The sequence below is a fragment of the Adiantum capillus-veneris genome, chromosome 1 (assembly GCF_014529385.1).
Source record: "Adiantum capillus-veneris isolate H3 chromosome 1, ASM1452938v2, whole genome shotgun sequence".
Taxonomy (NCBI): Eukaryota; Viridiplantae; Streptophyta; class Polypodiopsida; order Polypodiales; family Pteridaceae; genus Adiantum; species Adiantum capillus-veneris.
The window spans coordinates 43,720,547-43,781,494 of NC_140931.1; the positions used below are offsets into that span (position 1 = coordinate 43,720,547).

Genomic DNA, 60,948 nt, shown 5'->3' on the forward strand with positions numbered 1-60,948 from the left:
TTGAGATAAAGCCTGAGAAGCCAACAAGGGCATAACTGGTATGTATACTCAAGAAAGCTTTGTATGGAGTAAAGCGAGGATCAAGGTAGTGGTACATCAAGTTTGATAAGTACATCCATTCCCAGGTTATGTATAGAGCCAAGAGGATCACAGCTTCTTGTACTTTAGGAGGTTAAATGATGGTTCCCTCATCATTCTCATCTTGTATGTGGATGATATTCTTATCGCCGAGAAGTCCAAAGATGAGATTGCACCTCTCAAGGATGCCTTAAAAAGCATTTTTCCATGAAGTATTTGGGGAATGCACATTACTTTCTTGGTATGCATATCAAGAGAGATCGTAAGCGTGGATACTTGAACTGTCATAGGAAGAGTATATTCACAAGGTCTTGCAATGTTTTAACATGCAAGGATGTTTCAACTCCTTGGATTTGCGACGTTTTGCTATCTTTTTTGTTATCAGAAGGTGATAATTTGGGTGTCATTCCTTGATTAGTAGTGCTAAGAGTTGGTTTTTGTGTCATGATACTCTTGGTTCCCCAATCAATATTACATTTAATTGCAAACATCCACTTGTGCCCTAGGTCTATGTTACCCTCCATAGTGCCAACATGCATGACCAAAAAGCTTTGAGCCACGATCCTATTGTCATAAAGGATAGGAGTGCCTAGGATTCCAAAAATAGTGGTCTTCTTCTTATTGAAAGCCTTGACTTGAATGTACTCACGGATAAGGGTGGTTTTCCTACCTAACACCACACTCCATAGGATAGCAAATCAGGTTGATCTCCCATGTCCAACTTATGCATCATATAGTACTTTTACATAGGACCTATTAAATTCAATTGGGTACCGTAGAGGCGGTTTAGAGTCTACAGAATTGTCATCTAGTTCAACTTGGAATGAATGTGTAACTCCAAGCTTAGGTTCTCGTTGGCGTCTAATAGGATGTTGTCGCTCTCAAGCTTCAATCATGGCTTGTATCTATTTTAACTCATTTTGTTCTTTTTGAGCTTTCTTTTGATGGATGGCACATAATTCCTCTTGGCTTACGGGATCATAGTATCTTTTGAATTTACTCCCATTGAGGAATCCAATGGTTTCATCTCTGTCTAGAGTCTCCACATGAAGGGTACCTTGTGGGGTAATTTCACATACTCAATATGGCCCTTTACCGGCTTCTTTTAACTTTTTCTTTTCATTACACACTCCATACATAAGAACTTTATCACCAACTTTGATGTCCTTGTTCTTTAAATGGTGATCAAACCACTTCTTTCTCCTATAATTCTCCACAAGGACATTCCAATTGCCTCTCTTCCTCTAGCCTTTCAAGGATATATAAATGCTCGGCTAATGAGTTACCATCCCAACCTTCTTGAGAAGATACTCAAGGAATGGTGAATGCCCATGGCATTAATTCTTCTTAATCATACACCATTTTAAACGCTATACAATCAATAGCCACTTTATAAGCAGTATGATAATCCCATAGATCCGATGTAGGCTTCAAGTCCTAGTCTATACTATTAACCTCTATCATCTTAGTCAAGATAAAAATTTAAGTCTTGTTGGTACTCTCAGCTTGGCCATTCACTTGTGGATAATAAGGTGTATACTTATGGTAGGATATCATGAAATTTGATGTCAGTTCTTTTATCACTTCATTTATAAAATGGATACCATTGTCACTCACAATTTCAAAGGGATGTATGAATCATGTAATAATGTTTTCAAAGAGAAACTTAGCTGTTGTCTTTACGTCGGCCTTGCGTGTAGCTTTAGCTTAGCCCATTTTGTCACATAGTCAGTGGCAACGATGATATACCAAGATTGAGTATTATGGGCTACAAAGTCTAAGCCCCACTTTTCAAATGGTTGGGTCACCTTAATAGGATGTAGAGGCATCTTATCTTCTCTTTATGGTTTTGCATAACGTTGTCATTTATCACATCCTTTTGTAAAGAGTGATGCATCCTTAAATAAAATGACCACCAATAGCCTAATTTTAATACCTTTCTAGCAGTCAATTTTTCTAAAAAGTTACCATTAGTTACGCCCATGTGTGCTTCTTGCAAAATATACAAATACTCATCCTCACGGGCACAATGCCTAAGAATTTTATATTTTACTCGCTTAAAGAGAGTTTTGGCAATCAAGCAATAAGGTTTTTATTCCTTGATTAATATTTGAGCTAAATCCTTTCGAAGCTCTTTGAGGAAAAAACCATTAACTAAAAATTTGACAATCTTTTCACCACAATCATGCATTCTCTCGACTATGAATAGGGAAGTGTCAAGCAATTCATCGTCAACTCCAGTAGGGGCTTCACCATTGGGTATGTGAGACAAATGATCTTCCATAACAAACCTTTTTCCAGCTTTTACAACAACAGTGAAATAAAACTTGAAAAGAATTAACAACCATCATGTAATTATTCCTGTGAAATATGGTTTGTTTACTAGATACAACAATGCTTGACGATCAAATTAAAACACAAACTTTGTAGCAAGAAGGTGATATCAAGATTTCTTTACATCATAAATAATAGCTAAACAGTCTTGCTTCGTAGTGGTGTAGTTTGTATTGGCATCTATTAATTTGTGACTTGCAAAGCTAATAGGGTAGTTCAATTTATGTTCTCGGGTTGAGTTAGAACACACCCAATAGCAAAGTTTGATACGTCAATATGCACATGGGAAATTATGTTCCAATCGGGCACTCGTAGGGTTGGGACACTTTTCAAGGCCTTTTTTAATAACTCATAAGCATAGTCACACTCCTTGTTCTAGTGAAACTCAATAAGAAGCTTGTACAATGGACAAGCTATCTCGGTGAAGTTTTTCAATCTCTTCTTGAGCAATCTTTGCATACTTAGGATTCATTGGGTAGGTTCATTGTTGGATTGATTTAGCAATGCTAATCATGGAAATTGTATGTTGCACCATAGAAGGTGGAATGCCTTTCATATCATGATATATCCAAGAAAATACATCCTTGAATTCTTTGAAAATCTCTTTAAGTACCGCCTCTTCAGTCTCAGTAAGGTCTGAGCAATAAAAATTGGTTTAGATTCTTCATGCATTTCTGCTAATTATATTTCCTTAACTACCGTCAGACCATCATAGACTCCACTACTTCCATCAGTAGGCATTCGTTGGTCTTTGGCATACACAACTTTTCGCTCCCTTGTGGTATAAGATTTAAAATGTTTCGACACTAGATGTAATTTTACGGTCTCTTCTTGTGCTAAGGTCTTTGCTTTAATCTCTGCTTTGTTTTGTTATTGATAGTAACTCTTGGGTTTGATGTCTTCTTACAGTACAACTCATTTTTGGCTTCTCTGTGATCTCTAATTGTGCAAGGTCAAGGGGTCGCGGATTGCACCACATGACACTCTAGAGATATTCACCCTGATTGTCTACCAACTTTTGATGAGCATCACATGCCCCCACATAATTGAGCCATTTTGCGGTGTATCTCTTTTCTTTTATCCTAGAATGTACATTTTCTTGATATTGTTGCCTCTTATATCTTTTAGTCCTCTTGTCTAGTTTTTTTATTTTGGGGTTGCTTCAGACGTAAAATCATTGGATTTGTCCTCATTTGTGGTAGTCTTTTTCACTCCAGGATACATCATTATAGGATGTGGTACTTGGCTTTGAGGGTTTTGTTTCCCAACTTGAACTCAGAATCAATTTCTATCAGTAATTTAGTCTTTGCGTCACATTTATCACAATCTTTCGAGGCACTAGTAACTTGAATTTCATTCAGGTCTTCACTCTTTGCATCCTGAGAAGGTATATGCATTGTACTTAACATATTCATTGGTGCAACTTGAAATTTTCTTTCCCCATCAGATGTTACCCAAAATGTTCCTCTATTACCCCAAGTGTCTATGGTTGTTGCGAGGTGTACCCAATCAATATTGTCTTGACTCAGCCATTCCAGGTATGACATCCATATAAGGAGAGTCTTCCCGAATATCCGTGCCCTTTTAACATGTGTAACAATAATTGAATGGAGCTGAGTGAATTGTGGTGTTTGATCGATTGCCAACTATAAACTTGTTTCCTAAAGGATGCGCTCAATTGCTTACAAGATCAACTTGAATGACGGAGTCTTGGAATTGTAAGTTGACATGGTATCTGGACCAGTCATGCACCATTTTTGCTTCCCTCAAGAAAGGAAGCCTAGATCATCTCAAATGACATAAGATGCTTGGAGAAATCTATAAAAATTTGAAGATATGATTTACCTTGTGTCCAAGTACCTTGATCTTGAGATCTTTCAGCATTCCAATCGTTGTAACAATAGATCCATTGTCCATTTTTATCACTACGTTTGTGACTTCAAGATGAGGCCTTCCCATAGATTCCCAACAGCTTTTTGTTACAATGCTCACTCCCACACCACCATCAAGGATTCACTTTAGATTTAAACATTTAGTAGTGATTGATAGGGTTGCATTAGATTCATCACAACTTCAAAGTATTGCCCCAACTTTCTAACAGGTATTTCAACAATTGAGATTTCATCTGGTTTGGGTTGTGGTTCCAAGCGTTCCTCCTCAATCGGGATTTTGTTGGGCCTATTCATTTGTGAAAATTGTGGTAGACTGACTTTTAATTCTCCATTGAAATGCTCAAAGAGCTAGAAAAAGCTTTGGATCCCCATACAATTTAGACATGATAGTGGTTTTAACTTTAGAAGCCATGAAATTTGTTAATTTGGCAATATTCAAGTGCACTTTTTGAGATTCTAGTCCATGACCTAAGGCTGGTGAAGATGGGATCTTCATTTCTTTGATGGGGTCAGGTATTCCCTCACTAGATATTCTTATAATTAAGAAAGCAGTATGCCCACTTTCTAGTGTTTTGATCTCACTTTCTTCCTAGATGATACTAGGTATGGCCAGTGGGTTGGGATCTCCTTGAGGTTTCGATTGTGTGGGGAACACTGTATCTGTAATTCTAATCCTCCTAGGTTCTGCTGGCTCAAGCCCTCTTTGGGTCTCCTCTACCAAATTCCTTAAATGCTTGACTCGCTCAATCTTCTCTATAGGGTTTGGGTAAGTCCCAATTTTCCTCATGGTTTCCTTGGGTTTTGGTCCTTGTGGCTTCTTTTGGAGGTTCTTGCATGATTTGATTAGCATTGAAGATACTCATTGCATCAATGGTATGGGAGTGGTTTCCTTATGTCCTCTTCTAATCGTGTCTTTGCTTGATTTTCTCTCGAGGTGGTCCTCATTGGTTTTCTCCCTTATGGTGTCAATTTTAATCTCCATAGTTTCTATTGAATCAGAATCATCTTCAAGATCGTTCATATACACGGGGCCATCACCGGTCCCTATGTTGGTCTTTGAACTAGGGTTTGAATTCATAGATTTTAGTGATCTCTTCCTTTGGTGTTTTCTTCTTCCTCGCTTTGCCAATTGATGAAGCATCTCTCTCTTCAAGGATGTAATTTTGGTTTTGGAACATCAACCATGCGAGTTCATTCACTAAATACTATAGGTGTAGTTTGTGGTGTCCCATTGGTAATCTCAATCAAGCTAAATGGTGTAATCTTTGGTGCATTTGGATTATTAGAACATTGGGCAATCAAATGAACTATGATACAACAATTACAAGTGAGTATTGGCATTGCCAATGTGCTCCCTTGACTTGTTTTCATTGGTGCAACATTCCTTTGCATTCTTATAGGATGGTTACTCCATAGGTAGGGCAAGTATTAAAGTCGGAATACTAGGAGAGTCTGTCTAGGCTAAGGGCGGTGTATTTTCCATTATGCATTTAAGCACTAGGAAATCCTTAGCTTGATGATGGACATACCTACCACGCATTGCAAGTCCCATTAAACTTCACTCTAAAGGTAGGGCATTCGCTGGTGCTATGTGGTCCCAAGTAAACAGAGCACCATTGTTGCTCCCTTCTTGGATACATTTGATTGTTTTGTGGAGTATGATTACCCCTAAGGCTTTCTTGGATAGCCTTGGTGAGATCATCCAAAGTCATCTCAAATATCTTTGGCTCTTTCACGATTGGCTTTATTTTCATCGGCTCATGCTCAAACACTTGTGAGCTAGTAGACTTGGATTGAGAAGATACTCTGGCTCTTACGATCATTAAATTGTCTTCTAGTTGGATTGCATTGGTAGTGACTGCCTCCCAAGTTAGTGATACCTCTTATGACTAGTCCGTTGTAGATATCCTCATGTTGCAATCCTCTAATGAATCTCTCGAGTAGTTGATTATCGTTGAAACTCTCATTTGGGATACAACAAGAATGCAAATGCTTCAAACGACTAATTAAATCTCTCACCAACTCCCCTTCCTCCTTTTTAGCTTTTTGGAGTTGAGATGTTACGTCCCAAATTACACCCTCTCGTATGAAGTCTTTCAAGAACAATATCCTAAGAGTAGGGTAATGCGTACGCTCTTAAACCCCTAAGGTTCTATACCGATCTCCAGCCTCCCTATTCTCATGGTCAAGTTCAAGGCCTTACACTTATGTAGTTCATTGTGCTCTTCCAAGGAATTTCACATGTGTTCAAATACCTCAATATGCTTTCTAACATCTCCGTCACTGTTGAGTTTCTATGTGAGCTTGGCCACTTGTATCGCTTTACTTCTAGGCTCTCTCTCAGGTATGCTATGCATATTATCTACAACCGATAGTTTGAGCAAATGCTGCCAAATCTCCTAAATGAGCAAGTATAGCCGGTGTAGGTGCTCCTAGAGCTGCATGTAGAATGGGGGTTGGCCTTGGTCTTGGCATACGAGCAATCCTTGGGTCCCATGCCTCATACGGTGTTGTATTATGTGGTGGTCCAAAGTTCACAGGTATAGCCATGTGCATAACATGTGCAGGATCTGACATGCTATTGCTAACGGGAATGCCCCCACTTGAATAAGAGCCTGGATAATTCCATTGTTGAGTATAAGCCCTTGGAATAATTGGGGGTGTAGGAGCTACATGAGCATGAGGGACAACAGGTACATATGCTTGATATACACTTGTATGTATTGTTGTAGGTACTGTGCTACTAGGTAGCGGTGCTTTACTAATAACGAATGAGGTCCATGGTGTCCTTTTTGCCATGCTCATTACTAAGATAGTCATGGTAGCCATAGTGTCTTCGAGAGAAAGATGAACTAAATTTGGAAAGGTAAAACTATTGCTTATGGGCTCAGACTATACTGAGACTTCAGGTGAAACAACGTATAAAGGATCCATGGGACTTACTGAGGGAGTCTCCATTTGTGATAGGGTTGGTTGTTTGGCATTTCCCGTATCTAAGAATCTCATAAGAACGGTCGAAGGAATGTTAATCCCCTTGTTTTGCCTCTCCAATTGGACAACCCTATGGATGACATCACAGACCATCCGTTGCCGCTCTTCTAGACTTGTGGTACCCATTAGGAAAACTATAAGGTCTTTTTATGGGCCTTTTAAGGGTGCCACATCATCAAAGCTACACAAAGGAGAGCAACCTGATACATCCCTCTAAATATTCCTCAGAACCCCATGATATGGTCTATCATTGGAAAGATCTTGAAAAATGGATTCTAAAGAGCTAAGGTCCAAAAATTTTGGATGAGTTCTATGAAAGTTATGCCTTTTTTTTCAATCAACCAATTTTTTTTACCGTTACGATAATCTAAAATCACCTTCGTCTATATCTATATGAAGGCAATGTCTGATACATGCATGTTGTATATCAATAGATAGCATTATTCCTAGTGAGATGTGATTGTACAACATCTAACCAACCCCACATGGTCGGCCCGTGTACACATCAGCCAAAGTCTCGGTTTGTAGTTCATACTCCCAATTTTCATTGAGAAATACCCCCTCTAAGCTTGGCATGCTAGAGTTTTCCCTTGAATTGGAGGCATTGTGGCTCCTTATGTTGGAATTAGGGTTGCAAAGAAACACACACAGCTTGGAGAAGACGAAGGAAGCTCAAGGCACACAATAGAGAGTATGTTACTTAGTGTGCAATGGAAAGATAGATAGCCCTAGAGTGATGGGCGTATATACAATGCACGGGGGAAAAAACCTCCTAAAGAGGGAAAAAATGCCCCGGCGGTCCTAGTGTGTTCACACACATCACTACCACATGTATATGGTAACAAATCCCCCCTGGAGTGATGCGGTGAACGAGAGCTGGCACATGAGTAAAGGGAAGTGCCATGCCCTGAGGACAGGATCAGTCCACAAAGGGGAGTAAGCCCAAAGCTTTGCGGAAAGCTTCAAGCTTCTCACGAGACAATGCCTTTGTGAAAAGATTTGCAAGGTTTTCCTGTGTTGGCACATAAGCCAAGCTGATCTCTCCTGCTGAGAGCCTCTCCTTGACATAGTGGTAATGCACCTCAATGTGGTTTGTGCGAGCATGAAAAACTGGGTTCCTCGCAACTGCCAATGCGCTCTGACTGTCAGTGTAGATAGTGTTGGCAGTGTCCTGTCCAACACCCAAATCAGCCATAAGGCGTCTGAGCCATACACACTCAACCGTAGCTGTGAAGATTGCCCTGTACTCAGCCTCACAACTCGAAGTGGCCACAGTAGGTTGCTTCTTGCTCAACCATGATATACATGAACTGCCAAGCATGAAACAAAAACCACTTGTGGACACTCGCGTGTCAAAACAACCAGCCCAATCTGAGTCCGAAAAAGCATGTAAGTCTGGCGGCAATGATCCCCCCTTGGGATAAAACAAGCCAAGATGTAAAGTGCCACTAAGGTAGCGGAAAATCCTCTTGACAGCCTGCCAATGCTTAGACCCTAGGCTATGCATAAATTTGCTGACCTGTGAGACTGCAAACTGAATATCCGGTCTCGTGTTGCATACATAAATGAGGCAGCCAACAGCAGTTTGGTAAAGAGTGACATCAGCAGGATCACCAGCATCATGTAGACTCAACTTCAAACCTATTTCCATGGGAGTGGCAATAGGTTTGCAATCCTCAAGTCCAAACTTACATAGCAATGTCTCTATGTAACTTTTCTGACACAAGGCAATATCACCATCACACTGCTTAAACTGTATACCCAAATAATGATGCAACAGCCCCAAATCTTTCATCTTGAAAGTAGCATTCAAATCAGCCTTAAATTCAGCAATATGTCTCTCATTTGGTCCAGTGATCAGCAAATCATCAACATAAAGAACCACAATGAGAAGTACATCACCCTCACGCTTTACATACAATGCGCTTTCTGTTGGACTATTACGAAAGCCTTGTTTGACCAAATGAGTTTCATCTTTCTCATACCAAGCACGAGGAGATTGCTTCAACCCATACAAAGCCTTGTTACATTTGCACACTTTGTCCTCTTGTCCTTTTATGACAAAACCGCGAGGCTACGTTACATAAACTTCCTCAAATATGTCACCATTCAAGAAAGCAGTAACAATGTCTAATTGATGTACATCCCAACCAAAATGAGCTGCCAATGCACATAGAAAATGCACAGTAGTCATACGACAAGTGGGAGAAAAAGTCTCTTCATAATCTATGCCTTTTTGTTGTGCATAACCCTTTGCAACAAGTCGAGCCATATGGCGATCGATCTCACCATCCTGCTTGCGTTTCAACTTGTAAACCCACTTCGTACCAATGGCCTTTTTGCCAGGAGGCAAATCACATAAAGTCCATGTGTCATTTTCTATAAGTGCATCATATTCTGATTGCATGACAGTCATCCAATTTTCTGAATTTTGTGCTTCATCAAAAGTCAGAGGCTCCTCAACATCATGTAAGCTAGACGCAGCCAAAGCATAACAATCTGATGCATAAGATGCATGGCGAGAGCTTGAACGAGTACAACTAGACAAAGGTGCATCCAATTTACTGTCACGCAAAGTGTGCACCAGCCATTTTGTCATACCTCTAGCCTGCTCATTTTCAGCCCTTTCCTCATCAAGTACATCATGTACATCTACATCAGTAATAGGCTGATCTAGAACATTTTCAGAAACCCCCATAGGCTATACATTTGCCTCATTGGAACTTACATTCGTATTTCCACCACTGAAAAGAGGCAACAAAGTGTCATAAATGTCTTGTGAGCTTACATTACTGTCTCTAGTACATGACAGCAAGGGCTGAACAAAATCTTCCACAAACACTACATCCCGAGAAACCAGAATACGTTTTGTTTGCGGATGATACAACCTGTAACCTTTGCTTTCAGCACTATAACCAACAAAAATACATTTGACAGCCTTATCATCCAATTTTCTGCGTTGCACTTGTGGCACCAAAGCATATGCCAAACAGCCAAAAACACGCATGTGCTCAATAGAAGGTTTTCTATCATGCCATGCTTCATATGGAGTAATAGACTGCAAAGCTTTCGTAGGACACCTGTTAAGTACATATGTGGCACACATAATGGCCTCAAGCCAAAAAGAATGCGGCAAAGCTTGACTTTTGACCATACATCGTGCCATTTCCGTCAGTGACCTATTTTTCCTCTCAGCAACACCATTTTGCTTAGGTGTATAAGGCACTGTACATTGGTGTTTTATCCCACGACTAGCCAGAAATGCATTAAATTCATGAGACATATACTCCCCCCCTCGATCGGAACGGAGGGTGCCCATAGTACATTTCGAGACATTTTTCAACCATAGCCAGAAATTGTTTGAAGCACATAAAAACTTCGGACTTCGCTTTAAGTGGAAATACCCATGCATGCCTGGAGTAATCATTAATGAAAGTCACGAAGTACAGGTAATTGCCCAAGGACGGAGTTTGCATGGGCCCACAAACATCACTATGCACAAGCTGCAACCTGCATGTGGCCCGAACTGAACTATCCTTTGCAGCCTGCATGTGGCCCGAACTGAACTATCCTTTGGAAATTTAGAACGCTGCATCTTACCCAAAATACAGCCTTCACAAACATGTTTGACAGGTCCTTCAAGAGGCAGCAAAGAAGCAACCATATCAGATTTCTACAAACGCAGCAAACTGGCAAAATTCAGATGACCAAAACGTGCATGCCAAAGTTTTGCATCTGAAATAGCCCTTGAATCTGCAACAGCATTTGCAAAATTTTGTCCACACTTGTCATACAAAGTGAGCTTATACAGCCCACGGCACAAAAGCCCGGATGCAACAATTTCATCACCAAAACTGAGATCATGAACTGCACATCTGTCATCCACAAATTTGACTACAAGTCCAAGTCTAGCAAGTGCGGATACAGACAAGAGATTCTTCTTGATCCCAGGTACATAAAGTGCATCAACAAGTGTGAAGGAACTGCCATTAGCAGCAGTGAGAACAATCTTTCCAACTCCTTGAACTGGATAAGAGGCGTTGTTGGCACAAGTGACTGAATTCCCATGAGGGACAGACTCGAGAGAGGTAAACAATTCATGATGTGAAGTAATGTGCTTTGTAGCACCACTCTCGAAATACCACACATGTGAATCTGCAGCAACTGACAAGCATGCATCATGGACAACAGGATTGTAAGTGCACTTTGCGCTAAAAGCCCATTCTGCATCAACATCAGCAACACAATCTCCTTTCACAGAAGACTCAACAATGGCTGCATTTGTAGTGGAACCAGCATTTGCAGTGGAACCACCCTCTTTCTTCTTAGCCTCTTTGGCCTTCAACTTAGGACACGACTTGATCAAGTGATCATTGGCTTTACAATAATGGTAACGCATCTTCTTTTTGCCCTTATCACCAGAATTGCCAGACAAAGTACTGCCAGCAGAAGCATTAGGAACAGAATTTTTGCCACTCGCAGCAGAACCATAAGAAGTGGCTGCATTACTGTTACCACCCTTTCTTTGAGAATCAATAAAAGCCTGTTCAACTGCACGCTGCCTAGTCCTGTTTTTTCTGGAAAGTGACTCTTGCAACAGCAATGTGCATAATGCATCAAACTTGACAACTTCAGGATTTCCTTGGGTCATAAGTCTCCAAGTACTAGCAAAAGTCTGGTAAGAATCTGGTAAGGCATCAAGAACAGTCTGCACAAGGGAACTGTCTAAAATGACTTCACCTGCAGAAATAAGTTGCTCATTGATATCGTTGACACTAGCAAGGAAAGTGTCCATGTCATCTTCCTCATGCATAATCTTCGACTCCAGCTCTTTACGCAGCAAAGCAATTTTAGCCTCATTGCAGCTTGCATAAAGACCTGCTAAAATATCCTAAGCCTGTTTTGTTGATTTTGCTGAACGGATGTGAGGAACAATGGTGCGCTTCACAGACAACGCAATCAATGCATGAGCCTGCACATCCTTAACATCCCAACGAGCTTGTTCTGCCGTAGGCAAAACAACTCTTACAGCTGCAATCCTTGCAGCAAGACCTGCAACATCCTCAACATCGCCTACATCCTCAGAACCAGGACGTACATCAATGCCCTGCACAATGTTCCAGACACCCTTTGACACAAGAACATGTTGCATCATATAAGCCCACATAGGGTAGTTATCCCCATCCAACCTGTCCTCAGCAGCAAACATCTTGAACACATCTGTGTTGTTGTTGTCAGCCATGGTAAATGTTGCACCTGATGTGAAAACTGCCCGAAATAGGAGAACGCTCGCCAAATCTCACTGAAATCGGAGAAAGTGAGTAGGCGTGTGCTGGAGCAGCTGGCGACTAAGCCCGAGAGGACGTGACCTTCTCTGATACCAATTGTTGGAATTAGGGTTGCAGAGAAACATACACAGCTTGGAGAAGACGAAGGAAGCTCAAGGCACACAATAGAGAGTGTGTTACTTAGTGTGCAATGGAAAGATAGATAGCCCTAGAGTGATGGGTGTATATACAATGCACAGGGGAAAAAACCTCCTAAAGAGGGAAAAAATGCCCCGGCGGTCCTAGTGTGTTCACACACATCACTACCACATGTATATGGTAACACCTTATGGTCTGAGCCTCAGTGACTACTAATTCGAGAGCACTCAATTGCTCAATTGGCATGATTGTGGTCATAGGGGCCCCTTTTCCTTCATGGCTCGCCATTGTTCTATAACATGTAAGCTCTCAATTCCCTTTTCCCTAGCTGCTTGCATATATCGTTCATTTTCGTGTACTTCCACAAGACTCCTACCATTGGATAATAGAACTTTAGAGGGTGATTGTTGTGTAGAGTCTTTAGTGAATGCAAGGGATAGGATATTGACATAGACACTCTTGGGGAGTATACGTTCTACATGAGATGTGAAAGGCGAATCTACCACCCTGTCGCCTTTGTTTACTTGACTAGTTGTAGGCTCCAAACGAGTGGCTCGACTAATGGTTTCCATTACACACCAGCACTTGGTTGGGGGTCGAGATATTTTTCTTTTTTTGTATTTTTAGGATATGGGGTAGGGTGTCCATCCATCGTGTTGAAATCAGAGGAAGAGTCACTAGCCCCCACAATGTGTGGGTCTTGGATTGCACTACATTGGGTCCGAGGCAAAGGCCCAGATCTTAACGTGGGTGGATAATGGGTATCTGCGTAATTTGAGGCACTCTCTAATTTCTAAGACTCTCGCACTCGTTCAAAGCGTAAATACATGTGACGCGGGTACCCTAAAAGCATTGACAAGTACCCTAAGAGGCCTCCACACTAGCTATTTTGGTCGTTTTCACTATGCTTTTCTTTCTTTTTCTTGTTGTTTGATGTGTGTGATGTGGAATAGGTCTTATGATAGCTCAAAACAAGTGTATCATTTGGAGAAACATGGCATGCTTTAAAACACACAATTAGGCTATCCGGAGCTCTCTTAACCCTTAAAATAGTCGATTTCTACTTGTGCGTGTAGACAAAAGGGAAAGGTCAAAAAGAGTCTTGTGGAGGGAAAGGTGAAACCTAAATTCCACATGCTTTCTTTTTCCCTTGAGAAGTGGGGTATATATTCCTTCACTTGAAAGATAACTATAGAGGATCCTACTTCCTATATATATTAGTCAACATCAAGACAAGGTCGGGGCCAATGGGGCTATTTCTTTTTCTCGCCCACACGGGAACTAGTTGAAGTTTTTACATTTTTTGTAAATTGTTATTTGTTTTTTTATAACTAATTAGTTTTCAAAGAAAATAGTTCACTAATTCACTTCAAACAACCCCAACATTAACAAGAAAAAACAAAAATTAACAGAGCCTAAATCAACAAAAAATAGAAATTAGTAGAGTCTAGATTAACAAAAAAACAAAAATTAGCAGAGCCTACACTAACAAGAACACACATACGCACACACAGACAACACAAACATACTTCCCAACCTTTCAAACTTGCACACAGACAACATACACACAGTTCCCGACCTTTCAAACATGCAAAAAGTAACCTCAACACACAGAATGCCGGCTATAGTTGGAACTTGGCACAGAGCGGTTCCACGAAAACGGCGCCAAAAATTTCAACAACAAGGAACATGCTCAAAGGTGTGTGCAAGCCACAGAGGCAGCAAGCACACTACCTATGCACACAGACAAGCTCTACGACTACAGACGACATGTCACTCACCTCATGAGTTGTTGTCGCATGAGGGAATCATGCACGCGCCGAGAGGAAGAAGCTGCTACATGGCCATTTCTGGATTGTCTACGTCCTCTCTCTCTCTCTCTCTCTCTCTCTCTCTCTCTCTCTCTCTCTCTCTCTCTCTCTCTCTCTCTCTCTCGGACAGACAGACCAAGAGGATAAGGCAAGATCAAATCTTAGTACCTATAGAATGAGAAAATACTAGGTTTACCATCCTTATCTATGGGTTCGTCCCTTTCACATATGGGCACCCACATATAGTCAGTTAGCACTAAATAAGTCCAGTGCACTTCTCATCGGCGATCATCAACCCTTGACCATAAATCTACAGGATCAACAAGCCCAGCCATAAGTAAAAATATGGAAAAAATGGCATCATGGGTTAACACCCTCTAATGCTTTGATGACTCTTTCAACTCATATTTTAGCTTTAAGGTCCATGCAAAATATATGTACAAATGAACCACCTTTTCAATTATTTTGTAGAGTGCATAAAGTGTACAAACTCGAAATCTATTCAGAGGCATATCAAGCACTAGGCTAAAAAGATTTATCTTGAAGATGTCTATTGGGAGCTCTAGTCCATTGCACACTCTCAAAAGATTGGGCATCAACCATACAATATAAGCATGGATTTGCCACAACTGCACTCTGTGTTATGTTATACATGCACTTAAGAGTATTTAAGTCACCTTCCATGTGCCATTCGATTGTATAGTCACCAAAACCTTCCACCTAAATCACACCTCCATTTCTTTGTTCATTGATGATAGAAGGAATTTGGGTTTGACCAAAAATCCAATGGAGGACTTTAAAATCTTCCTTATCAACCTGCAATTAAAAATGGGAACATAAAATCAAGAACCATACAGACAATATTTTTGTTATTATAGATTGAACTATATATATCTCAAATGATCCTAGTGTCAAATATTGTTTTCAAACTGCATGTTGAAGTATCATGGGTCCTCTTTGGTTCTTGAAAATTTTAAAGCTCTGTTCATGAGGGTAATGGTGACTTTCTCCAGCTTCCTGTTCTTTATGACCTTGCACTTGTCGAGTTTCAAAGCAAACTTGAGAACCCCATTGTGCACTCCTCTTGACTCGTATCAAAGAAGTGAATTGCATACCTTTGCAATGTTGCAAGATCAACAAAGAGATTATTGTGCTTGTTATATTGTACCTCTCTACCACCCTTGCCCAAGAATGTTGCTTCAATATGGAATGGTGAACCAAGTTTCTCAAACACCTCATTGTTTGTGTGTCAATGTGTAGCCTTTACATATGATGGATTTGGTAATAATGAGTTTCTCTATAACTTATTTTGAGACTTTTTCGCTAATGCTTTGAAGAGTGCCATGTAGCTGATGACTGTGAGATGCCGCTCTCATCAAGTATTTCTTGCACTTCCATTGGTTCTAGTTGGTTTTCCTTCATATATAGGATACAAAAGCAGAAACAAACTTTGAGTTACCTTAAAGATCGTATTCATTTTTTCAGTCCGCCACTACCAGTCTTCATACTCTCTATGTTGCATAGATAACGTTTTCTTTTTTGACGCCCAAGCATGGTGTCTTTCTCAAGAAAACTTGTGATTTTCTTCTCAAGGTTTTGGATTGTCTCTCTATTTGATAAAACCTTCTGAGCGCATGCCTCATTCAATTTCTTCAACTGTATGTTCTCCATCGCTAGAAAGTCTCTTTGCTTTTCTACATTCAATCCTCGCATTTTCAAATGTTGAGTGTAGCCCAACAGTCCATTCTTGCTATCGCCTGTGAAATGTAAAAGGTTAGTAATATTAGCAAAGGGAGGTGGCACATTTGTTGTTGGATCCTTTGGGTAAATAGATCCATCATTCCACAAATCCAAATGATGCTCCCTATTCATCCTTCTTAGCTCTTTATTCCCTTGAGATAACAAAAACTCCCTCTTACGTTTGTGCAATGGTGCGTACTCTTGCAATATATCAATGTGAAGATGATGTGTGTTCTTCTTGCTTTGAGTGGTGATGAAATATCTCAAGTTTTGGGAGGCAAGGCTTGTAAGTTCGTGTTTGGAATCATTAGTTCCATGTTTAGAGTTGATAGCTTGAGACTGACGACTCAGAATCAAGTTTTTGGAGGGAACACTTGTGTGTTGGCATTTCAAATCATTAGTCATACGTTTAGTTGGATTCTTGACAAGAGAATGAAGGATAAGAAACGAGAGGCGGCGGTTACCTAACAAAGAATATGTCATTTTGTTGATTCAAAAAGAAACGCATAAAATGTGTTATTTAACATTTTCTTATGACTTGAAACTTCTTATAGGGCCCAAAAGTGAGTCCAAATTTCTCCTAATGAATAGTAGGTAAAGGAGAGCTCTATTACAGTGCTCCTTTTGAATGGTTTTTAAGAATAAAACATAAGAAAATCTAATACAATGTCCAAAAGTAGTAATAGTGATAACAATTGGTGAGGTGTGCCATATGCGCTAATACTGTAGACGGTTCCATTTAGTAGTGGTTCCATATAGTACCAAACTTTTGGTTCTCTGCATGAAGCTAGTGGATCCATATTAGTACCAAAAAATTTATATGTTTGTAATGTATACAATAAACAAAAATGCTCAGTACGCTATTAGTTTTGGTATTTGTCTTTATTGTATACAATAAACAAAAGTTCTTAGTACACGACTAGTTTTGTTACTCAGTTGCATAGCAATGACTCTATTATGAGAGCAAAAGTACCATGTACACCTCCCCATTCTTTACATAGTACCAACTTTGATATTACATTTTATAGCATTCAATCCAAACACTACCAAAGTACCTGGAAATAGTATTACATTTTATAGCATTCAATCCATACACTACCAAAGTACCAAGAAATAGTACCCAAGACACTATGGGAGCACTCAATGGTAGAAAAACCCCTTTGTATAGCTCCAGGGCTATGTGGACATTCAAATTTGACAATTTGTTATATTGCAAGTGGCTGGTGTAAGCATTGTATACCTAGTATAGGTTCCAAAGTGGACACCATGAGGAACTTACAATATACAAAAGCCAACTTAAAGTACTAAAAGGCCTCTTGAAGCTCTCATTAGCACCAAATTGGTACTATCTTGATACTCAATACTTCCCATAACAGTACATTATAAACCAAAGGAAGAGTTTGTAGTCTTATTTAGGTACACTTTTTTTTTAATTCTATGTACCAATTTGGCTTACAAGGCCGCCTTTGGTGCTTTAATGGCTTCTTCCCAACACCAAATGACATATTGGTTATTTATAGTACCAAAAGGCTTCATATTATACCAAAAGTACCAAGTTGATATTCTCTTTCATGAAGCACTCTAGAAGTACAAGAAGTTCCATGTTTAGTACCAAACCCATGTGGATTGTTGATGGTAGTATACTATTGTTTGGTACTTTGTGAGTACGAAAGCTTGGTGCTATAGGGCATGGCAACAGTTCTTACAATATCCAAGGTACCCAAATTAGGTACTTTTGATACATTGAGAATTGCTATATGAAATACCCATTTTCTTAGCATGTTTTATAGGAGTGGCTTAATAAGTACCCAAAGTGGCACGGAATGGTACCCAAGCCTATGTCAAGTGCAAAAGTGCCTTTTCTAGTACCTTGAGAGGGTAAAGGATTAGTTTTAGTAGTCAATAGCACCACTTTGGGTGTCTGCACCATTTTGCTTTTCTCAATATTTTATGATGTTGAACTTAGACACTTATAACTTGGAATTGTTTCATTCCATAGATTGAACTCTCCCAAAGATTCAAGAAGACTCATTGTATAATGGAGCTCTCTCTTGCGACTTGCTATATTTCAAAGAGGCTTTCAATTAGGTGCGGCCAAACAAATATGGGCATCATGGAAAAGGTCACCTTTGTACATGCTCCATTTGTTGTGGAAGCAATGATCCAAGTTAGTGTTTTGCCAATCAAACAATATGTCAAAACATTAGTAGTATGTGGGAATCCATATTGTGCGCATAGCCTATTGAAAGTTAGTATCATGCAAAGAAATGCTTGTTTGGAGAGTGTTCCCATTGTGGGGTAACCAAATTGATATTCTTCCCATACGAGATTTTAGTGGATAGCAAGGTATCATCTGCTAAGGTTTTCATGGATGTTGTTATTGGGCAAGTTGATGATGGTGGAAATGAGAAGAACTAAGTGTTGTTGTTCTTGACGTGTTTCTAAATTATATCAAAAATTTCATCAAACATAACATAGTCTTTTGGTGACAGGCTCAATACTTCAAAGATTTCTTGCTGAAGTTTCCCAATGATGTTATATCAATTATTGACTTCGTAGAGAAATGGTCATGTGAAGCCTACGATGTTTTATTGTTTGCCTATTGTTTCTTTTTCTAAACAGGGATGTTTGTTGCATGTGAGTCTCTCGTGCGCACCTCCATTTTGTTTTTGTGTGTGTGTGTGTGTGTGTGTGTGTGTGTGCCCGCACGCACATGGGCATGGGTTGATTGCTTTGCTAACATGTGTGCTTAAGCAACATTGCAAAGCCTTGTACAAATAATTCTTGCCTAAGTAAAGAGCTAGTGAATAACAAAAAAGGACAAATTTCTAGACATGTAAGAATCTGGCATAGTGAGCTTTCACATCTAGGGGGAGTGTGCATGTATTTCTTGCTATGCTTGCTCTATTTACAAGTCTTTCTAGTTTTTCTCTTATTTGGTGGATGCCTTCAAGGGTGGGTTTGGGGTGTGGTTTTGAAGGGTTAGTGGGTGGGTTATGAGCCTCACCTTAGGCTTTGTCCAATCTCATGCTGATGTTTTTGTAGGTTGAAGAGTGGCATAGCCCTGTCGATTGCTGCAAGGGATGGCTTGAGGCTCTCTCTCTCTCTCTCTCTCTCTCTCTCTCTCTCTCTCTCTCTCTCTCTCTCGTCTTCTTTGTGGTAATGCACCTTCTATTGGAGTACGCCTTTTGCCCTTGGAGATCCAAAGTCTAATAATAGAGTCTTCCCAAGTTCGGGTGACCTGTCTCTACTACTGCTCTCTTTTACATCCTTTACTCTGTAGTCTCCAACTTTTGTTGTACCACTAGTATATCTCTTCCACATTGGTGATTCTTCCCCTATGGTTTGGCCTTTCTATTTTTTCCCAGGTGGGTTTTCCCTTATGGTTTGTCCTTGTTATATCCTATGTCTTTTTTCATTTCCAGTTCCAGCTATTGGAATGCCTACAGGTTCCTGCCACTAATGTAATAGAAAGGACCTAAGCCCTCCTTTTAGAGAAAGGACATAAGCAATCCTTTTGTAATCCATTGAAGTAATAGACAGGACCTAAGCCCTCCTTTTTGTAATCCACTTATGTAATAAAAAGGACTTAGGACCTCCTTTTACACACGAGCGCGCACACACACACACACACACACACACACACACACACACACACAGAGAGAGAGAGAGAGAGAGAGAGAGAGAGAGAGAGAGAGACAACACACAAAGAAGCAAATACCTCCAAACTTTTGGCATTTGTATTAGAGTCTCAGAAGCTTGGGAGCTATCTAGACAGGCCACAAGGAGGAAGAAAATGACAAGGTACTCAATCAATTCTTGGCAAAAATCCATACTGAGAGCAGGGCTTCAGGTGCATATCTGATGATAGTCTAATATTAGAACCAAACTTTGGGAGGCAGATGCAGACCAAAAACACTTTAAGACACTCAACAGGGTCACCAAACAATTTGCATAGCAATCTTCTTCAAAATTTCGAGAAGTTTCAACAGGCATTCTCTTGGAGGAGCATGCCAAACCCGTCGTGCAAATTGGTAAGTTGTCTTTATAAAAGAGCATGCACATTGGGCTATTTAAGCAAGTTTTCTTTATGAAGCACATGCACCCATTGAGCCATTCACTTTCAAGCATCATATTCTTTTTCGCGCTCGATTCAAAAAAGGAAGCCTTCAATGGCCATTTGGAATCAAAAAGAAAAGAAAGTCACATGAAGACCTCAAATAAACGCACTCAAAAATTTGCATCTCCCTTCTCCTTTAAGCCACGTCTTTGCAGCATACCAAAAAGGGCAAATACAGCAAAACAGCAAGCATGGCACAACATTGACAAAAACAGATGCATTGAAATATTTACTTATAGCCTCATTATATAAACTGAGTCAGAGCTGCCATCAAGGTTAATATTGACAAAACCTCAATAAAGCATTCAAGCACCACCAATTTATTGCAAACTCCAAGCTAAACTACCACACCTCTATTTTCACTGACAAAATAGTTGAAATTACTAATATATTTACCTTGAATTTGGTGAGAGCCGGGTCCGCTTAAGCAGCAATGTTATTTGTGGTATTAAGAAAAATTTGGTGAATATGTGTCATGCAGCACTTGTTTGGCTATAGCAAATAAGAGGGGAACAACTTCCTAGAAAAAGGTAATGATCTTAATATCGACTTTATACCTAGCATTAAAAGATATAGATGAAACTAATGAATGAAAACTTTCTTTTCCTAGGCCGTCTTGCACGTTTTCGTTTCCGCAAATATATATATAGGAAGTACTTTCAAACTCTTACCTTTTCCAAAATTGAGTGAGACTAGTCCATAATGATTTAAGTTCCGAAAGGTTGTTAGTCACACTGATACTAAGGAGGTCTCTGGCCCATGAGAGCTCTACAACAAAAAAAAACAGTTCACCTCAGATCTCAAACCCACATGCAAAAATCATGGTATAATAATGCTGGAATTTCAGATTTAATGACCTTACAAGATACTTCAGCAGTTTGTTGAGCCTGAGAATCATAATGAAGGCAAAATTGGATCCATTCTAAAACTATTCAAGTGGTCTACAACTAAACATACAGCTGTATTAGTTCATCGCTCACAGCAGACGGAGTTAATACTCCAAGGTCTGTAAATAAAAGAGTTAAAAACTGAGGAGGCGTGTAATCTCGAGCTGAGCATTCAACTTGCACAGGTGCGGGTAAAGACACATGGAAATCCACATGCCGAGGAGAGGGTGACATGTCTTTTTGATCCAGAGGATACATCCTTGCAAACTGTGAAAAATGAGACACTTAGTATTTGCATGTAACAAAATCTTTGTGTACTATGCAAGGGAATATCTCCCACACAGACACAAAGCTTCAGGAAAACTTCAAACAGATTGTTACCTTATAGCTTTCTGCTGCAACATACACAGGCTTATTCATACTCCGTGCCACCATGGCTGCTTGATACGTCCCAATCATGTTGATAATGCCTCCACTCTCCACAACCCCATCTGCACCCATCAATAACATGTCCACACTTTGCATAGTATACGCTACTGCAGAATCAATGATGAGTGTTACGGGAACACCAATTGCAACCATTTCTTTTGCCATTTCCACTCCTGTGCTATCTGGCCTCCCCTCTGGTGTCTCCCAAAAACATGAATACAACCAGAATAGCAGTGTTAATGTGCACGCACAACTGCAACAATGCCAATGGAAAAAACAGGAAGATAGTTCAAAAAAAGGAAACTAAGTCCAGGGAAAAAACAGTCGTTTATAAGCACCTGTGCATATGACACTAAAGTGTTTCTTGTTAGCTGCCGCAAGTTTCAAAATTGAAAGAACTACCCTTGAAAACCCATGTGTTAATATTGTGCTCCCATCACGAACAAACTCTTGTCCAAGCATGGCAATTGTTTTCCTAGCCTAATAACATCACAACCAGAGAAGGTTAGACACTTAATTTGCGTATTAAATATCTCCTTAGGATTGCAAAATTTGCCAACAGAACAGAGGCTCACAAAATTTGACGAAGTTACCTTCAAGGAAATTTCACCAAACCGTTCCCCTCGTTCAATAAGACGAGCTTTCCCAGCGCGGATATCTTCGTACTCTAATGCTGAAGTTCGAGTCACATATCGCATGAATAAGTCACAACCAGCTGACAATGATATTGACGTCTCATCCCATGCCTGCTGTCACAGTATATTAGCCCAACAGGAAATCCAATGACTACCACGATAACCGATCCATAAATGAAAAACATAATGAGTTTGACTTTAGAAAACTGATAGTGCCAATGTGGCAGGAGAGAAAAAGAAACAAATAAACAAAGGTGTATCAATGCTTTGTAGAGGCCAGCCTATGAGACAAATCCAAATACAACAGCTTATGTCTACAAATAAAGGACAAAACATACACAATAAAAGGGACTAGAACAGAAACTCGGGGGAAGGGTGACGACACACTAATTCTAGAGGGAAAAAGCAGCTAAATGGGCTCCATAAAATACAACCGTGGCATGCACGCCTAACTAGCTCCATCACGTACCACAGTGGGGATTCACAACAGTAGTATGAGAGATCAATAATGAAGTAGCTCGAGTAGACAGTGGAATAGTAGTAGATACAGCAGATGATACCAGCACCCGCACCATAGTAGATGACAGAGGTAGAAGTTGAAAGACAAGTCAAGACTAACGTAAAGCGAGTCAACAGTGGTGCAGCATGCTTCTCTTCCATCAAAATCGAAAGATGGACTAGTGCCAAACATACAAGGGATGGAACAGCTCTCATGATATAGAGTGACTTGTAGAAGAGGACACAGAGTCAGCTTCCTAAGAGGACGCCGCAGATCAAGTGTGTTCGCACAAGCAAGAACAGAGGCAATCCAAGCACAATAGAGTGTATTGAACCACACTACAACAAGAATCAAGACATAGCCTATAGAATTGATACCTCTCATAATCCCCCATCTACGCCACGGATTGCACGAAATTTTAAGGAGGCTTTGGTAAAGTCCATGATGGAGATGATGCTACAGCAGGAGGCTCAGCAAGCCGTAGCCAAAAGGGAAAACGAAGCTCAACGAGCTGAAGTCAAAAGAAAAAAGGAAGCTCAACGAGCTGAAGCCAAAAAGGAAAAAGAAGCTCAGCGAGCCAAAGCCAAAAGGGAAAAGGAGGCTCAGCAGGCCGCCATGAAAAGGGAACGCATGGCTCTAGAGAGGAGACGCAAAGCTCAACGTGTAGCTGCTGAAGAAGGGTAGCTATAGAGCTCTAGCGTGAGCAAGCATGCGAAGCTCGACGCATAGCGGCTGAAGAGAGGAGGGCAGCTATGGAGCTAGAGCGTGAGGCACTGCGAGACCAACGCATGCAAGACTTGGTCCTGCACATGCTCTCCTCAAAGAGTGATCCACTAAACGTGGCCGGCGAGTCATCACGTAGACCAAGTAGAGACGACTCCAACAATCCAGTCACTGAAAAGTTGACTTTCAATAGGTACGATGGTAGGATGGATTCATCGGTGATTTATTCTTGGTTGCATCCATTTGATGCTTATTTTGCTACTAGCAAGAAAAACAGTAATAGTAAAGTTTTGACTGTTGCTATGTATGTGCGGGGCGATGCCATTAATTGGTATCAAGCCTAGCAAGAGGCACAATTGACCAAACATCTTGAGCATGCCGTAGATGAGGAACCACTGTCTTACAATTGGATCAACTTTCAAGAGACGTTCAAGGCTCATTTTATGTCACCGCAATACCTTGATCAAGCAAAATGGGACTCCCGTTATGTCTTTTTCTAACCGTATTTTGCAGATTGGTGTGCAATTGCGTCGTCAAGATAGCACTCGAGCAAGAAATGAAGCACAACAAAGGTAAGTCCAAGGAGAACAAGTCAAGCACCTCGTAGAACCCTCAAAACCAATAGAATCAACAGAATGGTAAGAACAATGATAAGAACCACACTACCTCTCCTTCTCAATCTTCCACTACACCTAAAGCACAAAACTCTTCACCTAACAATGATTTTAAAAAAAGGCTAAAACTTAGGAAACCCCAAAGTTGACACCTAATGAAAAATCTGCTCAAGAAATAGTAGGAGGTTGGTTAAATCTGAAAGAACGCACCGAGTAAAGGTCACATGAGTCCTAAGGAAGAACCCAAATCTTCTATTAGTATCATAAATGAGTCAAGTAGTGCGTCCCAAGTTTCTAATGATCATCTAGATAAATCTCTCATGAAGTGTTATGATCATGTGAATGGTCAACGCATTGTGATCTTGTTTGATCCTAGCGTATGCGTTAGACGATTAGTGATTCTCTTGTGAACAACGCACGTTAAGAAGCTATTCCTGTGGACCTCATTGCAGTTTCTCGATTTGCTCCTAGCATGTGTTCTTCAATCACGCATGAATGTCCAAAAGTACAAGTCTCAGTTTTAAAAAGTAGGTTTTCGTCGTAAGTTTGTTGTGTCTCCTTTCTCTGGATGTGATATAATTTTCGGTATTAAGTGGTTTCGTGAGCTTAAGCCCCCAAGTTGATTGGAAAGAAAACACGCTCGCTCTCTCTATTGAATGTGTCCCTTGCGTGGTCATTCAATGTGAGCAGAGTATTCCTTCTTAATGATCATTCGTTGTGAGCAAAGTATTCCTTCTTGCCCATTAATCTCTCACTCTCATGTTTTGAAAGGAGATAGAACACACACTCCAGCAACATCTCTCAGTACACAGTCAAATAGTTCATAAAAGCATCAATCATTGCATGATAAGGAACCTCTCTCTTCATTCATTCTCTAAAGTATGAGAAGCATTTTGTGTATGGTAGAGATTTCAGTGTTATTATTGGTCATCAAGCTCTCACATGGCTCCAACCCATGTGTAGGGCATTTAGGAGCAACCATCAAGCTAGATTGTCCCAAACTTTTGAGCAATTTGGTGGTTTAGAATGGTCATTCCTTGGCAAGACACAATCACGGTCTCACAAACTGTTGACGTGTCAAGCCACTGAAGAACAGAGCCAACCTACAGATCTCGACAGAGGGCCCTAAACCCTAGACGTAGTAGAAGAAGAAGCAGCAAAAGAAGTTTCACCAACTTGCAAAGTCTTGCCGAGTGGCCTATTTTTTAAGAAGAGTTCCCACCAACTTATGGGACCCCCTCTGAAGGGGCCCAAGTGACCTAAAGAGATTAAATAAAGCAGGACCCACTTACACAACACACACAAATCGCGTGGAACCCGTTGACGTAGCAGATGTACAAATGCTCGCAATTTGCGCTGATAGGCTGGTGTGGCAAGTACACGGAATCCCGCGTTTCACGCTCGTGGATGATAACGTGGCACGCTGTACAAAAATGCCTAAAATTACGCTAGGTTGCTTTTGGGAGGCCAGATGCTTTCTTGATGCTTTTCATGTAGTTGCTTTTGAAAGGCCAAGGGCCTTTAAATATGTGCCATGGGCTCAGTCTCTGGCACGTCTCTGCGTGGGAGTACAGAAAACAGAGTACCAGCATTGTATTGAGTTCAAGCAATATAAAAAAATACCAAAAGGGGCGCCAATGGTTTGGGCCAGTGCTCTCTAGGCGAGGAACTCCGCCACTCCCTATCTCGTGTGTCATGCATCTCTTTCAATTCACTTGTTATCTGAAATGCTTAAAGTTGTTCAATTTGTTCTTTTCTGTTGGCACGTGGTGCCCGTCCCTGTTACACATAGCATAAGCATTTGCACGATTGTCCATCAAGCATTCATGAGTAAAAGGAACTCTTTCATGAAGTAAAACGAATCTTGAGCACGCACTGAGCACTCAATCTGAGTTATCACCATAAATCACTTCTATCGCACATAGCATCTTCTTTTTTGTCAGGTATGTTGGAGTTTAGGCATCTCTCCGGATTCGTCTAGTTGGTCCCAGTTTCTCCTAGGGACAGGTGTTAGGGAGTGAGGACTGTTTTGTGGCTGTGTCTGACCAGTGTTAGGTAGGTTTCTCATGTCGGGTCGTGTCTAGCCATGTTCAGCCTTAGGTTTTGGCTCAGTTCCATGGCCATTAGGCTTTTGCAAGGTGGGGGTATTTTTCCCATCCCAGCTGGTATTTTTCCTGGAGCCCACACTTCATCTACTGCCCTTTTCACACCTATTCCCCCATTTACCAAGGTCGTGGGTGCTGGCTGCCTAGCCAACCTGAACTATGGGAGCTGGGAGCTATATAGTTAGGGCAGGAGCGCTTGGGGGACACAGGTGTGTACAGGCACTGGGGAGCACAAGGTGCCCCTAGAGGGCAGCCCTAGGTGATGCAGAGGGGCAGGTGGGGCAGTTCAGCCCTAGCGTTTTTCCACATCATTCTAGCGTTTTTCCTTCTAAGTGCAGATGCTTGGAGGAGCTATGATCATGCAAATGCAGAGCACCTCCATCATGGTGCAGGCATACAAGAGGAGAAAATCCATGTTTTTCATGGGGCAGCCACACCATAGGGCAGCCCCAATCCGGTTCCTTCTCCCTTCAAATCAGCTTTCCTACCAAGAGGAGATCCCACCAGAGCCTCGGTTCCACAGGAGGCTAGGGCAGCCCATGACGAGACTGTGTCAGTGGTCTCGTGTGCAGGAGCAGTTGGCTCTGTTAGTAGCGGTCGCAGTTGTGTCTGCCTCAGGTCTATCCATTGGGCATGTCAGTTCTATGCCGGACCACCCTTGGTCACTTGTATGAGCAGATTGTTATCAACGTGGAGAGCCTTTCCCAGATCTCTCTCTCTCTCAAATCTCTCTCTCTCTCTCTCTCTCTCTCTCTCTCTCTCTCTCTCTCTCTCTCTCTCTCTCTCTCTCAAATGTTCTGTCTCTTTCTACCTCAGTGATCTCTCTTCTCCACAGCTGGTTCATATGTTTGGCATTGCGGGTGTTCTAGATCGGAGTCGAGGTACCCACCGGATCACGAGCCAATTCTTGTCTTCGTTGCATCTTCCGCTACCACCTTTGACAAGGTCATGGAGTAGTCCTACTACATTAGCAAAGCCGCAGACGAATCTTCAATAATACGAACATAATCCAAGAAAACTACAATCAATGACATTTTCGATAAGCTGCAAAGTGCAAGCATCTTTAGTTGTATAGACATGGTCATGGAGTGTCCTACTACATTAGCAAAGCCGCAGACGAATCTTCAATAATACGAACATAATCCAAGAAAACTACGGGTACATTCTTTAGTTGAATCGATGACATTTTCGATAAGCTGCAGAGTGCAAGCATCTTCAGTTGTATAGACTTAAAGAGTGGGTATTATAAAATACGCATAACACGTAAGGATGTGCATAAGATTGTTTTTTGAATAACCTTTGAATTTCATGTTTTTATGGTCATGCCTTCCGGCTTAACCAATGCTCCTACCACATTCAATCAAATGATGGATCATATGTAAGGATTCTAGTTGCTAATCCTTAATTAAGTACTTAAACTCATGATTAAGACTTAAGAAACTTGAACTGAACTCAAAAACAAGACTTAGAAGACTCTGTGTTGATTGGTTGAATGACTGACTGACTGCCTAAAACTGAGTACAATAGGCTCCTTAAATAGGAGACGAAGAGACACAAATGAAAAGACACGTCTCGTGGTGAAGAGACATGACTTTAGACGTAAAGACACATACTTCCGGCGAAGAGCTGCAACTATTGGGCGAAGAGTCACACCCGTAGAGCGAAGGGGTGTGACCAGTCGTCGAAGGAGTGTGGCTTTTGGCGAAGAGGTACGTCTCTTGAACGAAGGGGTGTGACCATCCAAGCGTAGGGTCCTCCTTGGCATGACACTTCGCATATCTACAACTAGGAGTAGATGTAATACTGCATCCATCCTCTTTGAATAGAACCCAGGGTAGTTGAAGAAAACTCCGGGAGAAGGAAATATATTTTTGTAGTGCTTCTGCATCCAAAGCTCTTTCTGTTAAGTCCATGTCATGGCACTGTTATTGACCATGACTATTTTGCCAAACTGAAAACCGATCATATCTGCAACTTGATAAGTGCCTTTGCCAAAGTCATTTGTAACTTCGAGCTTTATCCAATGAAAGATTGAATATGTATCTGCTTCGAGTGAAATTATTGGTAAACTGACTTGAGTTTTCTGTTGAGTGATGACCACTGGTTGGAAATCTGTAACGTATTCCATTGGCTTATCTGGAACAGTAAAATCTTCTTGAACGGATGTTGTGGACTCAAACAGAGTAGTATTTGGAGGTACATCCATCTGTAAGGGTTTATCAATAGAAGAAGTTGTGTCCAACGATTCAATTGTAGCGACTCACGTCAAGCTGCAACAGTCTGCATTTGATTTATCCTTTGCATCGTCGCTGAAGGTAAGGACTGGAGTCTTCAAGTTTGAAAAATTATCATTCACCACTGCATTTGTATTTGTTCAGAAACAAAGACTGTATTCTGCAAGGACAGTGATGAGGCGACTTTTGTTGTCTGGATCACGGCCATAGAAGGGGTCCTGTGCTTGTCTGTTGTCACACAAGAACTGGAATCTTCTGAATCTTCAGCTTTCTCAGCGGGTATTAAAGCTTCCAATTGATAAGGGGGAGGTCGAGGGAGTTATTGCCTCTTAGACCTCTGAAGGATCCTCTTGCAAAAGGAAAGGATCAATAAATCTTCAATTGTACCACCATCAAACAAGAAAGACTTAAATGTAGGGCATGGCTCGTGAGGGGAACTTGTCCAACGTCGTGGCGTTCACGACCGAGTACTCGAATAGGATCGGATATATGGGCAACTAAAGAAGCCCATCTTGATATTGCGGATGATCCTTTGGAAGCTTCATATTGCTACTTTTGCTGTTGATGATTCGAATAAGAAATTGGTTGCTTAGAACTGTAGTATTTCCAAGAATATTCATGCTGAGACTTTTGTTGCTCGCACAAAGGTATTTTGTGTCTAGTTGTCTCTGAGAAACCATGCTTTGGGTGAGAAAATTTGAGTTTCGAAGCCTTTGGTTTGAGTGGTTTTTCTTGGTCAACCACTATAGCTTCAAAAGAAGATGGCGGAGAAGTAGCATGAATAGTTTGCGTAGTAGTAGTATGACTCCATGAAGAGGTTTGCGTCTGCATCTCCTCCAAGCGAGTGTGAAGTGATGCGAGGCTCGTAGAAAGTGTTGCCATCTACTCTTTAAGAACTGCTATCGGGTCCTTAGGTGGAATAGAGTTCTTGCCATCTTGTGATTCAGCCATGCCGATTGCTTCGAGGGAATAATTGAACTGTGGTGTAATGATGTGCCATATACAACCTATATTCCTGCTATATGGGGTTGGTGTAAGGTGCAGCGGAATGAATGTTGTTCTTTCTCAAGATGAGTGCTCCATAATGTGCTCAAGGTTCCTTTTTGTTCTTATGGAAGGGAGAGCCTTCCGTCTTTAATGATAGTGCAATGATCACGAACAAAGTGAGTGGATACTGTGCGTCCAAGTGTATGAGACTGAGAGATAGAGAGAGAAAAGAGATACGACACCAGAGACGTTGTAAAACCCTCCTCCGAAGGCCCACTCTCGTTGGCGAGAGTGGTCTACGATTGATTGCACAAACTGGTACAAAGTGTATGCATGAAACTGATGCAAGTTGACGACGACGGAGATGACGAGGCCGACACTAGGGCTGAAAACTGAAGGTCTTTATCTGCTGTCCAAAAACGCTCAAGGCTGAAATCTGCTGCGATTCAAACGCTGAATTCAGGGCTGATTTCTACTGCTGAAAAAACGCTGATTTGGGTTGTTGAAAACGCTGATTTTCTGCTGCGTTTTGGTGCTGAAAACGCTAAGGTATGGTGGGCGATGGGGGAAATCTGGAAACGCTAGGCGATGGTGACAGTTGTTACTTGGTGATGGTGTGTCTGCTGAAAACGCCAAGTGATGGTGAGGAAAAACGCTAGGGATCCTGCAGGAGGGAAATCGCCCCAAGTGGTTGGGGAGTCTTGCTGAGAGAGAAGGAGAAACCTGTCGGCCGAAGGCCTGTGTTCTCCTTGCTCATCTGCCAAATAGTGCTAAGCTTGGTTTGCTTATATATTATCTTACCCAATTTGCTCTACATACTTTCCAACAAAAGTCACTCAAATTAATAAGTGAAAAATGTCAAAAATAGGTAAATAGGCTAAATGCACTGGAAAATTTCCTTGAAGGATTCTGATGGAAATGCTTACGATCATGCTGTGTGCAACCAGAGGATATGCATCTACACTAAGTGATTGGGCATGCACGGCCTACGAATAGACTCACATAAGTGCCAGATCACTTCTAATCTAGACTGACTGGACTGACGGAATCCTTGTTATGATGTAGCTTGTCCACGGACACATAGGGTTGGATGTGTCACGTGACATCCCCTCCTTTTTAAAGTGAGGTACTGGTACCGAGCTGCATAGCTTCCTTGTAGTCTGCCAACAACTCTGGATAATCCTTGAAAAACTCTTCGTCGACCCACACCGCTTCGTGGGTTCCTCGATCCTTAAACTTCAAAAAGTATTGTCTTACTTGCTTCTTCGAACCATGTCGAAACCGATGCAACAATACTTGCTCCGGCTCCATGACTTCAGCTTCATCGATGATCTCCGGTTCTTCTTCTTCCAAAATGTCCTTTGGAGGTGTTTCCTGAAACACTTTCAACCAAGAAACATGGAAAACGTTGTGCATTGACCATGAGTTAGACAATTGTAATTTCATTGAAACCTCATTTATCTTTTTAATGACTGGAAATGGACCATACATACGAAAAGACAACTTGGGACACTTCTTTCCAACTCGCTTAAGACGTTGCTTCATGATTCTTAAATACACCCAATCTCCTTCCTTGATCGAAACATCCTGACGATACTTATTAGCCTGTCGTGAATAAGATTCGTGAGCCTTGTTTAGCCGAAGCTTCACACTCTCAGAAATCTCATCCAATGATTGACTTTCAGCTTGGCATCAGACATTTGACTGACCGAGCGAGTCAAAAGTGATTGGAACAGACGGCCAAAAGCTGCCTCATACGGAGTTCGACCAATAGCAGAAGAAAAAGAGTCATTCAAAATAGCCTGAACCAATGGAAGATAGAGCTCCCATTGAGACTGCTGATCATGCACATACGACTTTAAAACATCAAAAGCCAATTGATTGTAAATTTCTGTTTGACCATGCGACTCTGGATGAAAAGCCGATGAAAATTTAGTGCCAAAATTTTCAAAGAGTGCGCGCCAAAAATTTGACATGAACTTAACATCCCTATCTGAAACAATTGATTTTGGCAAACCACAAAGGGGGTATCAATGCTTAATGAACAATCGTGCTACATCTTGAGCCGTGATTGTGGCTTTACAAGGAATCAACATGCAAAACTTGCTAAAACGATCAACAATTGTCAAACATTGAGTGTTCCTTGAATGCAAACTTGGTGGTAGGTTAGTCACGAAATCCATGGAAATATCTTGAAAAGGTCCATCGAGAATAGGGAGCGCAAACAAGAGGCCTTGCTGCTTACCCCGAGGAGCTTTTACCTTTTGACATACGGTGCAGTGTGTGACATAACGAAACACATCTTTTCGCAAAAGAATCTTTCAATTTTTTCCAAAGTGGTGTTCATTCCCCTGTGCCCACCCGTGAGAGAATCATGTGCATCATGCAATATGGTTGGCCTGAGAGAGGGCAACACACATAAACGTTGACAAAAATACAACAAACCATCACGAATGAGATAGTTGCTTGGCCCTTGGGAAGCAAGAGCCTGCAACCAATGCTTACCAAACTCGGAATCCGCATACTGATTCTTCATGTTGTCAAAAGACTCACCCTGAATAGAAAATGTGGATCTTGACTCAAGAGCCAAAGTCTGTTGCGACTCAACGCATCTACAACAGGGTTAGCTTTTCCAGACTCATACTCAATCAAACCTCCAAATTGCTCAAAAAATTGTGACCACCGTGCTTGGCGATCACTCCAATGTGCACTAGACAGAGACTGGAGCCACTTGAGGGCTTGATGATCTGTGCGAATTGTAAACTCTCTACCATAAAGAAAATGCTTCCAATGCTTAAGAGAGTGAATGACAGACAAAAGTTCTTTATCATAAACTGAATAATTCTTTTTTGCACTACTGAGCTTCCGGCTAAAGAAAGCTACTGGATGACCATGTTGCTGAAGCACAGCGCCTATGGCGACATTGCTCGCATCCGTCCATACCTCAAAGGGATCATCCCAAGAGGCAAGGATAAGACACGGTGCTCCGGTCACCGCAACCTTGAGAGTTGCGAAAGCATCAATGGTTGCTTCGGGCAAATCTACGCGCTGACGGCGAGTCTTTACCCCTTTCAAAACATCAGTCATAGATGCAGCAATGCGTGCAAAATTCTCTATGTGCGAACTATATGCTTGACATAAACCAAGAAAAGAACGCATATCATATGCAGTTTTGGGCAAATCCCAATTACGAACCTGTTCCACCTTCGCGGGATCTAGCATGATGCCTTCTGCAGAAATGATATAACCCAGATAAGTGACTTCAGTAAGAAAAAATTCAGACTTCTTAGCTGCAATATACAACTGACACTCATCCAAACGGGTTAGTACCCTTTCGACATCTCTTTCATGTTGTTCCCACGATGCAGAAAAAATGAGAATATCATCCAAAAAGATGAACACACATACACCGACCATATCGCCGAAACGACCCACCATGAGACGATTAAATGTACCCACGGTACCTGTCAATCCAAAAGGCATAACAATATACTCCCATTGCCCTCGCTCGGTACGAAAAGGCAGTCTTGATAATATCCACTCTTGAGATCGACCTTGCTGAAAACCTTTGCCTCATTGAGCCTATCTAGGATATACTCAATGCGAGGCATCGGAAGCTTGTTCTTGACAATCATCTTGTTTAATGCCCTGTAATCAACACACAAACGAAACGAACCATCCTTCTGCGAACAAATAAAATAGGGGCAGCAAAAGGACTTACACTAGGACGTATGAACCCTCTAGCCACCAACTCCCTGAGTTGTCGTCCTAACTCTTCCTCCTGTGTCTTGTTCAAACGATAGGGAGCCTTACTGACAGGCTGTGCCCCCTCCATAAGCTCAATGCGATGGTCCTCCGTGGGAGACGAGGTGGAAGATCATCCTGCAAAAAGAGATGTTTAAACTTGGTAAACAAACTTGAATACTTAGCTGGAGCCTAAATGCTCTGGGAAACTGGAGCAGCATAGATGAATACCGCTTGTGCTCCTCGTCTAATTCACGCTTTACCTGCACATGAGAGATGAGAGGAAAAGAATGTAAGCTCTCCTCAGCACGAATGATGAGGGGGGAGTCAGTTTTGGCATGTAAAGTGAGAGTGTTAGCCTCCCAATCAAGGAGAGAGTTGAGTTCACGAAACCATCTTATGCTCAAAATCATATCACATCCTGAGAGAGGAGACACAAGAAATTTCCTACGGAAAGCAGCTTGTTGAACGGTAAACATCACATCAAGGCACTCTTTTGTGATGAGAGAGTCCATACTAGGAGCGAAGCCAGAAACCTCGAGAGGAGATTTCTGACTAACCTCTAGGCAGGCTCTCTCAACAAGAGAGGCACTAATTACATCATGCATACTGCCTGGATCAAACAATATGATAAAACGTTGACCCTTTACATGACCATAACACTTCATGAGAGACTCATCAATGTGTGTGTCAGAGTCATGAGAAGATTCAGCGTGGTGCGTTATAGTGCTTGTGGCTGTTGTGGATGCCTTTGGTTCTTTAGGTGGGGCTGTCTTAGGACAAGCCTCCTTAATGTGACCCTTGACATGACATTGAAAACATCTACCTTCCTTAGCATAAATCACTTGTTCTTCAGCCGTGATGTATCCTCCTACAATTCCTTGTGCAGCTTTTTCATCTGGGGTTAGCCTAGGTTCTGCAGGTGCTTTAGCTTTACCCTTAGATTCATTATTAGAGTTCTTTTCCGAGGAATTAGAGGAAGAAGGGCTAGAAGAATTTCCATTCTTACCATTCTGCGTGTTCTGAGAATTCTGAGAGGTTCCTTGAGAAGTCTTGTTCTCCTTAGGCTTTCCCTTGTTGTGCTTCATCTCTTGGGAGAGAGCAATCGCTACCGCCTTGTTGAGATCCGCGGGGTCAAAGACTTCTACATCAAACTTGATGTATTCGTCTAACCCAAAGAGGAAAGCCTCTTTGCGCTCATCATCCAATTTGCGTAACTGAGTGCCGAGCTACAAAACACGGTTAGAAAAAAAAAAAATTGGCATACCATGTTGCTAGAGATTGCACCAATCTTCCTTCAATCGTGCGAGATACTGAGGAAGCATAAACCACGCCTTAAGCTTGTCTTGGAAATCAGCCCAACTAAAAGAAAGGGGCATGAATTCGTCGGCTTCCTCTAGGTGTGCGGCTAGCTGTGCCTCTTGCCATGCGTGGTACGAATTGATGGCATCAGCGGCAAGGTACATGGCTGCCATCAAAACTTTACTATTTCCTCCTAAAAGTCGACTTCTGTCACGTGACACATCCAACCCTATGTGTCCGTGGACAAGCTATAGCATGACCAGGGTTCAGTCACTTCAGTCAAGTCTAGATTAGCAGTGATCTGGCACTTTTGTGAGTATATTCGTAGACCGTGCATGTCCAGTCACTTAGCATAGATGCATATCCTCTAGTTGTACACAGCATGATCATCAGAATTCCCATTAGAATCAATTAGAATTAGTTAGGGGATTTTTCCAATGCATTTAGCCTATTTTCCCTATTTTTGACATTTTTCACTTATTATTTTTAAGTGACTTTCCAACAAAAGTAGCTAGGGCAATTTTGCTAAGTTAATATATAAGCAAACCCAAGTTAGCACTAAATGACAGAAGAGGCAACAGGAGCTTCCCGCTCAACAGGCAACTTCTCAGCAATACCCCCCAGAACCCCTGGCGTTTTTGGCTTTCCCATCCTCGCCTACACTCAAGCACCCCTAGCGTTTCATGTCTTGGCAGTTACCGCCTCGGCAGCAGTACTCAGCAACCTGGCGTTTTCCTCCCATGGTCGCTAGCCCCCAGATCAGCACTCGCGTTTTTGCAAGCATCAACAATCAGTAGCGTTTTTTACTTCCTATCCCAGATCAGCACTAGCGTTTTTGCTAGGATCAGCCATGCATCAGCATTTTTGGTTTTCAGCCTAACCCGCATCGGAACCACAGGATTTTCAGCCCTAAGGGACAGCAGCAGATCAGCCCCAAGTTGGTTGCAGAAGTTCCCCCAATTTCAGCCATGAAAACGCAGCCAAAACAGTCATTTTCAGCCACCGAAATAGTCCCGAAAATCAGCAATAGAAGAAGACCACAGATTTCAGCCATCAAGTCGTCGTCGTCGTCACCACCGTCGTCGTCATCGGCATAGTCCAATTGCATCAGTCCATTGCATACGCATTGTACCACTTTGTGCAATCAATAAGTAGACCACTCTAGCCGACGAGAGTGGGGCCTTCGGAGGAGGGTTTTACAACGTCTCTGGTGTCGTATCTCTCTTCTCTCTCTCTCTCTCAGTCTCATACACTTGCACGCACATTGTCCATTCACTTTGTTCGTGATCATAGCATTTTCCACTAAGAACGGAAGGCTCTCCCTTCCATAAGAACTAAAAGGAACCTTGAGCACAGTCCGTAGCACTCATCTTGAGCAAAGCACAAACAATCATTCCGCTGCACCTAACAACTTCTCTGTGAGACTGGGTTGTTGGAGTCCGCATTGTGGCTTGCACCACTTGAGGAACTCCCACGATCTTTGGCTGGTTCGGACTTCGAAGCGAGCACTTGTCGAACCAATTCTTGTGTGCGGAGTTCTCTTTGAGCCTCATGCTCGACCTCCAAGGCCGCTCGTCTTGCTTCAGCTTCTTCCTGTCTTTGTGCTTTCTTTCTTCTCGTTCATCACGCTCGCGTTCCAAGGCAATGCGAGTCGCTTCTTGTTGGATGGCAAGTCTTTCGTTTCTTTCTTCGCGCTCGCGGTCCTTAGCTTCCTGTCGTTCTGCTTTTCTTTCTAGTTGTGCCAACGAAACTCGATTCGTTTCTTGTTGATGTGCCATCATCTCCATCATCGACTTGACCATCACCTCCATAGAATTTGGTACAACTTGTGGCGTAGATGGGAAAGGGGGAGGGTCGGGAAAGCCTCTTGGTGGGGAAAGCTCTTCTTCGCCACTCCCATAATCATCACCTGTATGCGAAGTATCCATTCCGCTTCGCGTGAGGACCATGCACTATGATCTTTGGTTCTTAAGTTCACACAAACTTGGGTTCTTGTGGGTCTTTGGTTCTTGGATTCTTGAGGTTCTTGAGGTTCTTGAGATTTTCTTTCGCTTGCAAACCGTGTTTGAGAAGGATCTTCTCTTCACCCGAGTTCTTCTCTTTTCCGCGGGCGCGCAGCCTTGCGCTCACACCAAGGTTGCTTTTTCCCACCTCATGTCGATTGGCTGGCTGCTAAGTGCACGGTCCGCTCTCAATGAGTGAAAAGAGGCACAAGGGGAGGCTGGACAAGCCCTTCTTTCCTGGGATTCCTGTCACTCTTCAAAAACACGATTAGGAATCGACACGCCCAAGCAAACTTGGGTTCGTGCGACCGCAACAAGCAAAAAAAATTCTTGTGATTTTGTGGTTCTTTCCTTGAGTGATACAGAACACTGCCAAAGCTCTGATACCAATGTAAGGTGCAGCGGAATGAATGTTGTTCTTTCTCAAGATCAGTGCTCCATAATGTGCTCAAGGTTCCTTTTTGTTCTTATGGAAGGGAGAGCCTTCCGTCTTTAATGATAGAGTGCAATGATCACGAACAAAGTGAGTGGATACTGTGCGTGCAAGTGTATGAGACTGAGAGATACGACACCAGAGACGCTGTAAAACCCTCCTCCGAAGACCCGACTCTTGTTGGCGAGAGTGGTCTACGATTGATTGCACAAACTGGTACAAAGTGTATGCATGCAACTGATGCAAGTCTAGACTATGTCGACGATGACGACGGAGATGACGAGGCCGACACTAGGGCTGAAAACTGAAGGTCTTTATCTGCTGTCCAAAAACGCTCAAGGCTGAAATCTGCTGCGATTCAAATGCTGAATTCGGGGCTGATTTCTGCTGCTGAAAAAAACGCTGATTTGGCTGTTGAAAACGCTGATTTTCTGCTGCGTTTTGGTGCTGAAAACGCTGATTTCTGCTGCTGCGTTTTGGTGCTGAAAACACTAAGGTATGCTGGGCGATGGGGGATCTGGAAACGCTAGGCTATGGTGACTGCTGGTACTTGGCGATGGTGTGCCTGCTGAAAAAAGCCAAGTGAAGGTGAGGAAAAACGCTAGGGATCCTGCAAGAGGGAAATCGCCCAAGTGGTTGGGGAGTCTTGCTGAGAGAGAAGGGGGAACCTCTCGCCGAAGGCCTATGCTCTCCTTGCTCATCTACCAAATAGTGCTAAGCTTGGTTTGCTTATATATTATCTTACCCAATTTGCCCTACCTACTTTCCAACAAAAGTCACTTAAATTAAAAAGTGAAAAATGTCAAAAATAGGTAAAATAGGCTAAATGCACTGGAAAATTCCCCTGAAGGATTCTGATGGATTCTGATGGAAATGCTTATGATCGTGTTGTGTGCAACCAGAGGATATGCATCTACACTAAGTGACTGGGCATGCACGGTCTACAAATAGACTCACAAAAGTGCCAGATTGACTGGACTGACGGAACCCTTGTTATGATGTAGCTTGTCCACGGACACATGGGTTGGATGTATCACGTGACAATCGGCCACTGAAGTGAGTAATGGGGGTTGTGGAACCGGTTCTGAAAGAGGGCTCTCTGCTGCAAGTGCCAATGCGGGAACAAGCGCGGGTACTTGTTCAAAGAGAGGTTCCGGTTTCGGGAGAGGCTCTGGTTCTGGTTCCGGGAGAGGCACCTGAAGAACCAAGTGCGAGTGGGTTTATGAGAGAATGGTATCTGGAATCCCGTCTATATACGAGAGAATCGGAATTGGAACATTGATTGCATCGTCGGCCATGATGGCGAAACCTTCCGCACGCGCAAAGTGCACAGTAGGCCAACGCGGGAGAGTGACAGAGTGAGACGCTTGCTGTAAACGATGGCTTCCAGCCATCGTAATCTATTGGTTTGTCCTTTTGTTTTTTTTTTTATGAAAAGGTGCTTTCACATGGCCCTTTTAATCATGGGATTTGGCCAGCCACTTAAACTTTAGAATAGTTAAATTTGCTCGGCGTAAAAGAAAGCTGCCATCGTATAAAATCTGTCCAGCGTGAGAAATTTTTGCCGCGTGGTGAGGCAACGGTTGGAGAAAGTCCCTGCAGCTTGAAGATGTGACGCTTGGGAGAGAATGCGATGCAAGAAATCTCCAGTGAAAGGGTGCTCTCAGCCAGTGTTTCAGAAATTCCGTCAAACGCTTCGCATACGAAGGGGTACTCAAATGAAAGAGTACCCACTAGAGCTCCCTTCGAATAGACCCATGCAGAATCACGAGCATGAGCGGTACGCCCACACATAGCCATGCTGTTGTCCCTTGTCGTTGCATTATTTAGCATTAGAATAGAAGTAACTTTAGATTACCTCATACGTGGCCGTATGTAGTCCATCTTTCTTCTGCTTCCATGCAACTCCAGGAAGGGGGTAGAATGTAGCGGCAAGGGTGACAGGCTCACAACCTTCGGGTCCGGGAAAAAAAAAATTGCTCTTATACCACTGTAAGGATTCTAGTTGCTAATCCTTAATTAAGTACTTAAACTCATGATTAAGACTTAAGAAACTTGAACTGAACTCAGAAACAAGACTTAGAAGACTCTGTGTTGATTGGTTGAATGACTGACTGCCCGAAACTGAGTACAATAGGCTCCTTATATAGGAGACGAAGAGACAAATGAAAAGACACGTCTCATGGTAAAGAGACATGACTTTAGACGTAAAGACACATCTTTGGCGAAGAGCTACAACTATTGGGCGAAGAGTCGCACCCGTAGAGCGAAGGGGTGTGACCAGTCGTCGAAGGAGTGTCGCTTTTGGCGAAGAGGCACGTCTCTTGAAAGAAGGGGTGTGACCATCCAAGCGTAGGGGTCCTCCTTGGCATGGCACTTCGCGTATCTACAACTAGGAGTAGATGTAATACTGCAACATAGTCACAATTGTGACATCGTATCTTTAGCCTATACTAGACATGCTCATAATCTATGCTCATACAAAACGTGCCATCTTTCTTTTGCACCAATAAAATTGGAGTGCAGTATGGAGAAGTACTTAGCCGTATCAAACCTTTTTCTAGAAACTCATTGACTTGCTTCAAAATTTCCTCTTGTTGAGCAAGACTCACCCCCACATGGGAGTTTCTCCCAAGGACGCGTGTTAGGGAGTGGGGGTTGTTTTGTGGTTGTGCCCAACCATTCTAAGGTTGTTTTCTCATGTAGGAATATGTCTAGCCATGTTTAGCCTTGGGTTTTGACACTTTCCTAGCCATATAGCCTCCTACAGCCCCTGAGTATTTTTCCCCTACCTTCTATGTTTGCCACTTCACCTAAAGGCTCCCTTTCTGTTAAAGGTGGCGGCAGAAGATGCAATGAAGACAAGAATTGGCTCACAATCCGGTGGACACCTTGACTCCTATAGGCACCTTGCTATCAAAGGTGGCAGCAGAAGATGCAATGAAGACAAGAACTGGCTCGCGATCCGGTGGACACCTTGACTCTGATCTAGAACACCTACAATGCCACATACATGAACAAGGCACTTGTGGAGAAGAGAGATTAGTGAGGTAGACAGAGAGGACATCTGAGAATGTGTGTGTGTGTGTGTGTGTGTGTGTGTGAGAGAGAGAGAGAGAGAGAGAGAGAGAGAGAGAGAGAGAGAGAGAGAGAGAGATCTGGGAAAGGCTTTCTATGTTGATAACAAGATGCTCATACAAGTGACCAAGGGTGCATAGATCTGACATCCCCCAATGGATAGACCCGAGGTACACACAACTACGACTGCTATTGACATTGTCAACTGCTCTTGCACACGAGACCACTGACACGGTCTCAAGATGACATCCAATCCGAAGATGCTCCTTCTCACACCAACTCAGATCTGAGAGAGAGATTTGCATCCCCCAAGGCTAGCCACCATATGGCTGCCCTCTAGACGACAGTTTACCTCTCTTCTCTTAGGCCTACTGTTAGGTGCAGCGGAATGATTGTTTGCGCTTTGCTCAAGATGAGTGCTCCGAACTGTGCTCAAGGTTCCTTTTGTTCTTATGGAAGGGAGAGCCTTCCTTCTTAATGAGAGAATGCTATGATCACAAACAAAGCGAATGGACACTGTGCGTGCAAGTGTATGAGACTGAGAGATAGAGAGAGAAGAGAGATACGACACCAGAGACGTTGTAAAACCCTCCTCCGAAGGCCCCACTCTCGTCGGCGAGAGTGGTCTACTATTGATTGCACAAAGTGGTGCAATGCGTATGCAATGGACTGATGCAACTTGGGACTATGCCGATGATGACGACGGGGATGACGACGACGACTTTAGGGCTGAAATCTGTGGTCTTCTATCTACTGAATTTCGGGGCTATTTCGGTGGCTGAAAATGACTGTTTTGGTTGCATTTTTATGGGCTGAAAATGGTTATCTTCTGCAACCAAAAGGGTTGAATCTGCTACGTGAAAATACCAAAAATAGGGAAAATAGGCTAAATGCAGTGAAAAATTCCCCTTATTGATTCTAATGGATTATGTGGGAATATTGATGATCATGTTCTGTGCAACCAGAGGATATGCATCTATACTAAGTGACTGGGCATGCACGGTCTACGAATAGACTCACAAAAGTGCTAGATCACTTCTAATCTAGACTGACTGGACTCACTGAACCCTGATCATGCTGTAGCTTGTCCACAGACACATAGGGTTAGATGTGTCACGTGACACCTGCATCATCAAAGGGGTGCTCTGTCTCTGCCTGAGATAGCATAGGCAAGAGGTGTCCTAAAGAGAAACCCAAGGCTGGATCTGCTGCCCACTGCTCATGCCAAAACACGCAAGCCTACGGCCCACCAAAACGCTAGGAAGACCGGCAAGGGAAAACGTCAGGCATCTGTGGCAAAGGGTTGCCCATAAGGGCGCCCTACTCGGCTGAACTGCAATGCTCTAGAGGTATCCCCCAGGCCCCTATTATGCCCAACTATAAGCTGCCTGACCCAGCCTCTAAGTTCCACGATCGGGAAAAAGACCCCAATAATAGGAGGAACACCCAGAAGTGGAAGCTACTAGCCCAAAGGGCCCTCAGACAGCAAGGGAAAAAATACCCAAGGCAAGAGGAGCCTATATGGCCATGGAGCAAAGCCAATGTTAGGTGCAGCGGAATGATTGTTTGCACTTTGCTCAAGATGAGTGCTCCGAACTGTGCTCAAGGTTCCTTTTGTTCTTATGGAAGATAGAGCCTTCCGTTCTTAATGAGAGAATGCTATGATCACAAATAAAGTGAATGGACACTGTGCGTGTAAGTGTATGAGACTGAGAGAAAGAGAGAAGAGAGATACGACACCAAAGACGTAAAACCCTCCTCCGAAGGCCCCACTCTCGTCAGCGAGAGTGGTCTACTTATTGATTGCACAAAGTGGTACAATGATGATGCATGGAAACTGATGCAACTCGTGACTATGCCGGTGACGATGACGGGGATGACAACGACGACTCTAGGGCTGAAATCTGCCGCCTTCTATCTGCTGTCCATAAAAACGATATGGCTGAAAATCTGGGACTGATTTCGGTGGCTGAAAATGACTGTTTTGGCTGCGTTTTTGAGGGCTGAAAATGGGGATACTCTGCAAGTCTCTAAGGCTGAATCTGCTGCTGCATTAAAGGCTGAAAACGCTGAACCATCTGCTGCAAAAAGGCTGAAAATGGAAAACGTTGGCCTGCTCTTGTAGCGTTAGTGAAAAACGCTAGGACTCTGGGACTGTTGGCGATGATCAGGGCTGGAGACACCAGGGTCAGGGGTAGGTGATGATGAAGACCAAAAACGCTAGCTATAGGGGATGGAAAACGCCAGGCTTGGGGGTACTGTGGGGTTCTTGCTAAGAAGATGCATGTTGAGCGGGGAGCTCCTGCTGCCTCTTCTACCATTTCGTGCTAACTTGGGTTTGCTTATATATTTTCTTAGCAGAATTACCCTACCTACTTTTGTTGGAAAGTCACTTAAAAATAATAAGTGAAAAATGTCAAAAATAGGGAAAATAGGCTAAATACACTAGAAAAATCCCCTAACTGATTCTAATGGATTCTGATGGGAATACTGATGATCATGCTGTGTGCAACCAGAGGATATGCATCTATGCTAAGTGACTGGACATGCACGGTCTACGAATAGACTCACAAAAGTGTCAGATCACTTCTAATCTAGACTGACTGGACTTGACGGAAACCCTGTTATGGTGTAGCTTGTCCACGGACACATAGGGTTAAATGTGTCGCGTGACATCCCCTCCTTTTCAAAGTGAGGTACTGGTACCGAACTGTATGGCGTCGAGGGAGATCGCCAATAGCATCCGGAATCCTAGAAGGGACTCTTCGCCGGCCCACTCTGCTGTGTGGGTCGTGCGGTACTTAAACTTCATAAAGGTCTACAACGCTTGCTTCTCTGGGCCGTGCCGAAAGCGACACAAAGTCTTCTGTAGCTCCTTCGATACTTCAACTTCGTCTAAAGTCACGCTTCTTTCATCTTCAAGAATCTCCATGACTAAAAATTCCTGAAACCACTTCCAACACAAAACCATAAACATACCTATTCCATGTAAAGTGAGTGGAACAAATTGTGTCTTCCTCAAAGACTGTGCATGCAATGTAGATGAACAAAGAGACGGAGTGCTAAACCGTTCACCACATACACGCAAACAATGAGATCGAATCGTTCTCTTATGATCTAGAGCAATCAATTGTGGCAATTCACAACGGAATGCCCATGCTTGGTGCTCATACTTTCATGTGCTCGTTCGGAAACTGTGTCATGCCAAAGAAGAGACATGGAATGTGACTTCCTTACATACAAACTTTTCAGTTTTTCATGAAAAATCCGTATACATTTGTGCTCATTCATGAGTGAAACGTGCTCAATGTAGAATATGTCATGCCTAGGAAAAGAGATCACATAAAGACGCTGACTAAAATACAGGAAACGATCACGAATGAAACACTCGAACCACGCGTGCATATCAATCATGCGAACATATAATACTTCCTGTGAGGGCTCTTTGGACCTAGGCTCGAGAGCCAAGATCGATCCTTCGTGATTGATCGAATCTGCAACGAGGTTAGCTTCGCTAAAAAAAGCATCAACTAACACCTCATCCTTGTGAACAATCACATCATCTTCATGCAACTCATCATGCTTGTGAGAAATCACATCTTGATCATGCAAATCATCATGCTCGTGAGAAATCACATCTTGATCATGCAAATCATCATGCTTATCATTATCATTCAAATCATCATGCAAATCATTGTCATTCAATTCATCGTCATGCTTCACACAATCATGCAAATCCTGTGTGTCATGCTTGGGAGAAGAAGAGACTCAGAGAGTCTCCTTTACCCAAATCTCCTGCATCTGTGCCTAAACTTAAGAATAGAGTCGCCAGAACTCTTTGTTTTGTCGATCGCTCTGTTTTTGTATTGCTTCGTTATCTGCTTGTCTTTCTTTGTTCTCGCGATCAAATTTGACTTGACTTTACTTTTCTTTCAAGTTGTACTGACGTTGTATGGCTGCCATTCCTTCTTTGTAGTCACGATCTATGGCTGCCCTTCGTTCTTCGTAGGCCTTTCTTTCTGCTTTTCTTTCTTTGCGTTCTAACTGTCTTTCCTTAAACAACTGCTTCAACTCCTCTATAGGAGTTAGTGCAATCTTTGTCGTAGATCGGGAAGGGGGAGGGTTGGAAAACCCTCCTGGTGGGGGAAATTCTTCTTCGCCTCTCATGCTCATCACCTCCAAGCGAAGTATCCATTCCGCTTCGAGTGATGACCATTCTGAAGTCGTGGGTTCTTGTGGTCTTGGGTTCTTAAGTTCACGAGGAACTTGGATTCTTGGGGTCTTGAGGCTCTTGAGGTTCTTGAGGCATTCTTTCGCTTGCAAACCGTGTTGGAGAAGGATCTTCTCTTCACCCGAGTTCTACTCCTTTCCGCGGGCGCACCCCTTGGCGGCCTTGCGCTCACACCAAGGTTGCTTTTTCCCACCTCACGTTGAGTGACCAGCCGCTAAGTGCACGGTCCGCTCTCAATGAGTGAAAAGAGGCACAAGGGGAGGCTAGACAAGTCCTTTCTTGGGAGTCCTGTCACTCTTCAAAAAACACGATTAGGAATAGACACGTCCAAGCGAACTTGGGTTCATCCGATCGCAACAAGCAAAAAAAATTCTTGTGATTCTTGTGGTTCTTTCCTTGAGTGATACAGAACACTGCCAAAGCTCTGATACCAATGTTAGGTGCAGCGGAATGATTGTTTGCGCTTTGCTCAAGATGAGTGCTCCGAACTGTGCTCAAGGTTCCTTTTGTTCTTTTGGACATAGTAACAGGGAATGGCCGTTTTCAGGTCTCCGTTCCCCGTTCCCATTCCAAGTTCCCGTTCCGAATCCCCGTTCCGTGTTTCAAACGTGAGTACCCGTAACAGGGAATGGCATTTTGTTCGGCGTTCCCGTTCCGCGTTCCCGTTCCGGTTTCCCGTTCCTGGTAACTATGCTTTTGGAAGGTAGAGCCTTTCATTCTTAATGAGAGAATGCTATGATCACAAACAAAGTGAATGGACACTGTGCGTGAAAGTGTATGAGACTAAGAGAAAGAGAGAAAAGAGATACGACACCAGAGACGTTGTAAAACCCTCCTCCGAAGGCCCCACTCTCGTCGGCGAGAGTGGTCTACTTATTGATTGCACAAAGTGGTACAATGATGATGCATGGAAACTAATGCAACTCGTGACTATGCCGGTGACGATGACGGGGATGACGACGACGACTCTAGGGCTGAAATCTGCGGCCTTCTATCTGCTGTCCATAAAAACGCTATGGCTGAAAACCTGGGACTGATTTCGGTGGCTGAAAATGACTGTTTTGGCTGCGTTTTTGAGGGCTGAAAATGGGGATACTCTGCAAGTCTCTAAGGCTGAATCTGCTGCTGCATTAAAGGCTGAAAACACTGAACCATCTGCTGCAAAAAAGCTGAAAATGGAAAACGCTGGCCTGCTCTTGTAGCGTTAGTGAAAAACGCTAGGGCTTTGGGACTGTTAGCGATCATCAGGGCTGGAAACACCAAGGTCAGGGGTAGGTGATGATGAAGACCAAAAACGCTAGTTGTAGGGGATGGAAAACACAAGGCTTGGGGGTACTACGCGGTTCTTGCTGAGAAGATGCCTGTTGAGCGGGGAGCTCGTGCTGCCTCTTCTGCCATTTAGTGCTAACTTGGGTTTTCTTATATATTTTCTTAGCAAAATTACCCTACCTACTTTTGTTGGAAAGTCACTTAAAAATAATAAGTGAAAAATGTCAAAAATAGGGAAAATAGGCTAAATGCATTGGAAAAATCCCCTAATTGATTCTAATGGATTCTGATGGGAATACTGATGATCATGCTGTGTGCAACCAGAGGATATGCATCTATACTAAGTGACTGGGCATGCACGGTCTACGAATAAACTCACAAAAGTGCCAGATCACTTCTAATCTAGACCGACTGGACTTGACGGAAACCCTGTTATGGTGTAGCTTGTCCACGGACACATAGGGTTGGATGTGTCACGTGACAGCCAAACCCTGAGCTAAACATGGCTAAACACATCTCAACACGAGAAAACAACCTCACACTGGCCGAGCACAACCACAAAACAACAGAACGAAAGAACTGCACCAACCATATACAATGATGAAGTGCAAACTGTATCAGAAGGTACGTCATTGTAATTGAGAATGAAAATTGCCTAGAACGCATCCCGAGAGAGTATCACCCCACTCTCAGTTTGAATCACGAACAACATCTACCAAAAAAGACCACATCAATACTCAGATTGCAGCTAATACGGCAAGATCTAGAGGCTCTGCACCCAAGCTCTGTAAGAGAAGAAAAAGGTGCTATAGAAAGCCACCAAATAGACCGCCAATCATGTCCGCTGCACGTGGAATCACTAGAACTGAAAGAAAGTAGTCCGCGAAAACTGACTCCCGAGCTAGCTCCACATCCCCCTCTGAAGGGAAAACACCCGAACCATGGATAATTGTCATAACTCTCCAACAATCTCTATATATGTGACTGGATAGGTGAATCTGAAAGAAACTATACATGTGGAGCATGAAACCACAACTAGAAGAAACGAGAAGACCATCTTGTCAAAGGTGGAAGCGGCAAATGCAATGAAGACAAGAACTGGCTCGTGATCCCGTGGGTACCTCGACTCCGATCTAGAACACTTGCAATGCCAAACACATGAACAAGGCACACCTGTGGAGAAGAGAGATCACTGAGGTAGAGAGACAGGACATCTGAGAATGAGAGAGAGAGAGAGAGATCTGGGAAAGGCTCTCCATGTTGATAACAATCTGCTCATACAAGTGACCAAGGGTGGTTCGACATAGAACTGACATGCCCAATGGATAGACCCGAGGACACACAACTGCGACCGCTACGGACAGACTCCAGAGCCAACTGCTGCTACACACGAGACCACTGACACGGTCTCGTCATGGGCTGCCCTAGCACAGGGAAGTCACTAGACTGCAAGGGGAAAGAGTACCCTATGGCACAAGAAGCCTCCATGGCTATGAAACTGAACGAAATCCTGAGCTAAACATGGCTAGGTACAACCCGGCATGAGAAACCTACCTCACACTGGCCAAGCACAGCCACAAAACAGCCCTCACCTGGCCTTGGGAGAAACTGGGACCGACTAGACGAATCCAAAGAGATGCTTGAACTCTAACACCCCCTCTCAACTCCTCAAAAGGAAGTCGGACTAGGGAGCTGGAGTGAGCAATCTACAACTAGAAAGAAAGGGTTTCGTGGACGAGGATATTCGCTACAAACTCTGCAGTGGGAAAGAATCCTGCAGTAAATACAATCGAACTACTATCCCCAAAAGACGTCCGGGAAGTATGATGTTGTCCACTGAAAGTAAATCCAGCTTTGTCAAGAATCTCCTCAAGCCAACCGACTCACAAGTCGCATAACCAGCATCTGCAAAAGGTATTGTTGTTGACCACTCCAAGAGTATGCATCAAAAACTAAGGGTAAAGGCATGAAAGATTGGTATCCGAATCATTTCCCAACTCTAAAGTATCCACCCTCGAGGAAAGAGTTGGAAATTTGCACCTCCGATCATATACCACATGCCAAAAACTCCAAGCTGCTACGGAAGTCCAAGGAAAGGGACAACCGAGGCTACTAAGGAAGTATATGTCCAATGACAAAGAGCCAAAGAACTACACCAATCACCATAGAATAATGAACTGCAAACTATATCTGAAGAAATTGCATCAGAACTGACAGTGAAACTCTAACTGATCTTAATTTATTTTTAAAACTTTCTTCAAGTTTGCCCTACCTAAGTCCTCAAAAGTTCCAGCATCAACATGTTATAAACCAGCTCTTTCCAGAAGGGGAAGTTAGTACCATCTAACTTCTCAATGTTGAACATGGTGATGTCCAGAGAGGAAGCCATCTCAAGATGGATGCCACTGGAACGGTCCGAGCTTGCTGCTACTACCCGCACCCCCCCCCCCCCCCCCCCCCGGGGGCCTCACGTAGCCCCTCTGCCCCTCCTCCTGCACGCAGCCTCCCTGCGCACTCTGCCCAGCCCGCTGCCCGTCGCCAGCCCCACCCGCTGCCCATCGCCTTGCCTGCTGCCCGTCGCCAGCCCCACCCGCTGCCTGTCGCCCTGCCCGTTGCCCGCCCGTCCCCCGCCGCTGCCTTGTCCGCGGTCCACTGCCCCGCCCGCCTGCACTTTACCGTTAGCCACTCTTGCTTATCGAGCCTCGCCAACACCCTCGAAGTGCTCGGTCCAACAGGAGTTTCCCCCTTCGTCGACGCTTCTCCGCCTTTTCTTCGCAGCAACAGACACACATGGAGGCTCAAGCTTCGCCACAGAGGAACTCCAATGAAGTCCCCTCGCTCGACCACGCTGAGCCCACCATTCGACTTGTTCTATCACCGACAGAGCAAGCGAGCCGAGCCGCAGAGGCGGAACCGTCATCTACAAGATTCTCGGCACCAGACCCAGCAGAGGAGAGCTGCGTGATCGTGATCTGACGTGTCGAGGTCAAGTGGTAAGTGTCTATCCACCCAAGATGGTGGTGTCTTCTCTGGGAATGTCGTGATCCCATATGCCATGAGCATGGCCATATCTCGTGTAAACTCCTCTGATGAGTGCATAGGTGTGTCCATAGCAAACCAAAAGTCACCACCCCCTCTAGAATGCGCAACCACCAAATGATGGCTGGAATGAATGGATCTCCCAAGGATCGTACGCCCATAGATGATCAAGCCGATGTCGAAGATACCGTGTACTGCAACAGTCACTGAGAGACCGCATGGACCACCACCGGATGGTGTCCTGGTAGGAGGTAGCTTCATCCTCTGTGAAAAACACAAGCCAAGTGTCTGCTGTCCACCCAAAAACACAACTGTGAGGTGATGAAAACATTGCTGTCCAGCGATTTTCAGCGTGCTCATAAGCTCCCAGAAAGGTCCAGAGCAGTGCATGGGGTCTGGAGTGGGTGTGGAATCAATGTCACAGCCCCAAGTGGACTGAAAACAGAGAAAAAACAGCAGTGATATATGGCTGAAATCTGAAGCAGATGTAGAGGAATCTGAGCCGGTCCAAGCACCGGATGCCTAACCGGGTAGATAGGGTAAGATCTGACAAGATATGGGGTTGGAAAGTTAAGCGCTGCCCCTCCATGCTGAAAACGCTGATGCTACCAAAAAAACGATGATGGGCTGTGAAAACGCAAGTAGAGGGAGGGGTGTTCCGGCGACGAAACAGCCTGAAAAGGCTAGCGCTTGCAGCCAAAAGCAAAAACGCAAGCAGTTGATGCAGAAAACGAAGGTGGAGGGGGTCCGCGGCGATGAAATCACTCCAACATTGCCATCGCGTGTCTGGCTCATGCAAAAAAAGCTGGCAGATCAGCAAAAACGCTAGCTGATTCTTCTTGGGAGGAGTACCTAATGCTAATGTAGCGCCTTGGATCATGGAGAGCCTGAAGCTCTGATACCATGTGAGAGTGCGCGTGAGAGAGAGAGAGAGAGAGAGAGAGAGAGAGAGAGAGAGAGAGAGAGAGTAGAACACAAACGCTGCAGATGGGAAAGAGGGGGCGATCAGCCCTACATGACTACCAGGGCATGAGACCCGTACAATGCCAGATGCTATCTGTAATGGGTACCCCCCTGGCCCCATATATAGGAGTGCCCAAGGTGGGTACCCAGCTCAAGTGGACGGCCGGCCCCAAACTCGAGCGGTCGGACAAGGTACAACCTAGACTATGGGTGGCCAGCCTGAAGACACTAGCCGTACAAGGAAGTGCCCTAGACCTGTGTGAAGCAGCAAAGTGGTGTAAATCTAATAGGTTTTGCTATTCAGTTAAAACGCAAGCATTTTTACTCCAGGTTGTCTCAGATTTCTATAGTGATACTTATTCTCTTTTTTCAAGATTGAGCAAGAAGAAGAGGGCATCCTATCTTGGGGGAAGCTCTCGGCTTTAACTCTCGAGCTTTCAATAACAGTGTTTGCTCTGTTCTGACATGGGGTTGAGTAAGTTGTTACCTCAAAGCGTACTTTTGAGGATGCTTCTCTTTAAGAGCCCCCTCTTCAGTCCACTACCGGTGCTCCATTCCACAAAGTGCCGTGTTTTTCATCTCTACGTACACCGCTCTTGCCTTGCACAATAAGTGCTTTTTTCCTTCTTCTGGGGAGTTCTGGTAGAATGGAAGTCCTCAACGATGATTGTTGACTCCATCCTTTGAAGGGTATCATGAGGATTCACCTTCATGCTCTTCTGAAGCTGTGGTTGAAGGCTTGCTTCTAACTTTCTCATCTTTTCCTCGTTAGAGATCTTCATAAAGGGTGTGAATTTTAGAAGATCCGACCAGAACTTGTCAACATAATTGGTGACTTTCTCATGTTCCTTTTGGGCAAGCCAATCCCACTCATCGGATGTCCTGACTTCACCTTAAGCGACAATTCGTTTAAAGAATGGTCTACACCTTTGCATGAACATAGTCATGCAGAACACAACAGTATCGATGTCAGATAGGGTACCTTTAGTGCTTCAGAAGCATTATGGAGCTCTTTCTCAAGACCCATCATGGTGGTTGCCTCACTCCTCTGGATGACAGCGGTGAGAGCTTTGATGGCTGCAACAGCTTCGGCAAGCTCGGGCTTGCTACGCCAGAGGTTGAACTCCTCAATGACACTGAAGAGTGGAGATCCATTGGAGGGGCTGCTGCGAGGTAACGAAGAGGGGGGATTGACAAGGGCTGCCTCTGCTTGTGCCAGCCACTCGCTTGTCACCGCCCCGCTTGGGCCCCCCCGGTGGCCTGCCCTCGTCTCGTAGTAAGCGTTCATCCTCCCACACACACGCGCACACACACAGAGAGAGAGAGAGAGAGAGAGAGAATATTTTAAGGCCGACGAGTTTCGAACTCAGCCCGATCCGAGAGAGAGAGAGAGAGAGAGAGAGAGAGAGAGGAGCAAATTTTGATACTTTTGTAATGTAATCAATGAGCATTACTAGGAATTTTAAGTGATTAATCAAAACATAGACTGATCAATGTGTAGGCTGCGATTTGAACACACCTCATTGCTATTGGCATTCTAGTCACTGAATCTTGGAAACATTGACTATCTCAATGACTTATCTCCAGCCCCTTACTTCACATATGTCATATCTTGCTTACCATGTCTACAGAGTAACATGTTCGACAAGCATGTGTTTTTTGCAAGCAATCCACTATCTCAATTGTCAACACGTCCCGTTTCCTCCCCATACTCAGGTTGACAAATGTATTCTTTCAGGTACGAGGAGATGAGTTGTTACAAAGCAAAGACGTAGATGAGGAAACATACTCCAAGCGCACCTATTAGTAGGATTGACGATCAACTCAACGATTACATGGAGATGGGGAAGTTAGCTTCCATGACGAGGATTGACAATAATCTAGAGATTCCGCTTGGTATAGTAATTAAAATAGAAAGACGTGATAAATGATAGCTTTTGCATGCAATCGCTAATCCATTGTCAAAGGCACTTTTGGAACTACAAAATGTTCGGGTATTACAACTATCAGTGCATTCGCATGCAAGCGAGGGTAGAGTTATCTTGTGCTCAACACTTATGTACCTTTTAGAGATGGAAAGGCTACGACAACTTGCGAGGGGGTTTTCACTTTGTTTTGCCTCCAAAAAGCTACCAAATGAGAGCCAACTTTTCTCTCTTGGATAGAGTTAGCTTTAGGAAGACTGAGTTTCCAAAAAACGACAAAGCAACCTGATGTGAGGAAAATCTACCTGAGAAGGCGTGCAAAACGTACCTTACTTTACATGAACTCTTTGTTAGAACAACCAATTCAGTTGTTGTTAGTTCAACAATCTACCGTTGCTTTTCACTTGAGTTGTTCAAGAAATTTGATTTGTTCCAATTGAATTATCCCAACCTAGTATTATTATTATTCATTTATATTCTTATGGGACACTAGTAGGAAACCTTTCCTTCAGGGAAGTTTGGATGGCTCATATAAACAAGCCACAAGGAAGAAACCTCAAAGATCATGCACCTCCTATTGTTGGGACATTTGTCCCTCAAGTCGCACTCAAAAAAATTTAAAATTGAAGACAATGATATAATTTTTGGAAGATTTGATTTTTGGAAATGTGGGGGCCGGGGCCTCTTAAGGACCCATTTAGGTTTTTTGGTTTTTGCCATCACTTTTCTTGGCATTAATCACTAACCTTTATCCCACAATCCACAATTGCTCCCAAGAATTATATGCTTTACTAAGGCCTTATGTAGGCCAATGATCTAGATTTTCCTTTGTGGAATGACAATTGGAAAACTTGTTTTCCGGTAGTCTTGTATTAACTCGGAGAAGAATGTACATTAATCCTCAAGCACAAAGGAAAAGACAAAGAAGGGTGTAGAAGTATATCTCATCCTAGCCACAACTCCAAAGTTGTGGGATAGTTGGAAGTTGAAAGTCCGTGGTTGTCCCTTTCCAAGAATCCGATGTCGAATAGTGTTTGCTTCCACTCTTCAGAGTCTTTTTATTTTCCAACAAAGAGAATCCACTCACTGTTTTCCTGAATGAATTCTTCAAGCTTGGCCATCACAGGGTTTCTTTCGAACACTCAAAGTTTTCTTGATTTTCAAGTTTGTTTGAGATAGCAGAATCCACTCACTGTTTTCCTGAATGAATTCTTCAAGCTTGGCCATCACAGGGTTTCTTTCAAACACTCAAAGTTTTCTTGATTTTCAAGTTTGTTTGAGATAGCAGAAGCGGACAATCTATGCGCTTTCTAGAATGGCAAGGTTATTGAAAACCTTTCCTCCTAGAACATATCATTCTTGAAAAAGTGGATCTTCCAGGTCTTTTGCACCCATTTGCAAACTTCACCCACAAGACCTCCCATGTCCAGGCATTCTCTGAATAGATGAATGGGGTCTTCAATTGCCGTTGTACCTATTGAACACAAGTCAATGCCTATTCCTCTAGCTTTTACTTTGATCCCCTTTGGTAATGTACCCCACAAAACCTTCCAAATAAAGATCTTCATTATGCAAGGCCATGGAGAATCCCAAATGTTACCTGCAACTTTTGCCCACTTTGCCTTGGGCCAAGACAGTTTGCACTATTTGTTAAGCGACAAGAACCAATATTCTTTGTAGCATAGCTTGGCGTATGTTTCCTTTGTTGTGGGCAAGCAAATTTCCTATTCATGGGCCAATGTGAAACTTTCCCATCACAATTTGCCTCACAATAGGCATCGTAAGATTACTCAACCCTTTAATCACTATGGTGACCATTAGGATCAGCTAAGCATCCTCTTAGGTCCATATTGTGACTTTCACCTTCTTTGACATGTTCTTTTTAAGCTTATGTTTATTTTTTAATTTAGATGGAGCATTTTATAATTTTATTCGTTCTACCTTCGCTTAGATCTAGCAATTTTGTACGTTTTAAAATGGTTGAGTTTAAACTAAGACGAGCTTTTCCTAGAGGTTTGTAGGTTTTAGCATGCCTAAGTGATCACTCACAATCATGTGTGGAAGTGGAGGCTTCACTAGAGGTGCTTGGTTGTAGGCCTCACTAAAAACATTTTTTCTAACCAAAAAATTAGGGACACGCTTAGGACTCCCCTTTTTTTAGGGTAAAATTTGAGCACAAACATGTAAAATTTTGCCAGTTTTTTCAAGGCAAGCTAGTAATCAAGCTGGGATTTTTTCATTTTAGGCAATAAAAAATGCCTTATGATTTTTTTTTTTGTGCAAATGATGCTTTGTTGGACAAACAATTTTGGTATGCATGGAAGGGGAAGTGGCTTTTTATCACCTGTTGTAATTTAAATATGACACGTTTGCAATAACATGTGGGGAGGCTTATTTTTTGTTGTGCATTGTTTTGCCACATTGACCTAATTCAAAGCATGTCAATCTGTGATATGCTAATTTTGTGTGGGTTTGACATCACTCTCTATCATTGTCAAAAACAATTGATGGTCATCAAACTAGATATCACTTGTCTATTTGAAGACCGACTGCTTGACATGTCTTTGATCTCTATCCCGTGTAACTTGTATAACATGTGAAACATGTATGGCAGAGCGAAGATATGAAATGTACAACCCCACCATCCTATGTGAACTACATGAAAGGTCATGTTTTTAACAGGAATTTGTTCTTCTTACCTTTAGATTGTATAGAGGAGTAAGTGAACATTATAATGAAGTTTAAAGATTTGGTTATTGAAACTATAGCTATTGTTGTGTTTACAATGTCTAAGTATGTTATTATTTTAGACCATTTTGTGTTTGCAAGCTTTGAACTATTTTCCATGTAGAGTGTAAGGACAAGGAGTTTAGCATGCTAATACCATGTCTGTACACATTTCATGACATTTGCGGATCAAAGTGGCTCTTAAATCACTCAAATTTATGCCATTTTTGCACACAGAATGTGATTGAGGAGGTGTAGTCATAAAAGATTTTTTCAATGAGGGGGGGAATATGCACCACATGTGCCCAACTATATTACTCTTGTTTCTAACCATAGCTTGTTGTATAGTCTTACTTGATGTTAGAAAGCTTGAACATAAATTTATTTTTGCATCTATTCTCCACAAGTGTGGTGTATAAGCTACAAATTATTGAAACAATGAGGGAGCTCTTTAGTCTAGAGGAGACTTTTTACCATCATATAGTGGAAAATAGTGTTTTACAATGTATTAATATATGAAGATGTGTATTCTTTTAAGTCTAGTGACAATGGGTATTTTTTGTATGGTACCGATCTACTTTTTTTCCCTTCAATACTCACACATAGTGAGTGATATATCAACTTTCTACGTATCAACTTTCTTACTAATATGCAACATGTCAATGCTAAGTAACTTCACAAGCACACACCAATGGTTTCTCTCTCTTTGCATTGTATTGGAGCTCACAAGTGTAGTGCTCATGTGCATGTTTCTTAAACATATAAATACATGGATGAAATTGATAGATGCATGGATGGGTGGATGAAAAGTTGGGCAGGTAGCTTCGAGATAACAAGGCATTATGCTATTGGGCACCTTCTATTGTATGCAATTAGCATTATAATTGGGATAGTTGGATGTGATGGTTAACTACTATATTGTCTTTAATTTTAATTTGATGGTGGTGAGTTGATGTTGTGTAGATTGGAACACCCCATCATGGTTTATGCAATAAGTGAAGAGAACCACAAATATACTCAAGTTTAAAGAGGGGCCTCTATTTTTTTGTAGCAGTTCAATATTAATAAAAAATCAAATACCCAACTCCAAAAGGTGTGCCGTGGAGTTTGAGATGTAGGACTTTAGGCTATTTATTTACAAGATTCTCTTTCCCCCTCTCTTTGTGCCATATTGTGTATTGCAATCTTGTCTACATCTTTCTTTTACAAGCTTTCACCATATGACAATGTTTATGTGCATGTGTGTGTGTGTAGATTGAGTTTTCTTTGTCCACCTATGTATGTATACTCGGAAAGAAAGAGATGATGAGAGTTGTGATAGGCATGTGTGGAGAGATTGAGATCTTTGGCAAATGTCTCTTGGAATTCTCAACAGTGGTATCACAGCCTTGGTTCAAGGCAATCGGCACAATGAGTTTACAATCCTCAAAGGTGAGGAATAAATTGGCAAAGATTGGATTCGAGAATCAAAGTTTCAATTAGCACTGATTGGATTACACATGGAAATTTTTTCTTTAAAATCACACCTAACTAACCACCATCAAAAAACCGGTATGGAAATGATTCAATTTGAAATTGCTAATTTGTTGAATTTGTGAAGGAGAAAAGAAGCAAACCATAGGACAATTTAAGAATTAGTGAGCAAATTCTGTAAGAAATGTAGAACAATAGGATCTTGAGATATGATGCAAAGTAGATTAGTGGAAAAAGGCATCCAACAACACTGATAAAGAGTGACATCAACAAGATATCTAGCATTATGAAGACTCAATTTCAAACTTGTTTCCATTGGAGTAGCACTATATTTGTAGTCAAGTCTAAACTTACGTAGTAATGTTTCTATGTATCTTGCTTGACACAAAGCAATACCTCCATCACACTGCTTAAATTGTATGCCCAAGTAATGATGCGGAAGCTCCAACTTTTTCATCTTAAAAGTGGCATTCAATTCAGCCTTGAATTTGGCAATGTGTATCTCATTTGAACCAACGATAATCATATCATCTGCACCTAAAATGATGATGAGAAATACATCACCCTCACATTTGACATACAAAGTTCTCTCAATTGGACTATTATAAAAGCCTTGTTTAACCAAATGAGTGTCAGCTTTCTCATACCAAGCACGAGGAGAATGCTTCAACTCATACGAATATTTCTTATATTTACACAATTTATTTCTTCTCCTTTCTTGACAAAACCTCGAGGCTATGTTACATATACTTCCTCAAATATATCACCATTCAAGAAAGCGGTAACAATGTCATATTGATGTACATTCCATCCAAAATGAGCTTCCAATGCACAGAGTCAAGTGGGAGCAAAAGTCTCTTCATAGTCAATGCCTTTTTGCTATGCAAAACCTTTTGCAACAAGTCTAGCATTGTAGCGATCATTCTTACCATCCGACTTACATTTCAACTTTTAAACCCACTCCTCACTAATGGCCTTTTTGCGAGAAGGCAAATCACATAAACTCCATGTTTCATTCTCTATAAGTGCATCAAATTTTGATTGCATAGTAGACATCCAATCTTTTGACTTTTGTGTTTCATCAAAAGAAAGAGGTTGCCCTTCATCGCATAAACTAGAAACAAGAAAAGCATAATAATCTTACGCATATGATGCATGGCAAGAACCTAAGCAAGTACGACTAGACATAGGTGCATCCAATTTACTATCACGCAAAGTATGCACGACCATTTTGGCACACCCCTAACATATTCATTCTCCCTTTCCACATCAAGTACATCATATACATCTACAACAGTAATAGGCTGATATGTAGTATCTTCAGAAACCCCCATAGACAATCTTTCACAAATACATCTCATAAAACCAAGATACTTTTCTTTTGTAGATGGTATAACCTATAAACTTTGCTTTTAGGAATGTAACCAACAAAAATACATTTGACAGCCTTATCATCCAATTTTTTGTGGTGCATTTGTGGCACCAAAGCATAAGCTTAACAGCCAAAAGCGCGCATGTGATCAATATATGGCTCCTTATCATGCCATGATTCATAAGGAGTCATGGACTACAAGGCTTTGGTGGGACACATGTTAAGTACATAAGTAGCACACATGACAACCTCAAGCCAAAACAAATGTGGTAAAGCTTGCCTCTTCACCAGAAATCGTGCCATTTGCATAAGCAACCTATTTTTTCTTTCAGCAACACCATTTTGCTGAGTCAGATACATCATTTTACATTGATGCTTTATCCCACGTCTATCCAAAAATGCATGATACATATACTCCCCCCCTCGATCTGAATGGAGGGTGTCCATAGTACATATAGAGACATTTTCAGCTATAACCAAAAATTTTGAAACACATAAATGCTTTGGACTTATTTTTAGGAATATACACCCTTGCATGCTTGGAGTAATTGTCAATAAAAGTAAAAAAGTATAGGTAATTACCCAATGACTGAGTTTGCAAAGGCCCACAAACATGCAAGATTTGCAACCTGCATGTAGCCCTTACTGAACCTTCCTTTAGAAAATTTGAATGCTACATGTTACCAAAAATACAGCCTTCACAAACATGCTTAACATGCGCTTTAAGAGGTTGCAAAGAAGCACCATAACTGATTTCTACAAATGCAGCAAAGTCCCAAAATTTAGATGCGCAAAACATGCATGCCAAAGTCTAGTATCTGAAACAGCCTTCAAATCCACAATTGCATTTGCAAAATTCTTCCAATGCTTGTCAGACAAAGTGAACTTATACAACCCACGCCAAAAAATGCTAGATGCAACAATTTTATTACCAAAACTAAGATCGTGAACTATCTATCATCCACAAATTTGACAACAAGACCAAGTCTTGCAAGTGTATACACAAAAAAGTATCTTTTTTATCCCTAGTATATAATGTACATCAACAACTGTGAAAGAACTACCAATCATAGTAGTTGGCACAATCTTTCCAAGTCCCTTGACTGGACACGAGGCATTGTTGGCACAAGTGGTTGTATTCCTATAAGAACAGCCTTGAGAGAGGCAAACAAGACACGATGCAAATTAATGTGCTTTGTAGCACCACTATCAAAGTACCAAACATGTGACTCTACAGTAATTGACATAGTTTCTTTATGGATAGAAGGATCATAAGCACACTGCACTAAATTCCCACTCTACATCAACATCACAATCTCCTTTTCCAAAAGATTTTAGAATAACTGCATTGGTTGTAGATCCAACCTCTTTCTTCTTAGTTTCTTTTGCCTTCAGCTTAGGACATTGCCTTATCAAGTGATCATTAGCCTTGCAATAATGGCAACGCATCTTCTTCTTGCCTTTTTCATCAAAATTCCCAAAAAAGTTTATGCCAATAGAAGCACTAGATACAGGTGATATGCTACTCACTGAAGAACCATGAGAAGTAGTTGCATTGCTATTACCAACTTCTCTTTGAGAAACGACAAATGCCTATACAACTGCACGCTATTTAGTTCCGTTCTTTCTTGAAAGTGAATCTTGTACTAGAAGTGTGCATAATGCATCAAACTTGATAGTTTGAGGGTTTCCTTGGATCATAAGTCTCCAAGTACTAGCAAAAGTGTGGTAAGAGTCTAGCAACTCATCTAGAGCAGTCTACACAAGTGAACTATCAAAAGCAACTTCACCTATGGAAATAATTTGCCCATTGATATCCTTAATACTAGCACGGAAAGTGTCCATATCATCTTCCTCTTGCATAATCTTCGACTCTAGTTCTTTATGCAGCTTTGCAATTTTAGCCTCATTGCACCTTGCAAAAAAACCAGCCAGAGTATCACAAGCCTATTTTGCTGATTTTGCTCAGTTGTAGGAAAAACAACTCTAGCAACAATGGAGTTGCTAGAACCTGCAACGTCCTCAACAAAGCTTGTATCCACAGAAGGCCTACATACATCAATGCCCTACACAACATCCCAAATTCCCTTTGAGACAAGAACATGTGTCATCATGTAAGCCCACATTGGGTAGTTATCCCCATCCATTTTTTTCTCATCACCAACAAACATCTCAAAAACATGTGTGTTGTTGTCAGCCATGGCGAGTGACTCAAATTTTCTCCAAAAGAGGAAAAACATAGTAAGTAACACATGCTATGTTGCACAACCTCAAGAGGAATGTAAGGGACATATTTTGCAAAAAAATTGTATTGACAAAAAATTGTACAAAAGGACAAAATCGCCTGTGAATTACTACCTATAGTGGAAATGGAGGCCGAAATGAGCCCAAATCAAGATTTTGAGCACACCAAGCTCTATGAGCTTTTCTGAAGTATTACTTGACTTGCTGACACTCACCAAAGCTCACTCAATTCATAGAAAGTGAGCAGGGGGGGTGCTTGCAATGCTGGCATCTAGAGTCCTTCCCAATAACCAAGTGTAATTGCACCTCAAAATGATCATTGATCAAGAAGATACAACCAATCTACGTATCAAGAGTCTTTTTTTTTTTTTTTTTAAAGGCTAAAATTTCCTCTTCCTTTGATCCAAACTCAACCAAAATTTTGGCATGTCTCTATAGGTCATGATTATATGACATATTTCGATAGATATAAAAAATGGCCTAATTACATAGATTGCAGTTTGAACCATCTAGGGTAAGTTATGGTTATTAACAACCATAAGGGAAAAAGATGCAGCAATTTGGACAAAATATGCAGCATGTAACAATTTCTAAATGCCTTCCTATTTTTATGTACAAGACATCATACAACGACCTAGGGTCTGTCAAAGTATGATTTGGAATAATTGAACCCTTCTAGCTAGATTGAAAGAACATACTACAAGTCACTACGTGCTAGATAAAAAGAATAGATCTACAAGAATCTAATACTATGGTATTTAGTTGCACATTTAAAGATGAAAACAAAGTGGGACCAACACATGCTATAGAGCATGACCCGAAGAAGAATCTAAGGGACGCGTTTTGTAGAAAACGGCACTCACAAGAATTTTGCACAAAATGAAAAAATTGCATGTGCAGCACTACCTGTAGTGCAAATGAAGGCCAAAATGAGCTCGGATCAAAAATCTGAGCAGACCACGCTCTTTGAGCTTGTCCCAAAGTATTCGACGACATGCTGACGCTCACCAAAGCTCACTAAAATCTGAAAAATTGAGCAAGCATGTGTTGGTGACGCTGACGACTCAGCCCGGGAGGATGCAAACTGCATTGATACCAATTGTTGGAATTAGCATTATTAGGAAACACACAGCTTGGAGAAGATGAAGGAAGCTCAAGGTACACAAAAGAGAATGTATTACTTAGTGTGCAATGGAAAGATAAGATAGCCCTAGAGTGACAGGCGTATATACAATGCACGAGGAAAAAATCTCCTAATGAGGGAAAAAATGGCCCGACGGTCCTAAGTGTGTTCACACACACCACTACCACATGTATATGGTAACAGAGTCTGGACCTGATACTTCCCCCTGTGGGCGAATCTAGCTTTTGCTGAGCATAAGGAAGGTGATAAGTTTATTGTCTTGTGGGCAATTACCTTTTTTATTTTCCATATTCTATCCTCAATATGTGTTGGAGGGCCTTGTCTCTTCTCTATGCCATGATATGATGGACCTAACTAGCGATTTGAACCCTGTGGGAACCTCCCCCTTGGTTGAGTTGATGTTGTGACAACTATTAAGGTCTTTGTTATTGAGCATAATGTCGGGTCTCTATTATTGCCCATAATGCCGGGTCCTTCCCTCTTGCCCCTTCACTTC

The 60,948-nt window shown here is 42.3% G+C and overlaps 1 protein-coding gene across 1 annotated transcript; it reads right to left on the bottom strand.

The window, feature by feature from the left end:
- Window positions 1-21,214: 21,214 nt before the first annotated feature.
- Window positions 21,215-50,921, bottom strand: LOC147464623 (uncharacterized). Its single transcript, XM_086516054.1, has 5 exons — window positions 50,550-50,921; window positions 22,302-22,454; window positions 22,047-22,188; window positions 21,661-21,902; window positions 21,215-21,546 (listed from the first exon to the last, which is right to left on the bottom strand). The coding sequence occupies exons 1-5, from the start codon at window positions 50,853-50,855 to the stop codon at window positions 21,340-21,342; spliced, it is 1,050 nt and encodes a 349-aa protein (XP_086372180.1). The 5' UTR covers window positions 50,856-50,921; the 3' UTR covers window positions 21,215-21,339.
- Between the last annotated feature and the right edge of the window lie 10,027 nt (window positions 50,922-60,948).

What these genes read in the sequence shown, in the direction of transcription:
- LOC147464623 (XM_086516054.1), bottom strand. Translation starts at nt 50,855, where the DNA reads ATGAACGCTTACTACGAGACGAGGGCAGGCCACCGGGGGGGCCCAAGC. An exon ending in CTTTAGTGTCATATGCACAG is followed by an intron (nt 21,903 to 22,046) that starts GTGCTTATAAAC and finishes GGGAGACACCAG; the next exon opens with AGGGGAGGCCAGATAGCACA. An exon ending in TTGCAGCAGAAAGCTATAAG is followed by an intron (nt 21,547 to 21,660) that starts GTAACAATCTGT and finishes CATTTTTCACAG; the next exon opens with TTTGCAAGGATGTATCCTCT.